Genomic DNA, 72089 nt, shown 5'->3' on the forward strand with positions numbered 1-72089 from the left:
TTCTCTAGGCATCGAGGCGCTGAGAATTTCTGGGCGTCCTCGTCGCGAACAGCCAAGGCGGGGTGGAGAGCGGGGGAAGAGAGGAAACAAGGGAGGGGGAGCCAACCAGAAAGTCGTCGCCGTCATCCACGAGCGCTGCTGCGGCGGAATAGGAGCAGGAAGCGCCCGAAGAGGAGCAGGGAGCGCCGGCGGAAGAGGAGCAGTAAGCGCCGGCGGAAGAGAGAAGCAGGGAAGATCAGACCTGTCGTGGAACGGCATAAAACGTGGGGGAACGGGACGTGGGAATAACCTAATAGGCCATCCAGTGGGCTGGGCCAAGCGGCCTTCCTGTCTTTTTCCTTTTAGGCTACGTTTGGAAACAAGGGGTGGGAAACACAGGGACGGAATCCACCGAGGGGAACTCCCCTGCGCAGGGAGTTTTTTTATTATTAATATTTATTTTATTCAATTTGCAAAGTTAACGCACGTTTTTTAAAATTTGTTAGGTGACAAGGGCCAGTCGCCAATCCAACTGGCGACAAGGTGGCACGTGGCGTCCTGTCGTCAGGCTGCTTATCGACAGGATTGCTATCGTCAGACTGTTTGGCGACAGAGGACAGCTCGGGACACGTGAGCCCCTGTCGCCAAACGGCTTGGCGACTGGGGGACATGTGAGCCTATCGCCAAACCAACTGACGACAGGAGCCTGCCTATACAAGGCACCCCGCGCCCCCGTCGGGAGAGGAAGAGAAAGAGATGGAGGGGGTGCGGGAAAGAGAGGAGAAAGAGAAAGAGAAAGAGAAGGAGAGACAGAGATGTAAGGGAAAGGAAGGGAAGGGAAGGGAGGGGAAGGAAGGAATGAGAGAGAAGGGGCTAAGGTAAGTTTTTTTCGCTATTGTGTAGTTACTTTTTTTAATATTTGGTATATTATTATTGTAGATCTGTTTGTTAATAATAGTTATTATTGTAGATCTGAATTGTAGTAATAGTTTTAGTAATTATTCTTGTACATCTGGATGGGTAATTAGTATTAATAGTAGTAGTTTAATTAGCATTATAATTTGCAGTTTAATTAGCAGTTTAATTTTAATTAGTAAGGATGCATACATTCGCAATAGTAAGGATGCATACATAGTTGCCTTTTTCGCGTGAGCCAATCTCGCTAGCCGCAAGAGAGAGGCCTATGTTCAGTTCAATTCAAGGAATGAATCTTTTTTTATAGGAAGGCTGGTGGCATACGAAGAGAGGGCGGCAGAACATCTGCATTCCCTTTCTTTGATTGACAGAAGGATAAAGCAGAAAAAAAGACTTTACTGAAATTAAATTAGATTTTTTTTCCTTTCCTTTCCTGAGACTTTACTGAAATTAAATTAAATAGATGAGATGCCAAATATAGGCTGGAGTTATTTCGCCAAGCAAAGCTTTGTTTCAGACGGTAAAGCCCATTAAAAAGGGTGCCGCGCAGAAGCACCTCCTGTGTCACTCGATCCTTAACCAAACAAGAAGAGGTGAATTCCGCAGGTTTAGCATTATCCTTAACCAATTGAGCAACGCTCAACAAGTTTTTGGTAATACCGGACACCTACATGGAGAATGTTGGTAAGAGAGAGTCTGAACCGGTGTCTGATTAAGAGATGAACCAGAGTAGAGAGTCTGAACCCAACGACTCAGAGTGCCTCTTCAGTTGTTGCGTATCGACAAGCATTGGATTCCTAGGTATGTTTATGTTTCAAGTCACTTTCCTTTTCTGGTTTTTGCAATCTGTATTGCCGTGGTAATTAATTTCAAACCTACAGGTTACCTGCTTTGGTTGTATAATTAAAGATAAAAAGATGATTAGATATGTTCCATACCATGTCATGTTGATTCAGCTCACAAAGCCTCTCAGTAGTCCTAGTCACATTGCTTTGTCCCTACTCGAGCGCCTTATTCGAAAATACGAGAAGTATAGCACAAAGTACCCATGATCCTTAAGCTGTTGTAGATAGACCTCCACAGCGGTCCTTTCGAAAGTTACTCTACTTGGTGCTAATTGACCCCATGCGGTAATTGAAACCATCGGGATGGGCTGTTCTAGTACTCTCGTCCAGTTGGCCTATGTTTCTCGAACATGTATTTGAAAAGAGATTTTTACTCTTTTAAAATTTCATGGACCAACTATCTCAGATTGCACTAAAGGAGAAATACCACCTAGAGCTTGGACAACATCTTTCAGCCATCTAATATTATCGATAAGCTACATTGTATATGTAAGTAAATTTAGGAATTATTCATGTGTAGTAAAAAATTAATTTCAAGAAGGAAAGAATATTACTATGTTGGGAATTGCTCCTTTGCTTCGATCGCCTTTTGGCATGTCAATGACGCGACTAGGGAAGTGAACTCCTGGAGGACGAGCTAACGGTGGCTCCTTGAAAATGTAGTGTCCACGGCCGCCACCACCACGGCGAGAAGAACTTCCACTTGCCATAGTTAGCCCAAACTATTCGAATAAAATTATGACAAGATAATTTGCCACCATTTTTCTTAACTAGTCAACTTTGCCACCAATAATACATTATCATATACGCACATCATATACATTGAAATAAATCTAGACCATCATTTCATAGCCATCCATAATTCTATCACAATGCTACCCATGAATATCTACATGTCCTCTAAGAGATATAACCTTATGCCATAGTTGTATCACAAAAAAATAATTGCATCTCAAAATTATCAAAAAAAACTAATCGGGGAGGGCGCGTGCGGGGACGGCGGGGAGGGAGAGGCGCGACGACGGGGACAACGGCCGGGGAGGGGTGGCGATGGTTGGGGACAGGGCGACGGCGACAGGCGATGGAGCCGGGGACGGGGTGGCGGGTGACGGCGACAGGGTGGCGCTGGTCAGGGACGGGGCGACGGGGATGGGACGGCGGCCGGGGATAGGATGGCGGTAGTCGGGGATGGAGGCAATGGGCGACGGAGCCGTGGACGGGGTGACGGACGATGGCGACGAGGACGACGGCCGGGGACGGGGTGGTGACGGTCGGGACGGGGCGACGGCGACGGAGCCGGAGGCAGGAATAACTGCGGCTTGTTGGAAATTGCTAAGTGTTCAGAGAAGATGAAGTATTTGTTGGTGGGACATTTAGTACCGATTATAGCCCTTGCCTAGTACTAAATTGCTCCATTAAGTACCGGGTAGGGCTTCTAACCGGTACTAAATGATCTAAAATGGTGGGAGCAGAAAATTGGAGCATTTAGTACCAATTCCAAACAATGGCCAGTACTATAGTTGCCAAAATGGTGGGAGCTGAAACTGTCTGTCTCCAGCAGTTTCCTTTTGCACGCGTAATGTCTTTTGTTTTATTATTTTTTGACTATAAAATGTTGTCATCATGATATTAACTAAATACGTTACATATGAAAATGTTTAATTGTAATAAAATGTTCTGATAATTATGACAAGATTGTCACATGTATCTAAATGTATGAAATAGTAGAGATAAAAATTCAAATATCGATCATTTGCATCATGACCGTTAATCCTCGTGACATATGTAGAGTATTAACTAGAGTAAATCATACATATTAAATCTTACATAATCGAGATATTTAGAACATATGATTATCCACATCACGACCCTTAATTTGGGAGATAAAAAGATACACCAATCCTAAAATAATGGTACAATATGAGATCTACGAGTCCACCTAATCTAGCTGAGTATCATAAAGGAATCTTGAAATAATTATCCAAATGTCTTTTAGAGCAAGTGCCACATTTTCATAATAAAAGTATGGTGGCCCAATAGCCTGTCGAGGCAAAAGACCTGTTCACTTAGCATGGCCTATTTTGGCAATCCAAAACCAACTATAAACCGATGGGTCAAGGTAAGTGAACAAATCTCTGCCTGAACCGGCTATTAGCCACCATACTTGTACTATGAAAATCTAGCTCCAAAAGGTAATTTGAAAAACTATTTCAAGATTTTTTTATGATGTTCAGCCAGAGTTTGTGGACTCGAAGTTCTTATGTATGGTGGAACCGTCCAAATTAACCTGACTAAAATGCACTTAAGTCGCCTGGCACGCGATCATGCACTTTAAGCAAGTCAACTTGGTCGTGCATCAGATTTCATCCGATAAACCACTTACTCAGGATCAAGAAGCATTGCTCACACGAAGGTGAGTAGATACAGAGATTACAACATTCCCATCACATTAACATAGTTCAACAATTTATTACATCAAAGTTTTGAAATTCAGACAGAGTTTTGCAAGGTTGTAAACAACGAAGAAGTAAAATAGATGGAATCTAAACGTCGATACAAAATACCATGGCGAAGCCGACCATGATATCAATGATCCATGTCCCCACCGTCCAAGAAGGGATCCCACTCGACTGTCCAACCCGGGGGGAGCTGGGTAGGCCAAGTGGCGCTAGCAGCCAAACTATTGACATTACCTAAAAATTTATGCCACAAGCAAGGATGAGCAACTAATACTCAGCAAGACTGACCCAAAAGGTGATAACTACTTCACCGACTCCTAGACATGCAATGCTTTTTTGCGGTGGGTTTGTTTTTGCCAAAAGCGACTAAAGTTGATCCTTACTTTCAATATTTTAGCTCAGATTCTAAGTTCATTAACCAGTCTAAATTAGCAACTTATACTAAGAAAGCATAGTTTCCAAACAATTAAAGAACAGGCATCAAGATTAATATCATCATTATGTTCCATCTTTACTCAGTGCGGAATAGCGATCAAGTAGTCCCAAACTGTGAGAGGCAGACGAATTGATTCGAATTTATTAACCATGCATGGTGAACCTAATCCCATGACATCCGCGCACCACGAAAGGTCACTTCACTCGTCAGCCATCCCCATCGATCCCCAGGCACTTGTCAGGGTCAAACTTCCCTTGGCATGCAATGCTCCACAGTCCTGGCTTCTTGCCGTACTGTGACCGCACTTGCACCCACATGATGCACCATGAGAACCTCGTTCCAAGGCAGCAGGAGTATAAGCCACGTCCTAGTTCAATCAGGTACTAGGCTTCCCCATCCCATACTAGGTATGAGATTAGTACTTTCAAGCACTTGATCACGAACGCTGACATGTTTTGACCTTAGCAAGTTCATTACTAGACAGATGGGGCAACCACCACATTGGAACCATTCTCGGTCCCGTCCATCATCCTTATAGTTTTAGAATGAGTAAACAAACAACTCCTATAACTCGCGAGTGATAGGCAATCACTCGACTTTTACTGAGTCCTATTTAGCACAGCAACTACTCAACTTTAGCAACTAGTGTTCAGATCAAAGGTACTAAGTTCATGCATCTAAGGTTTCAATCAACTCCTATAAACGTAAATGCACAATCATAAGCATCAGTATATTGCATAATTTAAAAAAAATAGGGAAGCATGCACCGGGGCTTGCCTTCAGGTTCAGAAAAAGCTAGTTGGTCTTCGAGGTCTTGATTTGGCTCGAGCTCAGCTTCCACGTGATGTAGCTCTGCGGCGGGTTCCTCTTCCGGCGTGGGGTGGAGCTCGTAGGTTCTATCGGTGATACTTGCTTCTACACAACATGCATATGCAGAAAGTTTAAATTTTTCATGCTTTCACAAGAAGGATGCAAGACAAGAATTTTTGTTGAAGTATAAGTTGCATTTAAACCACATTCACCTAAACAAAGTTTTAAACTTTTATTATCTTCATGAAGTAAGGTGTGTTATGGTTTAAAACTTGGGGTTGACTTTGCTAGCGATTGTGTACATATATAAGGTTCTCACAACTTAGAGCTTCACAAGGAAGGTGGGGGTCACTTGGGGTTGTTCAAGGTTCATTTGGAAAGTCATTTATTTCTGAATATTTTTATGTACCTCTTCCAATAATTACCATTTAAGCTTACTAGAACTTAACGTTTTCTTTATTCAATTAAGCTGGTTCATCTTCCAAAATTTGTTTCCATTCAAATAGTAACATATGATAATGAGAATTTAGCAGTATCTTAGCCATGTCATCAATGAGTTATTGTAAAAATTTAGGATCCATTGGATTAGTACAAATATAATTAAAATTATTTTATTACCCAAAGGTAGAATGTACTTCACTGTTTTTATCTCAAAACCTACAGTGATTCTGAGGGTGAAACTTTAATAGTGGTTTGGAAGTGTGTTACAGAGACTTTGGTAAATTTTTCAAGATTTTTAGTGAAGGACAACTATTTCCAACATTTATCTTCTATCTATCTTTCTTCAAACATAAAGGCATGTCTCAACAAGTTACATTTGGTGTTTCATATTTTTCCTCAGAACTACTCCTCAAAACCAGGGTACTCCAAGTGGTTTCATATTTTTCTCTGCTTTGGATTAAATTAAACCTATGCAAAAGAAAGATTTAACCTTAAATTTGAAAGATAAAGTTAAAACAGTGATTTAAAGTTCTACACAAGGGTCTTAACTACTTTTCCAAGCTTCTACTTACTGAAACAAACACTTTAGAAGTGGATTTGTCATTCTTACATTTTTATGTGATTTACCATGATTTAAAAGGCCTAAACAAGAAATAAAACTATAGAGTATTCTTTCCAACAGTAACATGGGCAAGGTTATTTTTCCATGAAACTATGTACTTCAGTGAATCCAACAAAATTTGTTTGACATTTTTCTGAGCTTCCCACATTTTTTAGTGCATTTCCAAAGTTTATTTATTTTTCCGCTGAATTAAAACACCAAAACCGAAACGACTTTACAGCCAGGCCCCTGGAGTTTTCAAAATGTCACACATATGCCCTCGGTTCTAACAAAAAGATCCCTGCGGTGTTTTCCGAATCACACCCATGCCCTTATGGCGGGTGCGGTGGCGGGAATGAAATTCCGGCGAGCCTAGGGGTTAAACGATGTGAACAACGGACGGGAAACGTGTGGGTGCTCACCATGAATGAAATTCGGTGAAGGTCATGGTGGTGGAGAAGGCGTGTGGAAGGCGAATGTTGGTGGGGATGAAACACGGGCGGCGGCGGAGGATTCTCCGGTGTTCCGGCACCGGCGGTGCTTTAGGCGGCCAACGGACGGGGCTGTGAGCTGCGCGTGGTGGTCGCGGAGCTTGCAGAGGTGTTGGCGAGGCGTGGGGTGGCGCAGAGCAGAGGGCTCCATGGAGCGGGGGTGCAGCGGCGCTTAGAGCAGAGGGAGCAGCGGAGCTTTGCGGGTGCGGGGAGCTGCGCAGGCGGCGCATTGACCCCTTTTATAGGGCCGAGTAGGTGCGGAGGGTGAGGGCGGAGCCAATGCTGGTGGCGAACATGGCCAGAGGCGAGCAGGGGAGAAGAACAGGGTGGCGCCATTGGCCAGTGGCGCTCACTGGCGGAGGGAAGATGCGGGTGCGTATGAAGATCTTTCGGCGATTGGACGAGAGAGATAGGAGGTGTGCGAGATCCTCTTTGTCTGGCGGAGTGATTGGGCAAGCCAAGCATCATCCTATCACCATCGAGCGGCGGATTGGGGAGGCGGAGCTCGGCCAACGTGCGGCAAAGGCGTGGCGGTGGGAAGCAGCAGAGGCGCGGCGTGACATTGGGCAAAGGAGATGCTTGGGCAGGGGGAGGATAGGGTCGCGCGGTCATTGGGCAAGGCGGCGCGTCGACCTGTCTCATCCTAGCGTGGATAGGCCACGGCGGCTCGCTGGTGGGGGATGTCCATGAGGCGGCGGCGACTTGGCAGGCACGCACCGTGCGTGCTCGGGCGTAGGGGCGATGTGAGGCAGGCCAAAGGGTCGAAGTTTAGGCTGAGCGTAGGCTAGATTTTTGAACTAAACTTCAACTTCTGCCTTTCTAAGATTTGTAGCCCTTAAACCAAGTTTAAAACTTACAAAAGGTGTTACTTCCAAAATGGAACAGATTTGAAGTTATGAAGTCCCAAAGTTTGTTAGAACGCCGGTCATCCAGACTTAGGCAGATTTCCAAGCTTGCTGATTTCAAGGTTTTGGCTATCTTTGATCTGAATTTTGAATGGTTTTCCGACTGAATTAGGCCAAGGTGTTATTGACAATGTTGTTTTTAGACTGGGTACTAAAACTCTTATAAAGGATTTTTCTTAAGTTTAGTGCAAGTTTTGTGACTAATTTGCTTGCCAAGATACAAACTTTGAACTGCTCTCAGACTTAGCATAAGTTTTGAAGTTTTGGCTAGGTTGACCATTTTGGTTGACTTTGACCTGATTTTTGAAGGGTTTTTGTGCAGATTTTGGCCAAACTCCAGTAATCAAAGTTGTCAAAGACTTGTAGCACTAAAACTTTTACATATGGTTTGACTTGAGCTCACATTAGAAAATTTTGAGAAAAAGGGCTGCAAAGTTGGGAAATTCACTATTTTTAGCACTTAGGAGTTTTTGAAGTGAGTTTCAAAAGTTACTAATTTTTCATTCTAGTTTTTCAACCTCTTCCTCCAAACTAGCGAAAGTGCTAATAAGGAAAGTTGTTAGAAATGTAAAACTCCACAACTTTTATTTTGGCAAAACTTTAAGTTTCCATATAAAATTTCAGGTTTTGAATTAACTCCGAACTTAAGCTCCTAAGTTTTCATGAGCTAGATTAGTGTCTAAGCTTCCAATTTCAGCTTGACCAAGTTTAGTTAAGTTGAGTTGTTACATTATGTTCTCTAGTATTGGAGGAGCGGAGGTGTTACATCCATTGCCGGTCCATCTGCATCGTATTACATGAAAAATAGACATAAAGCTTCATATTAGATAAAGAACTTGATTAATAGAATATTAGGTAGAGGAAAGATAGAGTAAATGTGTTTATAATATTTAGTCCTCACCTTAAAAAGCTATCCATTCTCCTCGTTCTAAATGGTCAACAAGTACTCCATTTGTAATATCAAAACTCATTCTAAAAAACTCCCCATTCACCTCACTCTAAAGAAAATCTCCATTCTCCTTGTTCTAAAAGATCAACAAGTACTCCATTTGTAATATAAAACTCATTCTAAAAAACTCTCCCTTATCCTCACTCTAAAAGATCAACAAGTTTGTACTCCATTTGTAATATAAAACTCATTCTAAAAAACTCCCCAGTCACCTCACTCTAAAAAACTCTTCATTCTCTTCATTCTAAAAGATCAATAAGTACTCCATTTGTAACATAAAACTCATTCTAAAAAACTCTCCATTCTACTCACTCTAATAAAGCAACAAGTACTCCCTTTGTAACATAAAACTAGCTCATTCAAAAAAAACCTAGAATACTATGACCAGAGGAGGAAGAATGAAGTTGCTAACCGGTCTAGTGAAGAAGCTGGTTGAGTGAAGAAAGACAAAGCTTCACCAAATGGTTGAGCTTGCTCGGGGAGGAAGCTGAGGAAGCAGTTCATTTATAGAGTAAATGGTTGACATTAGTACCGGCTGGTAGTTTCAACCGGTACTAAATTGTTTCAATTACTACCGGTTGATGCTACCAGCCGGTACTAAATGGCATTCTCACCAATTAGTACCGGCTGAAGCCACCAGCCGGTACTAAATGGCTTCCTGGAGAATCTAGCTGTCGGCCACGCGGTCCACGTGCCGCCATTTAGTATCAGCTGAGGCTCCAAATCGGTACTATAGGGGCTCTAGTGGCACTGTGCGTGACGACCGGTCTAAAGCCGCACATTAGTACTGGACGAAAAGGCATCTGATACTAATGCGTTGGATGAATGCTTAGTTTTTCAGTAGTGCTAACTGAGAAGACAGTAAGATAAAGAGAGGAAATTAAAAGATCTAGCTAGTTGACGATCTTATATATCGTCGTCATAGGTTGCGGGAGATAACTACAGGGTAAGGCACGCAGCTGCCTTAATGGAGTTGTTGCCAACAGCATTCATATATGGTTAGTCGGACAGGATGTGTGACCTGTATGAGTAATGCGAAATAGTGGTGTGTGTGTGTGTATGCTTGTATGTCTATATCAATCTCGTACCTACTAACGTGGCTCCCACGTGGCCACGTTGCTAAACTGAGGGATATTTCACTACTAGAAAACTCGACATTCGTCTTGAGGCTTAGTACTAGTTGGTTTTTGACCCAGTACTAATGTGAGCATTAGTACCGGGTCTAATGACTAGTTTCTCAGGAGCCTCCCGTGAGCCATATTAGTATCGGTTGGGGGCTCCAACTAGTACCAAAGGTCACCCATTAGTATCAGGTGGAGTTTCCACCCGGTACCAATGTGCGTGAGAGCCTATAGTACCGGGTGGAGCTCCACCCGGTACTAATGGGTGACCTTAGTACCGGTTGGAGTCCCCAACCGGTACTCACTTCTCTCCTATAAATCAGGCATCTTCTTCCTCCTGCCTAAGCCATTTCCTCCAGCTCGGGCTTCATCCATTCATGGCGAAGTAGGGGAGGTGCTGCCGGATTTTTGACCATTTCGTGGGAATTTCACTCAATCAAGTGTTCTAAAGGTTAGAAACTTCATCCTCCCCTGATACATGGTTATATACTAAGTTTTATGCTTTAGAGCTAGAGTAATTTGTGATTTCTACAATAAGGTACAATGGAGAAATTTTTTATTCATATGTGTGTGTTATTTAGAGCTCATATTTGTGATTTTTAGAATAAGCTACAATTTTTTGGATGCTATGTTTCGTATTAGTCAAAGAAATTGATATGAGGTTAGAAAAATAATTTCATAGTTTAGTCCTTTACAAATATGAGCTGAATAAATTATGGAAAAAAAATATAATTTATTCATATTTTAGTCATTTGTAAATATGAGCGAGATAAATTATGGTACATAGAGATAATAAGATGAAATAGAAATATGTAATTAGTCATTTTTAGAATAAGCTAAAATGGAGAAATTTTTTATTTTTTTTGTTATGTTTGAGATAAATAAATTGTGGGAAAAAAATATAATTTATTCATAGTTTAGACATTTGCGAATATGAGCTAAATAAATTGTGGTACATAGAGATAGCTACTGCTGCTGGAGGTAGTGACGATGGTGGGAGTGATCGTCGTTTCTCTCGTAGCAAGGGAAAATCATAGTTGGCCCTCATGATAAGCAGAAGAAAATGAGCACGTGGGAGATAGAATTGGTTCGCTATTTGGAAAGATGTGATGAAGATGTTGTTGCGACGGGTTAGGAACCCCCTTTTTGTGGTCGTTATGCTCCACCGCCAGTCCTGGGTATTTCAGGTCCACTGGGTACTATAGTCGTAGGAGGTACAAATAAACCACAGGATGAGGTTGGGTCAGGGAAACCTTTATCTTTGCTGCCCAAGGATGCTTAAAGTCCTCCTAGATAGTACTCAGTGGATGGTTTGTCGTAGTGTATCATTTTGTTTGGGAATGAAATTTAAATTTGTGTATTTCTATCTAAACTTTTAGCAACATTTGAGTTTGTCATAGTGTATCATATTGTTTGGGTCTGAAATTTAAATTGTGTATTTCTATCTAAACTTTTAGCAACATTTGAGTTTAATGGTATTTGTATCATATTTGTTATGTTTCATGTATAATTTTATGAATGATTAGAATATCTTTGGTTCAGTAATACTTTGTAGATGGATCGGCAATGGATGTACAACATGGACAAACGCTCCATGGAGTACATTAATGGCTTGTGTGATTTTCTCAATCTGGCAAAGCCAACAAGCTGTCGTCTGGTTTCATTTGTTGTCCATGCCGAATTTGCAAAAATGAGAAGCATTACTGATCTAGAAAGACTATTCACACCCACACATACAGTTCGGGATTCATGCCTAACTATTTCGTTTGGACCAAGCACAAGGAAAGAGGAGTTATGATGGAAGATGATGATGATGATGAACATGATAGCTACATTCCTGACTAGATTAAAGGAGGTGCCTTTGAAGATGCTGCAATAGGCGAGGCTGAAGAAGAGATGGTTGCGGAAGAAGGTCCTACCAATGATCTAGGTTAGATGTTGCGAGATGCAAAGGAATATTGCGGGAATGTGAATGAGTCAAAAAGTTCGAGCGTATGTTAGATGATCATAAGAAATTATTGTACACAAATTGCAAATAGGGGTACAAAAAGTTGGGTACCACACTGGAGATGCTACAATGGAAGGCAAAAAATGAAGTTTCTAACAAGGGTTTTGATGAGTTAATTAAAATAATAAATAACATGCTTCTTGAGGGGAATGAATTGCCATCCTCAACGTACGAGTGAAAAGGTTGTTTGCCCTCTAGGTTTGGAGGTACCAAAGATACATGCATGTCCTAGTGACTGTATCCTCTATCGCGGTGAGGAATACGAGAAATTGGAGGCTAGTCTTGTGTGTGAAGCGCTACATTATAAGATCAGGTGATGTGATCCTGGTGATGTTGAGGGACAGGCCAATAAGAAGAAAGTTCCTACGAAGATAATGTGGTATTTCCCTATAGTACCACATTTGATGCGTTTGTTCAGAAACAAGGCACATGCAAAGTAGATGCGTTGGCACAAAGAAGAACGTAAGTAAGATGATATGATCAGACACCCCGCTGATGGGTACTAGTGGAGAACAGTTGACAGAGAATTTCCCGAGTTTGAAAAGGATGCAAGGAACATACAATTTGGTTTAATTATAGATGGATTCAATCAATTCGGTGAGTTCAGTAGTGGTCATAACACTTGGTTAGTGACCTTATGTATGTTCAACCTTCTGCCCTAGATGTGCATGAAGTGGAAGTTCATTATGATGCCGGTAATTATCCAAGGCCCAAAACAACCTAGCAACGACATTGATGTTTACCTAAGACTGTTGTTTGATAAACTTTTACTATTATAAGGACAAAAAAGACACTTTTAATCTATGAGCATTGTTGTTCGTAACCATTAATGATTGGACGACGCTTGGTAATCTGTCTGAACAGACAAACAAGGGATATTGAGCCTACACACACTGTTTAGATGATACTTACAGCATGTATTTGAAACACTGTAGGAAGATCGTGTATACGGGCCATCGTCGATGTCTTCCTGCTAAGCACCCATTAAGAAAGAAAGGGAAGTATTTTGAAGGTGAGGAAGAAAAATGTACTAAGCCTGTTCACCGTAATGGTAAGCGTGCATTTTCTACGATAAAGGATGTAAGGGTAGTCTTTGGCAAGGGCTCTGGTAGCCAACCTGTTCCAAACGATGAGGACGTACATGCACCCATGTGGAAGAAGTTAATATTTTGGGAGCTACCTTGTTAGGAAGTCCTTAAGGTCCGTAATGCAATCGATGTGATGCACCTGATGAAAAATCTTTTGCGTGAATGTGCTTGGCATCATGGGTGCATATGGAAAGGCAAAGGATACAATTAAAGCACATCGGGACCTGAAACGTATGAAACAACAAGATGACCTACATCCGGAAAAGAGAGATGATGGACATTACTTGCATCCTGCCAGTTATACTCTCAGCAAGGAGAAGAAGAAAAGAATGTTTGAATGCTTGAATAGTAGCAAGGTTCCATCAGGCTACTCCTCGAATATACAGGGAATAAATTCATAAATCTAAAGGCCCATGACTGCCACAACCTGATAACACAATTGCTGCCTATTGCGCTGAGGGGTATTCTACCAGAGAATGTGAGAATGACAATCGTGAAGCTATGTGCATTTCTCAACATGATTTCTCAGAAGGCAATTGATCCAAACAATCTACTAAAGCTGCAGAATGACGTAATGCAATGCCTTGTCAACTTTGAGGTGGTGTTTTGACCTTACTTCTTTAATATCATGACCCACCTTCTAGTCCACCTTGTTGAAGTGATTTTTGTTCTCGGTTCTGTATTTCTACACATTATGTTCCCTTTTGATAGGTTTATGGCAGTTTTGAAGAAGTATGTTCGTAATCGTGCCCGTCAAGAAGGAAGCATCACAAAGGGATATGGAACAAAGGAGGTCATTGAGTTTTGTGTTGACTTTATTGATGACCTGAGTTCGATTGTAGTCCCTGTATCATGCCATGAGGGGAGACTCAAGGGAAAGGGCACACTAGGGAGGAAAGCTCAGATGGACATCGATGAGAGTACATTTCGTAAAGCACACTTCACGCTCCTGCAACAATCATCCCTGGTGGCTCCATACTTGGAGGAGCACAAGACCATTGTACGGTCCTCAAACTAGAGGAAGACTGAGGCCTGGATTACACATCATTACATTAACACTTTCGCCACTTGGTTGCAGTGACGACTGATGGGTGATGACACGATTGAATAGCAACTAGCATGGTTGGTTAGGGGTCCATCTATCTCAGTATCGGCATTCCAAGGATACGAGATAAATGGGTACACATTTTACACGACAGCCAAGATCAAAAGAGCACAACCAAAATAGTGGTGTCCGTATAGATGCAATAGACAACAATGGAAAAAAAGACAGATACTGCGGTGTTATTGTGAATATATGAGAACTCGACTATGACCTTTGAAAATCCCTCTGTTTCGGTGCCAATGGGTGAAACTTACTGGAGGAGGCGTAATGACAGACAACTATGGGATGACAATAGTGGACCTCAACAAGATTGGATATAGAGACGAACCATTCATCCTAGCTAATGATGTGACTCAAGTTTTCTAGGTGAAGGACATGTCAAGCAAACAAAAATAGAAGGGTGCTAAGAAGTCAGATGAACAACCAAAGCGCCACATAGTTTTTCCAGGGAAAAGAAAAATTGTTGGAGTTGAGGACAGAACTGACATTTCAAAAGATTATGATCAGTTTGATGACCTTCCACCATTTTCAGTCGAGCTTGACCCAAGCATCCTGTTAGCCAAAGAGGACGCTCCATACTTACGCCGCGATCACAACCAAGGGAGTTTGTCAACAGAAAGGTTATTAACATTCCATTAGATGATGATGTGTAATATATTAGAACCATTATGCTGTGTTTTATGGTCAAGTGACAAATTAATGTAATAACACATTGTAATGACATGTAATGTATTCTATGAGTTTATTAACAATACTATTTGCAAAAATCTCACTTTATTAAACAAGAACTAATTTTTGCATGGTTAAAATATTAAATATTTTGATTTTTAGCACCATTAAATATTAAGCAATAAATTTAGGTACAGGTACATGACTAAGTCATGGTAAACATGTTAATAACATTACAAGCACTATTTGTTATAAATTTTTGCATGGTCAAAATATCTATTTTTTCTAATCTTAAAGTTAACATAAGTATTATGACCATTATAACCTATTACTAAATTAAAACTAATAACTTTACCATGTCTGATATTTGACTGCATCTAATATTTTTATAGTGTATATCTAATCAACATCAAACTTGTTTTCGCAAATTTTATGAATGTTATTTGATTTATTACACAATAAATTAATATAATAGTATTTGTAAAAAAAGAAAATAAAAAGATGTTTATTCGGAAAGCTAGAACAATGGACTACAAAACCCTTTAGTATCGGGTGATAAAAACACCCGGTACTAAATAGGGGCAGTTTCATTTTAGCGCGCTCTGACCCCCTTTAGTATCGGGTGATGGCTAGTACCGCTACTAAAGGTGTGGCCTTTAGTAGCGGTGCTAGCCACCACCCGGTACTAAAGGCCATTAGTACCGGGTTAGGGGGAGGCCCGATGCTAAAGGGGGGATAAAACCTCCATCCCCTTCCTCCCAACACTTAGCCACATTCGTCCTCGATGACACCACTGCCGGCCCCTAGCTCCTTCGATCCGGATCCTCCGCACTACCGCCCCGATGGCCTCCCGCTCGTCCACGCTACGCCCCTTTTGGCGTCGTCCCCGACACCGGCATCCCCCCCTCTGGCATGTCGTCCAGGCCCCGACACCATTGGCACCGGCCGGCCGCCCCACAGCCCTCCCCGACACCGGCGTCGCCCCCGACCGCCGCCTGGCTCCCCTCCTCTCCCAACGATGCCACGGGCCCTCCTTTATCTCCCCAACGTACGTGCCATCGGCCCCTGCTTCCTCGATGCCACCAGTCCTGCTTCCTTGACACCGGCACCGGCCGCCCCTCGGCCCTCCCCGATGCGCCCCCAGCCTCCTTCCAAACAACACTGGTGCCTCCACTCCGCCGGCACCCCCTCTCTCCCCTACGATGTCGTCGGCGTGCCCTCTCTCGAGCTCCCCGATGCATCACCTGCCCTCCTCTCCCCAATGCGCCGGCGATCTCCTCCCGTACGCGCCGGCGGCCCTCCTCTCCCCGACGCGCCATCGGCCGGCGCCTCCCACTCCTCCGCCGGCGCCTTCGACCTCCACGCACGAAGGTTGCCCGCGGGATCGAACATCCGGCTACTCACGTAAGCCCGCGGCCGGCTGACGTCGCATTTTTTATTTTTCTATTTTATTTATTTATGTGGTATATGAAATTAGGTGGACATTGTAGAAATATTATTAGAAATTATAGAAATTAGCTATAAAATACATAATCATTTTCAGAGTTAGCTAGAAATTATAGCAAAAACGTCGGAAAACCTATGAATTGTAAATTGTACAACATTGATTATTCCATGTTATTAGAAAATCCTGTTAATGGTTAGAAATTTCTAGAAATAAGTGAAAAATGTTGGTGAACGACCATGTTCCGTTGTCAATATTTTCGTTGTCATTTACTATTACAAAATTCAGAAAATTGTTCAATAAATTATAGAAATGTGCATAAAATATTATAAATTTGATGATGCCTACTAATTTTTTATTCATTCATTGTAAATTTGATCTATATATAAATAGTGGTAGAAATTAGTGGAATAGTCGTAGAAAATATATAAATAGTGCTAGAAATTGTTAAATGCCTATTAATTGTAATTTGGTCTTCTTTGCATTCAATTGTTATTACAAAATGTATAAATATTAGTCATTAATTCCGTAGTCAATTATTGTTACAAAATGTATAAATATTAGTCATTAATTTTACAGTCAATTATTGTTACAAAATGTATAAGTTTTATTGTTACACTATAAATATTGTTGTAGTCATTTATTGTAATAAATTGTATAATTGTTTTATTCTTTTTTAAGTCATTTATTGTTTGAAAATGTACGACTATTAGACATGCTTAACAGAGCATGGGCTCGCTTTCGTCAACATCACTCAGGTAAATTCAAGGAGCAACTTCATATCCACTATGAATTCCCGGTATGTATTAAATTTGCACATGTCGTGTCACTTCCTTGAACACAACAAATACTTCATAACTTTTTTTGCCATATATATAGTGTTTGAGACAGAATCCGGGGAATAATTTATACGGATACTATGTATGTGAGTTCATCCATGGCTTTGTACGTCCCAAGCGTATAACTAACCATGAATTCCGAATACGTATACAAATTTCTTAATAATAAATTAGTTCTAATTGTGCAAATCCATTGATCTAATATAATAATCTTTGCTAATGATATAGATTATGCACATGAAGGAAGAACTCCTCGAGATGGAAAAAATCAGGTCAATTCAAGAACAACTCAGTGGATTTCTTCTAGACGAGGTTGTAAATTCAGCGGGAGAGTTCCATAATGATGGATCAAATCTGCATCACCGTCAGAACTCGGGTTCAGAATAGTTGATCCAAAATGTTGAACTTGGAGAGTTGATGCAATGTAATATTATTCATATATGTGTGTGCACAATATGTCTATATATAATATTATCTGATATGTAATATTATAGATCAAATACAACTTTATATATATTACGTATTAGAACTAGTATACGTGTAAAGGAAATAAATACGAAATGCTAATATAGAATAAAGAAATAAAAAAATAAGAAAAAAACAAAAGAGAAAAAAGAATTTAGAATCGGCTGGGGAGACCAACCGGTACTTAAAGGACCCCCTTTAGTACCGGTACTTAAAGGACCCCTTTAATACCGACTTAGCAATACCAGTTGCACAACCGGTACTATAGCGGGTTTAAACCCGGTACTCCTCCTTTTTTGTTGGTTTCATTTTCATATAAGTTTGTTATGCTCTATGCATGGGCGTGTTGATTTTAGTTCTAGTTACTCGAGTGCAAGTGAATCGTTCGACATCATATCAGCTTAGACTTTTAGGTGCAATAATTGACCTGTATATGCAGCTTAATATGGTGCCAAGAATAAAAAAAATGTCTGAGTTTGAAATCTTGATTGGCCTAATGGAGATCCACACGAGGAGAACTGTTCAAGTATAAATGAATTGTTTGCATGTTCAGTTAGCTTACATTTTTTTTGGTGCTATTGGTCAATGCACATGCATCTCAAGCATTATCCCTTTGTAAATTAAATGCAAGCAAAGAGAGAAGCGCATTTTGGTTCTATGCCAGGCCCATTTGATGCCACCAGCCCGGTATGAAAAAAAAACCCAGCCTACTAGGAAAAACTCAAACTTGGCACGGGCAGCCCAACAATACAGTCCGGCAGCCATTAGGCCGAAATCAACCACACACTATTTTCATTGGACCAGCCTGGCCCATGCTCAGTTCTAACACCGCATGACAAGCCATTATTTAAGAGCTAGTCAGTCTTTTAAAAAAATATTTAGATGTTACTCCCTCCATTTGGATTTATAAGGTATGGCATGCTTTGGAATTATCTCCCAAAGTACATTTTAACTATTAATTTATTTTATATTATATTGTTTATAACTAATAAACTTATGATCATTGGAGAATACATTTGATTATAAATCCAACTATTTCAAGTATATATTATAAAAATAAAATTTGGCTAAATTATTGATAAAAATTATAAATTTTGAATCTTAGTATGCCAAGGATAAAAAATTCACCCAAAATTTTGTGAATTTCGTGAAAATTTGATCTTTTTCGGTCATGACCGAAATCACTGTTCATCCGAAATATCACTCTGATCACCGAAAGATCTATCTTTTTAAATTTCACGAATTTCGGTTATTTTGATGGGACCGTAAAAATGCTAAAAACAAAATTTAAAATCCTGAATATGTGTGTGCGTCTTCCAATTAGGGACGGAGAGAGTAGGATGCTGGTTTGTCCGTAGACCGGTGAAGGGAAATAATCACAGTCGCGTTCCCTACAAGGCAACGCGTCACAGAAGGCACCGCCACTCGCTACCGGGTGGACCCTCCACTACTATGCTTCTGGCGGCAAGGTTCGGGGAGGGGGTTGCCGAGGGAATCCAACACCATTGGATTTACAAAGGCACAGGGAAGCCAGACAGTGGTGGCCGGTTATGGAGCAATAGTAAGCCAGTAACGAGAAAACCGATGGACCGGGATTATGACTTATAAGGGCTGGTTTGGGAGTAAAGGTTTATTAACCCTGCGTGATTTTCCACGGACTGGGATTTTCCTGGTTAATTTATTTCCCTTGATTTCCCTGGGCACCGCTGCCCCCATCCTCTTTGCTGTTTGGCACCGAAGAAAGAAAACAAAGGGAAATTACTCTACTCTGATATATATGTATATGATATGTGGAGAGCAGCAAGATTTTATTCATGTGCTTTCTACCTTGTGAAAATTGACAAACACTACGAGAAATCCCATGCTTATCTATCAACAACTAGAGACCGTACAATATTTGTCTTCCCTGCTTAACCGAGACTACAGCACATATGTGTTGCACAGTTACAACTACAACACATATAGGTCTACGACTACAGCAAAGTTACGACTACTACACATATAGGTCTACGACTACAGCAAAGTTACGACTACAGCACATATTAAAAACCGAGCATTCAAACATATGGAAGTGATTCTTCAGCTTCCTTAGCTCCTCCTTGACATAGATTTGTAGTCTTTCTTCCATCTAGGGAAGTGATTTTTCGACTTCCTGAGCCCAACAAGATAGCATTCAGTTACGATAGTGATTAGCAATGTCAAATGTATCATGGTAAAAACTTGCATACTTTGACTAGCAGTGATTAGCAATGTCATTTAAATCATTGGCAATCACTTGCATACTTTGACTTGAGATCTGCTTACTAATGTAAATTGCACGACGTGAAGCCATTTCAGCAGTTGAGTCAGAATTATACAAATGATAGGTGTTCCGGGTGGACGTCCAAATTAACTGAACAGATACCATTTTTCAGCATTCAGACATTGCAAACAGTGATTCCCTTGACACTTAGATAGAGTGATTCACTAGCACACATATGGATGGAAAATGCACCAGAAGAAATAAAAGATTTAAAGTACTAATGCATTGTAGATCTCACTAATCAGCTTTGCTGGGTAGCATCAAATTTGCCATTTTCAAAGAGACAAGTACCATTGGGATCTTGGCGACTGACTCTCGGATCATGTAGTGCTTCCCATCAGGGCTCTGCAATTAAAAAAAAGTGAAATAATTTAGCCATGTCAGCAGCAGAAGGTTCACACAAAGCAAAATTTTACATGGTTAGACATGATGAGACAAGTAAGTTTTTCATGAACCATACACTGAGCATATTCAAAGAGACATACCTGATTTTTCGCTTTAGCCACGTTAATCGAACATTAGGATTCTTTGTTGTAATGAATATCTTTCTATGTATCTCATACTCAAAGACATCCAAAGCAAATGACTTCTCCTCATCGGTTAATTTGATCATAGCTTCCACTTGATCACACACACTTTTCAATAGAAAATTCTTCCTCACGCCTTTTCCTTTCTTCAAGAGCTTGCAAAGTTTTGTTGGTTTGGCTTTTTTTGTACTCCACATATCCCTCAAGAGCAGAGCCAATGTGACTTTGCTTACGCTTTTTCCCACTTTCACCTTCCTGTCTTGAATCTTGAGCTTCATTGCATTCATTATGTGCACTAGAAGTCTCTTGACCATCGAAACTCGAAGCAAATGGATTCGCACCCAAGTGACTGCTGCTTTGTTCAGAGTTACTTCTTTCAACAGTAGGTGCAAGAGGAGGAACAAAAGGAGCAATAGGAGGTACAGGAGGAGAAACAACAGGAGGTGCAAGAGCAGAAGGATCCACTTGCATGGTTGATGTGAAGTTTAGATTTCTTGTAGCAACACTTCCTATTTTCAAGAGACAATTGGAATTCATATTAGAACCACAAAATTGTTTGATGCTGAAAGCAATAAATTAAGCTATGCAAGTGAGGGAACTTCACCTTCATATAGTGCTTCCAATTGGTAAAAGAGGGGAAATGGCTTCTTGCGAAACTTTGCTACTCTTGGGTGATTCTATTGAATGTAACAGAAAAGGATAATTAGTTAACAACAATAACTTAGCTACTTCTTCGCATATTTTATATAGAGTCAAAATGGCTTACCACAATTAGCTTCTTCCATACTTGTGGTTCCATTAGTATCATACACAAAGATTCATTCTAACCATTACCACTGTCTCTTTTAGCATCTCTTAGTGCCTTGTAATTAGCTTTAAGCTCCTTCTCCTTCTCCTACACCTGCTTCTTTAAGAAATGAGCTACAGGAAACTTCTCATTGAACTTGTCGGTGATAACCCTCCAGCCCTCCGATACCCAACCATTTTGACCTTTATATTTGGGGTTACCTTTGTAGTCCAGTAATATTTTAACAAGACCTTTCTTATAAGCGGAGTTCCAAGTAGCCCTATCAACTTCTCCTGCCATGGTTGCATTTCTCAAAACATGTTAAGATGAAGTACAAAGAACCATAAGCAAGATCAAGGTGCCTCAAGAAAAGAAATTCAAGTACAATTGCATTAAAAAAGAAATTCCATTAATATTACAATAATGTTTGCAGTAGAAAGTTCCAAAAATTACATAAGAAAAACATATACAAACTAGAGGAATCAAACTAGACTAATTATTATTATTATAAGCAGCCCACATTTGGTGTGCAATTTGATCTCTTAGAGTACTGCCGATTTGACGCCGGCTCACTTGGATAGTTGTTGTCCCCCTCCGACACATCAACATATTGATCTGTTGGGATATACTCTGGTTGGTCATCCAGCCACCCCTCTTAACCATTTTGCCCTCTAATTATATTGTGAAATGCAACTGCTGCAAGTGCAATCTTGAATTGATTCTCTATGGGATGGAAAGTGCCTACTTTCACAATCGGGAACCTCTTCTTTAGAACGCCAATGGCCCTCTCTATATGGTTGTGAAGCAATGCATGGTGATGGTTAAACAGTTCTTTGTAGTTTGCATAACCACTTTGAGATGAACGACGCCTTCTAAACTCACTGAGATGGTACCGAACTCCTCGATATGGGGCAATAAAAGATGATGTACTTGCGTACCCACCATCTACAAGATAGAACTTCCCCTCTGGCACAATAAATCCTTTGCTAACAGCAGATCTAAGAACTCCTACATCTGATGCTGACCCTTCCCATCCACATGAAATGAATGTGAAGTTAAGGTCGAAGTTGCAGGCTAACATAACATTATGTGATAGGGTTCCCTTCCTATTTCTGTAGGGAGGGGCCTTGTCTTCTACGATGGTGATTGGTATATGAGTGTCATCGATTGCACCAATGCAATTCTGCACGGAAGGAAAAAAATAAGGAATTGGCACGCAAGGAAACAAAAGATTGGGGAAAGGATTATGCACTTGGAAAGAAAAGATTGGCATATGAAAGAAGGGCATAAAATGAGGATCTGTCGCGATTTTGATATGAGTTTGGAATGAACTTGGAAGTCTCACAAATCCATGAGTTAATGCAGGAATTATTTTGAAAACTTCTGTTATTTTCCTATGGATTGTCTCGTCGCTGTGTTGAAAAGCTTTCTGTAGCCTTTGGTTGCTAGCATTGTGTGAGAGCATAAACATGAACATCCCAAGCTGCTTCTCAACAGCAACACCTCGTGTGTCACGGAGTAAATTCTCTCTTCTAAGAAAATCCGCTGTGGCTTTAAATATTGCAGGCTCCAATCGGAACTCAACTTTACACCAACTCGGGTACCCTTCAAGGATTTCCTTCACCTTTTTGGCACCAGGAAGAGAAGATGTGTGGACAGGCATTTTCTCTTCTTGTAGGTACGAAATTATGGCAGGGACAAGTATAAAAAATAGCTCATCATTCTCTTCCTCCTCCAACAAGAACTGCCTAACTTGCTCCTCCCAAGATCCCATTATCTAGTGTATTGTAACCCATCAAATAGAAAAATAAGAGAAATCAATAATAGAAACATATTCCTTTTAACATTAGGTAATAAGATGCTCTCATTTCAAGAATTATATGAAATTATTTTATCTTTTTAGTACTAGCAACTAACTCTGAATAGCCATTAGCCCACCAACATGGCTAAGCAAGTAAAAACCACAGTATTCAGAATCATATTTAACTTCAGTACAAATATATAAGGTACCCTTATTCTCAACAGAAATAACATGGATCAACAGCATGCACATAATAACATGACATTGGTGATTAATATAACCTAATGGTAGTTTAGATAAGTCCATTTTCTTACCAGCAAAGTAATAGAATATACAATATAAAGACGCTAAAGCTCTGATGTGCAACCATATACAATTCCAGTTGCTTGCTTCAGAACCCATGCAGTTTAATTTTGAGAAGGGTATTGATATAGTGCTACTTTTTATTTGGACTGATTGTAGAAAGGACCTTTAAACAGGACATACGTGAATCATAATGTTGCTAGCAAAAGTAGCAAAATGGTTAGGAAAAATGAGCATCTGGTTGTTGAAAGCATAAGGACATTAGTAGAAGTCTAAGTGATTTCTTATAATCGCCATCTCAAGCTAGCATCATTTGCACTAAAAGAATAAATCGTACCTCTTTTAGAGCCTCTTGACCACAGCACTGGCAGAACACAGCAAGATAAGCAACCTATCAAATTTGATTGCTTCCGAATTCTGAAGCTAAAAATGTTCCAAATTTTGTCCGAAAATAGCAAGTTCTTAGTGACTGCATACTTAAGCTAAGGACTAACTAACTTCAACATCCAAATGGATCACAATGTCACATTTTGTAGTATACTAGTATGCCACATTTTCTCCTCTATTAGTTGTACCAAAATCAAGTTCAGTGAACTGACAGACATGTGCATACAATGCAAGAGTCAAAATCTTTAACCAATCTTTCTCAAGACCTTTGGTAACTTACCAATAAATGGTATGTTACAGAACTAGAGCAGTACACAGGCAATACATTGACAAACACATTGACCAGGATTTCAATCAGAAATACCCAGAATTCTTTCTGATAAAAGGTTAGCAAACATGCACCAAAATTTAGCTAACACCTATTCTTCCCATTGTTGGTGTTCAAGAGGCAACAAACAAAATTACATCAACTAACCATGGAACTATACATCTGACTGACAAGGATGTACCAAGTGAATCACCTGATGGTTGATGGGGAGGTGGAGATGGCAGGGGAGTCCGAATCGGGCAAGTCCGCCGCCATAGGAACTTCGTCAGGTCGTCATTGGCCGTAGGAACCGCGCCACCGTAAGATTTGCAAGAACTTTTGTAAGTGTGAGGTGAGGTGAAAAGAGGAGAGGAGAAACCCTAGCATGGCAGGGAGAGGCTGGCGGAGGACTTACCCAAGCAGGCGGGAGGGTGGAGGCATGACAGGTCGTCGGAGACGAGCAGGAGGGAGGGCGATGGCGGAGGAGCGAGCGTATGCGGCGGCGGCGTTCAACGGGGGAGACGGATGAGTCGGCGGTGGCGTTCGACGGGGGAGATGGACGAGTCAGCGGCGGGGCGGCAGAGGAGACGGGGGGCAGCGGCGAAGGAGGAGGAGACGGGGAGCGGTAGCGAAGGAGGAGATGGGGAGCGGCGGCGGCGGAGGAGACTGGGGGTGGAGGCGGCTTTCTGGCGAGATGAGGAGATGCGGGGGAGACGGTGTCCTCGGGATGGGGACGGACGCCCGATGCCTTGAGGCCGGGAGCCGTTCCGCGCGGAAGATTGGGCTGAGACGGGTCGGACTTCCCCGCCTAGCAGGCTTCCAAAGACGCCGGTGAACTGACCCGTGGGAACTTTCCGTGTGGGCCGCCGGCGCGCGGAAACGGCCGGGAACCCGGCGGGGAATTGGGCTACCAAAGGGGCCCTAAGACTAGAAACGGAGGCCCAACTGCTCGAAGGTGACAGCGGGTTGTAGGATGGCCCCGCCACCGGAGACAAGGAAGACAGGTGGCAGTGTGAGCCTTCTGTGACCGCGCGGCGAGTAATACCGTCGGTGAAGCATTGAAGATGGATCGTTCGTGATACTCTGAGCTACTCCCTCCATCTCAAATTATAGATTATTTTGTCTTTTCTAAATTCATAGATTTAACTATGCACCTAGATATATGCTATGTTATCAAAACTACCAATTTAGGATGGAGTAGATATAGGCTATGTTATCAAAACTACCAATTTAGGATAGAGGGAGTATCAGCTTTGCCAATTCATCACTAGGGAGTGGAGGACCCATGTATACACTATCAGCTGGTTGCCTGGGCTCCAGATCACCGATATATTTATATACGGATATATCATCTTTTCTGGCTACAATAGTAGGACAAGCCCATCCATGGCGTCCTGCTCGTACGCTCTGTCCCCGTCACACGCGTGCGCCGCACGACGACGATCGACACGCTGGCAGCAAGATCAAAACCGAGGCTATGTTTAGCTTCCTCCCAACTCCCAACTTTGACACTATGCAAAAAGAAGATTCTCCATCACATCAAACTTGCGGTACATGCATGGAGTACTAAATGTAGACGAAATTAAAAATTAATTGCACAGTTTTGTTGTACTTTACGAGACGAATCTTTTGAGCCTAATTAGTCAATATTTGAACAATAATTTACAAATACAAACGAAACGCTACAGTTGCGCATTTATGGCAAAATGCCAATTTTGCCACTTCCAAATTAGGAAGTGAACAAGGCCTGAGCCTTGTCTACGGTGTGCCTACCCGGACGCCCCTTCTGTAAAGTTTGTCCTGCGCAAGGCCGGCCGCCGGCCGCCGGGAGCATTGCATGGGCATGGAGCATATATGCCGACTGCTGACTAGTATGAGTGTGTCCGCGTCAGGCTCTGCAACCTCGGCGCCCGGCGGTCGTTGTTGCCGCTGTCCTCACCCGGTCAGTAGCCTGCGGGCGAGGGCAAGTGTGATTCTTCGTGTGGCGACAGGACACTGACAGTTGACGGATATGGATCACTCAGTTATCCAAAAAGAACATTTTTATATATTCAGTTATCGGGTCCGTCAGGGTACATGTGCGATCTGCTCGTGGCTTTGATCATGTTTGTTCGTGCGATCTCTGGCTACCGTTACAGACTTGCGAGTGGATGGACAGGGAAGATTATACGGCGGGATCATATAGGAGGCTTGTTCGTTTCGCCTTGCGGCTTTACCTATTGGTGTGTCGTGCGGTGCTAGAGGCACGTCGTATTCGCGCGCTTAGAAGTAGCTGGCCGGGTTCTCCAAGAAATCGGTGGCGTCCAGCGGGAACATGAAGTCCATCTCCGCCATGCCCATAGGAGAGTTGCTGGTGGAGGCGAGCTCCACGTCGTGATGAGGCGCGTCCCGGACCAGGCTCTCCGGCGTCGCCGGGGACACGAAAGGGGACGCGGTGACACGGACGCCGACGCCGCCGGCGTCGTCGGCGCCCCTCGCCGGCACGTTGGAGGGGAGCGAGAACGGCAGCACGGGCCCCGCTGCTTCTAACCCCGGGGACGGGGAGGCCGTCTGCTCCGCGGCGGCGGTAGGCTGCGCCCGGGCCTGGGAGTGCTCCCCGCTCGCTGCTGCGGGGCGCGCCCCCTGGTTGCCGGAGGGGTGCGCGCCGGCGCCCTGCGCCTGGGCGCACGTGTGGGAGCCGTGGTACATGACGTCGAAGAGCAGCGGGTCGCCGTCCGTGCGCTGCACCTGCTTGCTCGCGTGGCAGCTCTGCGTGTGCCGGTGCGTGCACCGGAAGTAGGCTCTGCAGGAATTGGATCCAGTCTCCGAGATCAATTTCAGTAATCAAGAACAGGTCAGGGACGGTCATCATCGCCCGTACGCGCGGCTGAAAAAGTTGTACGGCTTTCTCGAGGCGAGCTAGTTAGGTGGTGGCGGCGCTGACCTTGGGTACTTGGCGCCGAGGATGTCCTTCTGGCCATACTTCCTCCAGCTGAGGCCGTCGTCGAGGGGGGTGACGTGGACGGCGCTCACCCTCACCTGGGTGCTCCTTTTGGGAAGCGTCTTCCTGCGTTTTTTTTCACCGGAATCGCACGTAAGTGAACCGTGCGTGCGCCAGTTTACTGCTACAATTAACCAATACTAGGCTTTTGTTCGCCGCCTTACCTCTTCTTGCACTGGCCTGCCGCATTGCCGCGGCCCCGGAAGTCGCCGCCCTGGTCCGACCCGGCGCTGCGCGGGCTGCCATCCCCACCCGACGGCGGCGACTCTGGCTGCCCGCCACGTCCGTCGGCGCAGGACGACATGGCCATGTGCACGGCCCGGTCGATGGAGTCGCGCATGGTGCACACGAGCGCCCGGCACCGCAGGTCCCCTCCGGCCGCCGCGCCGCCGACACCGCCCTGCTGCTGCTGGCCCGCCATGTGCTCCTCGAGCTGCCTCACCATCTCCAGCACCCGCACCAGCTCCGACACCAGGGCGCACTTCTCTTCCGACATGATGCCCTCCATCGCAGCTAAGCTCTCGCTAGCTCACTCCCTCACCGCTGCGTGCCGCAGGCACCTTGCTCGCTCGCTCACTCTTCGGTGCTGTTAGTTCATACGTGTTGTCTTGGCGGCTGGATATGATTGTCGTCGAGAGGTGATGATGTGTGAGCCGGAGTGTAGAACGGGAGAGTGGGTGGTTCTTATAGAGGAGGCTGAGGCCTGAGAGGCATCAGTATCTGAGCTCGACTGTCAGGTGGAAGAGTATGAACTTTGACTGGACCAAACGGAAAGGGTGATTTTCCGAGGGGTTTAAAAGGACCTGTGTGTACCACTCACTAAAACATTCAAAGGTTTTGAATTGGACCGGTCTTTGGTCATGGGACTGGCCACTGAGATGTTGAGATGGATGTTGCTAGTCCGGTTCACACTTTGACCGATTCCCCCTCACCTCAGCTGGATCGCTCTTTCGATGTTAGTGGTGCAGATGGTGCTTCTGCCCCCCTACTGATGGTTAGGAGTAATTACCTATTCTCCCTTTCACTACTCAAAATGCAGTTTCTTACTGTCGATATATAGGATTTTTAACGTGCGGACGACCTTTTCTTCATGGTTTGGGATTTTTTTTAGACCGTTCGTGGTTTGGGGGTTAAAAGGAGGCGTTTGGCTGCTGCCGCGGCGCGTGTAGAAGCCTCCATGGCACGCCTACACTATGGCACGAACCAAACACAACTTTAGCACTTACAGTTACTGGGCTTAGAGGGATGGATACTGTCGGTATTTTAACTCGGCAACCTACCTAGGGAATATCCGAGGTAGAGTTTGAGGTAGAGTTTTTGGTTGGTGGGTGTCGCCGAAATCAAGAGCTCGATGGTGTACGTAGGCACACGATTTGGATAGGTTCGAGCCGCTAGATCGTGTAATACTCTACGTCCTGTTCGTTGTTTGCTCGTATTCGATCGAACTTGTTTTGAGGGGGTCCCTGCCCGCCTTTATACACTGGGAGAGCAGTGTTACAGGGTAGTTGTCGTATAGGAGTACTAGTCGGATTCGACTAAGGAGTTCTACTCTAACTCGGAGGAGTAGTTTTCATATCTTCAACTAGTCCCCTGGAGTCCATGTAGACTACGCCACCTTGTACCGTAGTCTCCATGACTTGATACGATTCGGTGTACGTCTCCTGGTGTGAGTCCGTACAGGTCTTCTGGTGGACCCATAAGTGTATGGCTGACGGATACGGCAACATGCCTTCCTGATAACGGTGGATGAAACAGGAGGACGCTATTAGTATTAGGTGGGAAAAGTGCTAACTCCCCTCCCCTGTATCATTCTCCTGGTGACACCGAGGCAATCCACGCAGCTGCTGCTGCCATCGCCGTCGAAGCCAGGGGCTGCGTGCTTCCCCTTCCTCTCCTACCGTTGTATACAGCCCAGGTCGCTTGGTCGAGCTACTACCATTGTTGTGTGGCATCTGGTACACCGTTGCCGAATTCACCCATTATCAGCAAGAACCCGTCCGCACCCTAGGGCGACCTCCTCTATCGCACTACTGATTGACCACCTCCACGACTCCTTCAGCCCGTGGTGTTGGTGTGGGCCCACCTCCCCTGACCTTCTCCTAGCCTGAATTCGCGCATTCTGGCTTGGAGCAACTCTACTCTTGGTGGTAGATCCACTACTTACCATCAGATTTTTTTTGGGGGGGGGCATTGTCGGTGCTGTTGGTGGTTCTCCTGTCGTACATACATCTATGTAGGCTCACTAGAAGATTTGGACAGTCTTAAATACAGAGCTGGACACCGAGATATGTCTGATATGGAGACTACGGTGCAAGATGGCATGGTCTACGTGGTAAGACAGGAACTAGTCGAGGATTAGGAAAGTACTCGTAGTAATAAGAGTATTCTTTTAAACAACCGACCTGTAACCCTACCCCCGGCAATATAAGGACAGGCAGGAACCCCCTCCAAACAACATCAATCAATTCAATCCAACCAACACACAGTACATAGGGTATTACGCGACATAAGCAGCCCGAACCTGTCTAAATCATGTGTTCGAGTTCATCTTCGAGTTCCTGGTCTTCAGCGAGCCCCACGCATAAAACACTACCTCGAGTACTCCCTCGGTAGGTTGCCGAGTCTAAACACTGACAGCTTGTAATGAAAGTTTGCAAAATTTTAAAGAGTTATTCAACTCACTGGACAACATCGTCCAATCACTGGCTTGCAAACCAAATCTGCTGTAAACTTCACGAGTTAGTCAACTCATTGGACAAAATCTGTCCCTTAGTGGCTTGTAGAAAAGAAGCCATCAGTACTTCGGGGCTTAACTAAACTACCCACATACTATCTACTAGACAAGTCTGCCTAGTCGCGGTTTGTAATAACAAATTTGCAGTTCCAGGTTTTCTAGAGCGCAACATCAATACAACCCAGAGAGGTTGTAAAGATAGGTTCTAGTCGAAGAAACCCTGAAGAGACTACTTGCCCAAGAGATCTAACTACCTAGATACCTTGAGTACTCATACTCTTCAGAAAGGAGTTGCATCCTAAGTACTCTACATCATGTATTTGAAGAGGCTCATCAAAGAAGCCTTGTGCGCAGACACTTACATCTACCATACGAGCAATTATCAAGGAAGATCGTAAGATGCACTAAAACAACAAGTCGAAAGTAACAGAGATTGCAAGAAGACATAGAAATATTTACATTTCAAAGCATTCATATCATGTTTATAATACAAGAACTGATGTTTGCTTTAGATACAGAATTATTCAAGGTCTAAATCATTTGCTACTTCTTCAGCGATGGGGTCCATCTCTTGCAAGTACTGCTGGAAGAGTTTGTCTGAGCAATCCTCCACTATTCCCTCTGCAACAGGAGCTAAATCAGCTTGAGGATAGAAAGATTTGACAAAGCTCAGTAGCTGCTTGGAGACAAACTTCGCCATCTTTTGAATATAGCCGGTGAATTTTGCTGGTACATCCTTGAGTACTTCGAACAGTGAGCGGGGCTCTACACCTTCAACTAGGGGCTCCACCATGTCCGCTATCTGCTGGGCTGCTTCGGAAATCTCCTTCAGAGCAAGTTTTGCAGCTTCCAGCTCAGCCTCGTGCTCCTGAATGGTCTTCATGGCATTGACCAAGTCGACCTCACCATCTTCGCGCATCTTTTTCTCTTTCTTCAGGTGATGATCCAGGTTCTCATATAAAGCTACCAGTTTATCATGTTGATCTGTCACCCGATAGTAAGAGTTCTTCCAGTCGATGACTTGTCCCTAGAGATCATCTTTCGACTTCTCGAACACTGCACAAATAATACGCAAGAGGATCAGTATTACAAGCAAAATCAGTACTTGGAATCCAAGGAAGAAGAGCAATTACCTTTCATCTACTGGTTCAATGATTTGCTGTGCCCCTTGAGATGGTCTTTTTCCTCCTCCAACTGCTGGATGCGGTTCTGGTACTCAGCGGCTTGTCCGTCATACTTCATCAGCAGTCAAGAGGAGTACTCCCTCTCCTTCGCCAGTTCCTTTGCAAGGGCCTCAGCATGGAGTACTGAGTCCCCATAGCCTTGAAGCATTTGGGACTTCCAGCAGGAGCGTCTGATGACATCCTGCGCCACAGAGTAAGTACTCATATCAGTGCATGGGTACTAATTACTAATTACAAGTGATGGAAAAAGCTGGATCAACCATACCTCTGCATAAGCACGGATATGGCGGTGCATCTCCATTATTTTGGCAACCATTTCTGCGTCCAGCAACGTATCGTCGATCAATTGGATATCCTCAAGACTAATTTCTCCAGTTGCTAGTGGATCCGTGTGTGCTTCAGAATCTGTTGTACTAAGTGGAACCACGGCAAGTCTTGTCGACGGACCCAGCTCAGAAGATGGGTCGGCAGCCATGACTTCCAGCCCTTTCGCTGCCTCAATCTCTACCACTGCTACGCGAGTAGCCTTGATGCTAGAGGTAGTCACCACTGCGTCTTCGGGCACTGGTTGCTCGAGAGCTGGCACTACACCGTCAGTCAACGAATATATAACATTTTGCATCAATGCTGCTACAAGAGACACATCATCTGAATTGCTTGTCATCACTGGATGTTCCTCTAGCTGCAGACTTATTTGGACCGGGGAGACGTCCTGGACCGAGTGGCTAATGCCATCGGTCACGGGCTTTAGGCTAGGCCCTCCAAGTTCCACATCAGAGGATTTTTTGCATACGGCAAAGTTTCAGAGACAAACAAGTTGTTCATGACCTACAATTAGTACTCAAAGGAGCACCAGGAAATACCTTGTGGATCTCCTCAATTTCAGTGAAGGTTCCCTTGTCAAGTGTCGTGGCTTGATGGTTAGGGACGGTTTTTTTGGCACGGCTTGAATGGTTGTAGCATGATCATCACCAGCTTTCATCACCGCCACTGTTCTTCGGGTAGTTCTTGCACCGGCAGGGTCCACCTTAGCGACAGGAGGTTCTGGATCATCTTCGATCTCAAACACCTTCTCAATGATTGACAGCTTATGTTGAGTAGCTTCAGCAGCTACCTTCTCCACCTCGGTCACCTCTTCAAGTACCTGCAAACCACCAATGCCATCTTGAGTAGACATGGTGGTATTGGAATTACCTACTGGGATTACTCGATACTCAAAAACTTGTCCTTCCTCATAAGTTATAACCGCAGGAGATACATCTTCTGTGGTAATATATTTCTTTACAGCCCGCTTCGTAGCGACGGATCGCTTCTTCCTCGGAGACAGAGGAATTGTAGCTTCAAGATCATCTTCAGCTGCGCACTTTGTCGATCTAGATGAAGACCCGGCCTTATAAGATGGCATGGCCTTGATTTTGAAGTCCTCCACAGCATCAGAACTAGAGTTGCTGGAGGCCTCCAGTACTTCTTTTTCCTCCTCCTCATCACTCTCGGCGCTCTTCGCCGTATGTACGCGAGGAGCGGCCTCACAAATGTCTTATAACCCGGGAGGAGGAGGCACGGAGCAGTACAAATTGACATCTTCCTCTACAAAAAGACAAGTTAGTACATCCAGATACTATAAAATAAGTACTCGGGGGCTATGGCCACGAGTACTTATAGCCTTTGGTAGGTTGGTGGCGCAGAATTCTAGCACAATGGTGGGGATCTCACCCACATTCTTGAACATCTGCCTCAGCCTCACCATTATCTCGTCTGTGCTGAGTTCTTCAGGAGATAGCCTTGATGGGTCATTGAAACCTGAGTACTCATAGGCCTAGTGGCATCACTGCTGTAGGGGCTGAATTTGTCGCTTCATGAAGCTAAATGGTACTCCGACTCCAGTCAATCCTTCTTGCTTCAGATTGGATATCCTATCCAGGAGCTCGGGTAGTTACAGATAGTCTCCATGGGTCGGCTCATCCAGCCATCTGTTGTTCCAGGTGGGGCGATGCCCTATTAGCTTCGGGAGCTTAGGGTCGTGATTGCCGATGTAGCACCACTTCTTCTTCCACACGGCATATGAATCTATCAGCTCATAGTCCAAGTAGAGGCTACTGAGCTTCTCCCTCATTTGAATTCCGGCACCTTCGACTACTTGGGTATGCTCCCTCTACGGCTGCGGCTTTACTCGGAAAAACTTCCGGAAAAGTTGGAAGTGGGGCCTGATCCCCAAGAAAGCTTCACAGAGATGCGCAAAAATGGCAGTATGCAGAATATCGTTGGGATTTAGATCAATAAGTTCCAATTTGTAATACTCCAGCAAGCCTCGGAAAAAATCAAATGCCAGCAATGCAAGACCATGCTCAATAAAGTGGGAAAAGATTACCGTTTCACCCGGGTACTCCTCCAACGGCCACGGATTGCCATAGGCGGGTCTCCAGTTGATGAAATCTCGTTCTTGGAGCAGATTGGTGGCCACCAGTGCCATGATCTCTTCCTCTTTTAGAGATGATTGCTTCCACGCACAAGCAAGAGTTGGAGGTGCAGTATGGTCCGTTTTCCCGTACTTGGGCACTGGCAGTTGCGGCTCTTTCTTCTTGTTCGTCTTTTTCTTCTTGTCCTCCACGACAGGCTTGACAGCAACAGCTTTCCTCCCCATCCTTGTTGCCACGAGCTTTTTCTGTCGCATGCACTCGGGGGCTGAGTGGTGAGAGACGGCGGCGCTAGCGCTCGGAGATCGGGCAACGGCAGCACTAGGGCTACAGTGTGGAAGTTGAAACAGCAGATAACAAAGGTAAAATAGAAGGGATGATTTCCTCCATTATTTATAACCGCGACGCAGTAACAACAGCGGGAACAAAAGAATATTCAGGTTTAATGAACCCGAAGATTTCGCGGCACCTGATTGGCATTTACCTCTATTTTCGGAAGAGATAAGATTTCCATTCAGGGATGGTCATGTTGACCAGAGGTTGATAATTATACCCACCAAACTAGTCGGTACAAGGCTCGGGGGCTATGTACCATGTGCCCATCGACAAAAATGTTTTTTCTCTGAGTTTTTAAGGGGAAAGTGATACAAAAACTATAGATTGACCCTCAGCCTGATTTTTCAATTCAACCTAAGGCTCGAGGGCTACTCCATATGGAGCGCGACTTTCGTCGCACTTCCATATAAAGATTCAAGATTGAAGGATACAAGACCAAATTAAATGAGGGTTGAGCACATTCTAGCCACATGGTAGTGCTCGGGTACCTTTGAAGACTCAAGCTGATGAAGTACTCGAATAGCACTAAAATTAGTCGGTGAAGCCTACAAAAGTACTCGGAACTGCTGCATTTGACTAAAAAGTACTCGAGGGCTTACATACATCTATGGGATCACCAGAAGGTTTGGATAGTCTTAAGTACAGGGCTGGACACCGAGACGTATCTAACATGGAGACTATGGCGCAGAATGGCGTGGTCTACTTGGCAAGATAGGAATTAGTCGAGGATTAGAAAAAATACTCGTAGCAATAAGGGTAGAACTTGCCTAGTCGAATCCGACTCCGACCTGTAACCTTGCCCCCGGCAATATAAGGCGAGGCAGGGATCCCTCCAAAGCAATTATATCCAACCAACACATAGGACGTAGGGTATTACGCTATTCAACGGGCCGAACCTATCTAAATCGTGTATCTGCGTTTACCTTCAAGTTTCTGATCTCGATGAGCCCCACTAACCAAAATACTACCTCAAGCATCCCCTTAGTAGATTGCCGGATCTAAACACCGATAGCTCTCCCAATTGCTATCCGGACAACCAGCGGGAGGCACACCTGAGAGCTGGTTGTGAGCTTAGGGGTGCCGCCATCGCTGCAGCAGCCTAGTCAGCGGCCGTTGTCACCCTTGCTCCGAAGATGGCTGGTCCAGCATCATCATTAGTAGGCCTCACTTTTGTGCGCCGGGGATGGGCTCTATTCCGAGCCGTGTGCATAAGCTCTTAATCATCGTCCTAGTCTACCTGCTGTCGTCGTCCCTCTATTTGTTGTCCGAGCGAAAGCTCTACCCAGCGTTGGAGGCGTTTTTGAGGTCACCATCCCTTTGGTTTCTCGGTCGTATGCAACCATACCGAGTAGCCATGGATCTTATCTTTGTTGTCCAAGGATTCAGTACAGTATCATGGTCATTTTAGTCGGGCTTTTTAGTTGGCTTGTGATGCGTTATGGGTTTCTTTGCTTTAGTTGTAGTGGGTCGTGTACCACCATTTGCGTTGTGATCATGTAACTCTGCGTGTCAAGAACTCTTTTGAGGTAGCGTCGTTGGAATTATTTTCTTCTTATTAACGAAACATGTGCTCATGAGGCAGGCTGGTGGACGGTCAGTGTGGCGGGACGCGGCTCACTAGAGTTGTGAGGAGGTGAACAGCGCATGAGAGCTACTCCCTCCATCCCAAATTACTATTTATTTCTCTAGATTCATAGCTTTTACTATACACTTAGATATATAGTATGTCTAGATACGTGTAAAAATCATATATCAGAAAATCTATTTTAGTAATTTGGGATGGAGGAAGTAGTTCATTGTTGTGGAGAAGACGAGAGGCCTGTGGTAGAAGAAATGATTAAGGAGGTGTGACCGATCAGTATTCAGTAGTCCACATCCATCTAGTGAAGGACTTGGGCAGAGTGCAAAATGGAACATCCCTTCCTTGTTGGGTTAGGTGAATTAATAACACTATGTCACTCAGTACTCACTCCTACCAAAAACCGCGATTCTGAGTTGCGTGGATCATTGTGTAGCCTGATGGACACGAAATTACTTGGAAATAATTGGCACTCATGTTTCTAAAGTTGTACTACTTGGGCTACCAAAGGAGCTTTACCCTTTTTTGTTCTGTGAAAGCAACATAGCTGCAGTAGCCTTGGAGGGGAAGCTGTTTGGAATTTGGAAGGCTGGAACCACCATAATGTGACAGCTTCGGCCAAGATTCCACACAGGATAAGACTGCACCCAGAATAGTGACACAAACCACCATAATTGAGATGTACGGTGCCATAACCAGTCTGTCCTACGACCCCCAAGCTTCGAGCTCGAGTCCATGCCGTTTCCAAATATCTAACAGTTGGCCGGCCATGGCGGCTCGGAGGCCCGGACCTGGACTACTGCAGTGACCAACAATAACACACAGCGGCAGCATGCAGCTAGTGCGGAGACGACACATCACTGTCGCTTTCATTGCCCCGACCATGAGCGAGACTGGACGGAGGCGAGATGATATGCTGGCTGGGAGGCACGAGACGGCGCGTACGGCAGAAGGCACTAGGGCACCCCGGCCCGTAGCTGCTTGCTTCCATTTGGAAGGCGGCTTCGCCATCGCTGCGGCACCGTCGAATTCTTCGCGCACTGTAAAAAGTACACGGTCGCGTCGAGATTCTCCTCATCCCTCGCTCATCACGCTGTGCCATGGACAGCTACAGCTTTGCAGGACGGAGCATATCATTAAGATCGGAGAACCCGATCCTCACGCGTCCACGGAGAAGATGTTGCCATGCTCCGGAACGAAAAGAAGCAGCTAGTTAGCGTGACTTGATTTCTTTGTAGTAAATGGCACGCACACTTTGCGCTCGATCTCGAGTCTACGTGCTGGGTTTTTGCACCGTAACTCACGTCCTGAGTGTATTTAGTAGAGCGCATGACAGCAACGCGATCGTATCTCGTGCATGGAGCTAGCTAGCAAGCGTACGTACCAGGTCACGAAAGAGAACAACTAACCTTTTGGCAAGCAGCTAGCTAGCGGTAAACTAGAACCGCGAGACATAAAAGATAAAACGAGGAAAGAATCACACGCGGTTTTTCTACTTTTTGACAGGTTCCAACACGAGCTAGATTCCGATCCCCGGCCCTCAGTTTTACCACGTCTCTGCGGCTACCACTTGGGTGTGGCTATATAGCTACCGATCGATCACTACTCGCGTCGTTTTCTCTGGGAATTTTTATGTGTAGTGTAGTGTTTGTGGAAGCGATCGATATAACGTCGACAGCGGGCTTACGGCACTTTTGGGCTCTTTGCATGGCTCGCTTTCTTCCCGTTATCATTATCGCTGGTTCGCTTTGATCCCGTCCTCTTCGACAAAATTCATGTCAGATCCGCGACAAAGATATATTGGCGAGGTCGAATTCTGCCACAGCTGCTTGGGCCCCTGAGGAAGAATAATGCGCCGATGGATATAGATGTGTATTGTCTAGAAGAGCTCGGCGTATCAGTGACTCAAAATACTGAACAAAAAAAATCAGGGCGTGCAACTGTTTAATACACTTTCTCCATATACGAAAGATACTGCGCTGAATGCCATCGTTTGCAAGCCATGGAATGCTAGGTTTGCTAGTACTACATACGTGCGACGATATTTAGGTTGGAAATGCTACCGGTTATTCGGACTGTTTCAACGTTGATGTGCTTGTCGGGAAAAATCCGACACCCCTTTTCTGTACGAATCGTTCACACATTGTACACTCCTAGGTTCTTAATAATGTACATAGAGCCTTCTATGGATGTTTGTTGGTTGAACATCATATCATTATCATGTGGCTTCTAGACTGCGTTGATCGTGTACAGACGGACCGGCCAGTCTCCGCGCGCGAGCCGGTAGACCGAGACCGAGGCGCGTGAAAGGAACATCAACTCCTCGCGGAGAAGTGCTGGTGAAACCAGACCAATGCAAACAAAAGTGAGCTGGAGAGAATTGGCTCGAAACCGACAGGGAACCGATCGACCGCACGCATTGCCCAGAATGGCACTGTCACGACGTATACACCAGTGCCTGGAGTTACTATACACAGTCAAAGCACGTCTCAGGGCTATCAGCGACGACTCGTTAGTAATTCCTAGTTAGACCGGCCAGCTCGGTTAAGTTGGTCATCACGGAGACCGGTTTAATCGTGGGGGATAGGGTAAACATGACACGAGTGTGGTGTGCGACCACCGGTGGAAAACTCACCTTTAGTACCGGTTGGTAGGGAGCAAATTTTCTAAAAATTCATCCAAGATAAAAGCATTCAAGACGAAAGGGGAGGTCTTTAGTCACAGGTCACTCAACTAGACCAATTTTAAATCGGGATAAAAGGAGACGCATGGAAGGTGAGTTTTCTACTTGTGGATAAAGACGTCTCCATCGATTGTTCAGTTCTTCTGGTAAGATGAGCGAATAAACTGTGCGTCATGCTTCTCCTCAGAAATGGTTTGTGAAAGCTCAATAGAAGAAAAATTAATGGGAGATTTATTGGCTTGCAATATATAAGAGCGCAGCTCAGTTCATCGACAATAGACCAGAAAACGAAAGATCCTTACGTGAGATACCTGACTACATGGCTGCTGGCTGCGCATATGGAAACTGGAGACCGATGCAGCAAAGAGTCCACACTCCATAGTCCAGACCAATTTACTACTACTACTCCAGCAGATCAACTATCAGTGCATCGGAAAAATCTTCTTCTCAAAATAAATTGTTCTACTGCTAACCGTTCAACTTGATTTGCATCTAATCAGGAACATTCACCTGAAGGTTAGTTTGTACTCCCTCCATTCTAAATTGCAGGTCGTTTTGGTTTTTCTAGGTTCATAAATGTTTGTATGCACCTATATATACACTATATCTAGATACATACAAACACCTATAAATTTAAAAAAGTCAAAACGACATATAATTTGAAATGGACGAAATATTAGATTCTAAAAAAACTACCTTTTTTGCATTTCGTCATTCCGTGTTGTAAATTCACATGGTTTCGCATAATTCTCCTCGCATTTTGTGACACCTGGGATAGTTCTCAGTTTTTGGAGAATTTTTTTATTTTTATATTTTTTTCGATTTTGTAGAAAGATATAGTCGAATAAAAAATTTGTAAAAATGAGCTTATACTGCCGGCTGAAACGGCGGTATGGGCCTTACCGCCGTTTCAACCAGGGAAGGCGATACCGCTCACGGGTCACCCACCGGAATAACTCCGCGCATCACCCGAGGAAGCTCCGCCGTTTGAACTGGCGGTAAGGTCCTTGCCGCCAGTTGAAACAGCGGTAAGGCCCTTACCGCCAATTCAAATGGCGGGGCTCGCCCACTATAAAACGCGGCCGCACCCCTCCCCCTCCCCCTGCATCAGACCCTCCAACTAGACCGCTCGCAGTTGCCCCAGGGAAAGAAAGAGGAAAGGAAAGAAGGGAAGAAAAAAAAGAAGGAGAGGAGAGGAGGAGGAGGGAAGAAAGGAGAGGAGGAGGAGGGAAGAAGGGGGGAAGGAAATTCTTCCATCGTTCTCAGGTAAATTTTTTTAATCTCGTAGTTTAGATAGTACAGTGTAGTGACTAGATCTAGATTTAGAAATATTAGTGAATCTGAGGTTTAGAAATAGCTAGTGAATCTGAGACCTAGAAACATTTAGCTGAATTTAGATATAGCAAAATATAGCTTAGTTAGTACAATAGATTTAGCTTAGACAGTAAAATAGATTTAGCTTCGATGGTACAGTAGATTTAGCTTAGGTGGTATAGTAATTTTAGCTTAGGTGTACAATAGCTTTATTTTAGATCACAGTAAATTTAAGAAATCTTAGTGGATCTGAGATTTAGAAATATCTAGTGGATCTGAGATTTATTTGTCGTGTATATTAGTTTTGGTACATGCCTATGATAAATTTAGTTAGTAAGCTTGGTTTAGTGTTACATAGTTGTTTGTTTATTGAATTGAAGTCGTCATTGTAGTTAACTGATATATATTGCTGAGATTAATTTGGACTACTCGTTTCATGTATGTTGGCAGGCATGTCGGATAGTTTAAATTTCCAAGTGTTCTATGGGCCGGGGGAGGTTAGATATGGTCCAGAAGGGGTTGATTTGAGTGGATTTCCCTGTTTCACCAAGTGTATTACAAGAGCAAGAGAGAGAACTTGGGGGGACATTTGCAGGTGGCTTTGTAGGGATTTTGATGTTGATGTGAGGGTTGTTGTCAAAAGATGGCCGGATATAAATTTTTGGGAGTTGCTTCCGCTTGAAAGAACTCCGAGCTACCGGACTTATATAAATGGTTGCACGAGAAAAAGTTTACCAATCATATGGTATGTTCAACTATTCATGAAGGGTGGATCTAGCAGTCATATTGAAGAAGAAGTAGGAGGTGATAAAGTTGAAGCGGAAGAAGATGTGCAGAGTACTGAGGGTGGAAACGAAGAACTTGATTATGATGAACAAGAAGGGAGAGATGCAGAGAATGATGTTGCATCCCGCGCACCAAATGGGGAGGCTGATGAGGGGGAAGAAATTCCTGAGTTAGTAGAGCAGCTGGAAATGGAAGGAGTGGAGGCCAATGATGCCGTGGATGATGACTCGTCCGATAAGGAAGATGCTTATCCTGTACCGCAAAATTGGTCAAATTATGACCATTTCACCCTACAGATCAATATTGGGGAAAATATTCCTTGGGAGTACAGAGAGAATGAGGTATGCGTGGGGGCTTTGTACTAAAGTGGGGAAGAGATGGTCCACTTTATCTTTGTAGCGTTAGTTCAGGGTGGAAAAGAGTAGTCCGAAGGTGTATGATGTCCGCTGTGTGCGAAATGGTTGCCCATTCAGGGTGCATGCATACAAGGGGAAATGGAAGGATTACTGGGCGGTGACTAGAGTGGTTGAGCACGAATGCTTGCTAGCTGAATTGGAAGGAACACACCGCAACCTCACTGCTGATTTTGTTGCTCAATACATGTATCCTCAGATAGTGCAGAATCCTAGCTTTGAGCCCAAGTCAATTGTTTATGCCATAGAGGATAAGTTCAAGTATAAGATCAACTACATCAAAGCTTACCGGGTGAAGCAGAAGACGTTGGAGATGAAGTGGGGTACGTTCGAAGCATCCTATGACAACCTCCTTGTCCTGTTGCACACCATTTGCTAGAGAAATCCTTGAAACTTCTACGACTTGAAAATCTATCCATGTGTTCAGTTTCCAGGCAAACATGTCCTGCAGTGGTCATTCCTCACGTTAGGTCCTTGCATTCAGGCTTTTCGGCTATTCGACCAATCATTTGCATTGATGACACATTTCTGACTGGAAGGTGCAAAGGAACAATATTGACAGCTATTGGGTCCGATGGCAACAATTAGGTGTTGCCGCTTGGGATCGCATTTGTGGAGAAGGAGTCTGGAGATAGCTGGTATTGGTTTCTCGAGAGGGTGAAGAACATGATTGTGATGGACGTTGAGGGGGTTTGTCTCATTCATGATCGGCACAAAGGCATTCTGCAAGAAATCGAAGACCTACAGAATGGAAGTCAGGAGCATTTTAGGGCACCGATATGGCCGGACTTGAAGAGTAGGTGGTGCATGAGGCATATGGATGCGAACTTTCATAGGCAATTCAAGAACAAGACCCTTATGAAATTGTTCAAGCGACTGTGCAGCCAGAATCAGGAGAAGAAGTTCAACCTGCTGTGGAAGAAACTTGAGGACCTCACAAAGAAGCAATGCGAGGAACTAGCGAAGAGGTCAGTCAATAGTGAGGCCGACCATCCTGTAACGTCCGTAAAAATTACCAATTTAAATCACTCGTTAAAAATGCATTTCAAAATTTTTTCCGACCGTTGAGCCGCGACAAATCTTTTCCTTCCCGTCAGACCTGCCGTTCCGGCCCCGACGTCGTCCACCCTCTTATTCCGTTCCCCGTAATTTTCACCGCGTGCCTGTCAAATCCATCATGCGTGCCGGTCAAATCCCGAAATTTTTGTCGCTTTCCCCTCCCCTTTTCTTTTTTTCTTCCTCCTTTTTCCTCGCCTTTTCCCTTCCTTTTCCTTTCTTCTTTTTCCTTCTCCTTCTTCCTTCTTTCTCCTCTTCTCCCTCCTCCTCCCCTCCTTCTCTCTCCTTCTTTTCCTCCTGGCACAACTCCCCCTGGCGCCGCTCGCCTGGCGCTACGCGCCTAGCGCTACCCGGCCCACGCGTTGGCCTACCACCGTGCCGCGCGCCCAGCTGCGCCCTGGGCCGCGCCGCGCGCCCAGCCGCACCTTGGGCCGCGCCGCGCGCGCCTGGCCGCCTCGCTCCGCTCCGCTCGCCTGTGCGCCACGCTAGTGCCCGTGCCGCTCCCCTCGTCCCATCCCGTCGCCGCCTCCTGTGCACCGCGCCATCCGTCGGCCACACGCACCCCTCCCGACGCGCCTCCCTATGCGGTCGTTGCCCCTTGTGCACCCTCGTCGACCGAGCCACCACGCCTTCGATGAGCAACGCCACTCCGACACGCCACCGGCCGGAGGTCCGGCCACCATCATTACCTCCGGTCTCCGCCCGCCCTTGCGTCGCCTATAAAAGAGGGCCGAGCCCCTGCCGCCTCCCCACACCACCGGCACCACCCCCCCTGCTCGCCCCCTCTTCCCCACCGACCGCACGCCGCCGCCAGTAGCCCGCCGCCGCCATCTCCTGGTCCAACGCCGATGCCCCCTTCCCCATAACTAGCCGGCCAAGGTGAGGGCCAAAATAGGTCCCCCACACTCTCCTCCCCCTCCCCCGCCACTCAGCCTCGTCGCCGGCGAGCTAGGCCGGCCGGCCCATCGCCGGCCATCCCCCTCCTCCACTCCCTGTTGTGGCCCAAGGAAGAAGAAAGGATAAAATCCCCCCCTCTCGATCTGACCCTCTAGTTTCCTATATTCACAAATAAGCCCTTCCACCATTTCAGAAATAATTACAGATGGGTCCTTGGTTCTCGCAATTCAGTCCTAAACCTCCTAATTAAGCCCCTAATCCATGTTTAACTTGTCATTTCATGCGCCAAACTTCCTCCAATTAATCCCAAATTCGACCATGGCCTCCTTTCATATATTTCTGTCGAGGCATATCCAAATTTCATGAAAATACCCCTCCTACCTATTTTCCGTTCACATTTCCTGTTCAGAGCTCAATGGGTAAAATCTTATTTTCCTTTTTATTTATTGTGTGCTCGTTTGTGTCTGCCGTAGATCGCGGAGTACCCGAGGAGGAGCACGAGGAGGTGTTCAACCGTGAGCCCGAGCCCGAGGATCAGTACCGCGAGCAGGAGCTCCCGGAGGGCTTTGAGAACGGCAAGTCCAACCTCACCCTTTGATGCATATTTAATACCTAGTTTTTCAAAACACAACCTATTGGCCTGTTTTATAAAATGCATATTGTTTTATCGCAAGACATGGTTGGATAGCCACCCCTTGATTGTTATGATGGTTCCTTGTTGTCCTATCACTAGTAGAGAATTGGATTTCGATGCGCCCCCTTTTGTCCCGGTTTAAAGTTGGCCCGGGACAAAAGGGGGTGCGCCACGGTAGGCAAAAATGGAGGGGGGAGTTAGTCTCGGTTGGTAATTGCAACCGGGACTAAAGGTCCCCCTTTAGTCCCGGTTGCAACGGCTAGCTGGGGGGTGTCGGTGGCGGCACCCTTTTGTCCCGGTTGGAGGCTCCAACCGGGACTAAACTTTCAACCGGCACAAAAGGTGTTCCTTTTTGTCTCGGTTGGAGTTTTTAACCGGGATAAAAACTCATCCCCCATTATATACCAAGACAGAGGACTTTCTTCCTCCTCCAGCTCGAGCCAGTCCAGCACATTGACAGAGAGCTGACCTTCACCTACTCTCCGGTGGTGCCGAAGTAAGAAGGTGCTGCCCGAAGTTTTTTCCCTCATTTTCGTGGGAATTTCACTCAGCTAACACAAGTGTTGTGAAGGTTTGCTACTTCATCCTCGTTTATGCTTTGATTTATGCTTTGGAGATGGAAAGATTATTTGCTAGAATGTGATGAAGTAGAAAATGGAGAGAGTATTTTGAGCTAGAATGTGAGGGAGATTGATGTGTCTTATATAGTATGCATTCTTGCAATGGTTTAAGAATGATGCTACCTTGTCTAGATGGTTTATCTTATCAAATTCAATATGGTTTTTAAAATCCATACTTGTTGAACTTGCATACCGTGTTCATCTCTGCGAGGATGTTCTCCGCCGAGCAGCAACGTATGTCAAGGAGGTTCGATTCTATGAGAAAGAGTGGATACGGACATCGTGACCGTGTCCCATTTTCCGTAGAATCGAACCTCTTTCATGACGAAGTGCGGTGCCGCCCAGTTGAGGACATGCTCGCGAGATGATCACGGTCTTCAAGTTCAACAACTTATGCAGTGTTAAGGTAATAATTTTTGTACATAGATGGCTTCTGCTACTAGAGGAAGTGGCGATGGTGGGGGCGATGGTGGTTCCTCTTTCGGCAAGGGAAAAAAAAAGTTGGCCCTCATCATAAGCCGAAGAAAAAGAGCGCGCTGGAAAAAGCAATGCTTCGTTATTTGCAGCAACGTCATGAAGAAGCTGTTGCCGCGGGTCAGGAACCTCCTTTTGGTGGTCGTTATGCTCCACCCTCAGTCCCGGGTGTTTCACGTCCACTTAGTACTAATGTTTCAGGCGGCACAAATAAACCTAAGGATGAGGCTGGGTCAGCGGAACCTTCGTCTTCACCGTCCAAGGATGCTTAAAGTCCTCCTAGATAATAACCAGTGGATGGCTTGTTGTATTGTATCATGTTGTTTGGATCTTTAATTTAAATATGTGTATTTGGATCTTCATGTTCTTGTATTGTACCATGTTGTTTGGATCTTTAATCAATTTTCACGTGTAATCCATTGTCAAGTGTAATCCATTGTCATGCATAATACGATGCAGATGGACCGGCAATGGATGTATAATGCAGACAGGAGGAGCAAGGTGTTTATTGATGGCTTGCTATTTTCTCGAAGTGGCCAAAGCGAACAAGCCAAAGAATGGATTCGTATGTTGTCCATGCTTCCAATGCAATAACAAGAAGGAGTATTCAAAGGATTCCTGGGGGATTATTCACAGCCACTTGTTTAAATACGGTTTCATGCCTAACTATTTGGTTTGGACCAAGCACGGTGAACTAGGGGTCGTAATGGAAGATGGCGAGGAGGAGGAGGAAGATGACACCATTCCGGACTGGGTTGCAGGACAAGCTTTTGCAGGTACTACAATGGGCGAGGCTGATGAAGATGAGTTTGCAGAAAATTGCTCTACTGATGACCTTGGTCAGGTGATACGAGATGCATACAGAGATTGCAAAACTGAAAAGGAAGCAGCAAAGTTGCAGCGCATGATAGATGATCACCAAAAATTGTTGTACCCAGGTTGCCAGCAGGGCCATAAAAAACTAGGTACGACACTAGAATTTGTGCAATGGAAGGCAAAAAATGGTGTGTCCGATAAGGCATTTCAGGGAATGTTGAACATTGTCAAGAAGATTCTCCCCGAGAATAATGAATTACCGTCCACAACATATGAAGCTAAACAGATTATTTGCCCTCTCGAATTGGATGTTCAGAAGATACACGCATGCCCTAATGACTGTATCATCTATCGTGGTGATGAATACGAGAAATTGGATGCTTGTCCCGTCTGCGAAGCCCTGCGGTATAAGATCAGGCGAGATGATCCTGGTGATGTCGAGGGGCAATCTCCCAAGAAAAGAGTTCCCACGAAGGTGATGTGGTATTTCCCTATAATACCGCTTGAAGTGCTTGTTCAGGAAAAAGGCGAATGCTAAGTTGATGCGATGGCACAAAAAAGACCGTAAGGAAGATAAGATGCTGAGACACCCCGCAGATGGGGCACAGTGGAGATCAATTGATAGAGCATTCCCGGACTTTGAAAGTGAAACAAGGAACATAAGGTTTGGTTTAAGTACTGATGGATTCAATCCATTCGGTGAGTTGAGTAGTGGCCATAGTACTTGGCCTGTGACCCTATGTATGTTCAACCTTCCTCCTTGGTTGTGCATGAAGCGGAAGTTCATTATGATGCCGGCGCTTATCCAAGGCCCAAAACAACCCGGCAACGACATTGATGTGTACCTAAGACCGTTGGTTGATGACCTTTTACAGCTCTGGAAGGAAGAAGGTGTACGTGTGTGGAATGAGGATAGACAAGAGATCTTTAATCTACGAGCATTGTTGTTCGTAACCATCAATGATTGGCCTGCATTGAGTAACCTTTCAGGACAGACAAATAAGGGATATCGGGCATGCACCCACTGTTTAGACGACACAGACAGCATGTATTTGAAGCATTTTGTAAGAAGATGTCTATATGGGTCATCGTCGATTTCTCCCTGCTCACCACCAGCTGAGAGAGAGCGGGATGCATTTCAAAGGGGCGCGAGACCATCGTAAAAAACCTGCACACCGTAATGGAAAGCGTGTCTTCGAGATGATGAAGGATGTAAATGTAGTCTTTGGAAAGGGTCTTGGTAGCCAACCTGTTCCGAACAACGATAATGGACATGCACCCATGTGGAAGAAAAGGTCAATATTTTGGGAGCTACCTTATTGAGAAATCCTAGAGGTTCGCAACGCAATAGACGTAATGCACCTGACGAAGAATCTTTGCGTGAACGTGCTAGGCTTCATGGGTGTTTATGGGACCTTGAAAGATACATTGGAAGCACGACAGGACCTGAAAGCCATGGGGCAACGAGATGACCTACATCCGGAAAAGAGAGATAATGGAGAGCACTACTTACGTCCTGCCAGTTACACTCTCAGCAAGGAAGAAAAGGATAGCATGTTTGAATGCTTGAATAGTATGAAGGTCCTGTCTGGGTACTCCTCGAATATAAAGGGAATAATAAATATGAAACAAAAGAAGTTTACAAATCTCAAGGCCCATGACTGCCACATGTTGATGACCCAGTTGCTTCCGGTTGCACTGAGGGGTGTTCTACCAGAAAATGTCCGGTTGCCGCTCGTAAAGCTATGCGCGTTTCTCAATGCGATTTCACAGAAGGCAATTGATCCATCCAAGCTATCAAAGCTACAGAACGATGTGGTGCAATATCTTGTCAGTTTTGAGTTGTTATTTCCACCATCCTTCTTCAATATTATGACGCACTTACTGGTTCACCTAATAAAAGAGATTGGTATTCTCGGACCTGTATACCTGCACAATATGTGGCCTTTCGAGAGGTTCATGGCAGTCCTAAAAAATTATGTTCTTAATGATGCCCGTCCAGAAGGAAGCTTCGCCAAGGGATATGGAACAGAGGAGGTGATCGAGTTTTGTGTTGATTTTATTGATTCAATTGACTCGATTGGGGTTCCAACTTCACGCCATGAGGGGAGGCTCCGAGGAATGGGTACCCATGGAAGGAAATCAAGTTTGAGCAATGATACTGATTTGTTCGACAAGGCACACTACACTGTTCTACAACAGTCATCCTTTGTGTCTCCGTATATCGAGCAGCACAGGCAGATGGTAGTTTCCAAAAATCTGACCAAATCCGATGCTTGGCTTACCTGTCATCACATGGAACTTTTCCCTCCTGGTTGCGCCAACAACTTATGGGTAACTCTGAGATTCACCCACAGCTTGCCTGGTTAGCCAGGGGACCTGCTAGCACAATCGTCAAAATCCAAGGCTATAGGATAAATGGTTATACATTTTACACGAGAGCCCAGGACCAGAAAAGCACGAACCAGAATAGTGGTGTCCGCATAGATGCCATGGATAGAAATAATAGCAAGGATTTGTATTATGGTTTCATACAGGAGATATGGGAACTCGAATACGGACCGCTGTACATCCCTTTATTTCTTTGCAATTGGGTGAAGCTAACTGCTGTAACCAAAGATCAGTACGGAATGACAATAGTAGATCTGAACAAGACTGGATACAGTGATGACCCATTCGTACTTGCCAATGATGTGCATCAAGTGTTCTATGTGAAGGACATGTGTAGCAAACCCAAGAGAAATCCAGAAGAGACATGGGAGCCAAAGTGCCACATAGTTCTTCCAGGTAAAAGAAAAATCGTGGGAGTCAAGGATAAAACAGACCAATCATATGATTATGATCAGTTTGATGGCATGCCTCCATTCGCCGTTGAAGTTGATCCAAGCATCTTGCTATCCAAAGAAGAGGCTCCGTACTTATGCCGTGATCATGATCAAGGAACTTTCGTGAAGAAGAAATTTTACAACGTTGTATTGTAATGCGCTAAATTTACATGACCTTTGTGTAGTAATTGATACAATTTTTAATTTACCCTATGTATGATTTCATGTGTTCTTAAATTTGTTAGGTGAAGATTTATTAGATAAACATGAACAATGTTAACCACATACATACATGGATTTTTTTGCGCATTGAAATGATTTAATTGAATAATTTCTTGATCACAGCTATGCAGTAAAAAAAATATTTTAGAGGCTAAATGAACTGGTATAGAATTAATGACTAAATCACACTTATTGTCAATTTACTCGCTAATTAAATATATTTTTGCATGTACAAAATATGTGAAGATTTTTGTTTTTCATCCTGAAATGCAGTGAAAACATAAATAAAATCCATTTCCAAAAAATAGGCGGGAGAAGAAAACTGGGAAAAGAACCTTTTGTCCTGGGTGCCAACATCAACCGGGACAAAAGACCCCCCTTTTATCCCGGTTGCAAACTGCAACCGGGATAAAATGGTACTTTTCGACTCCCGCCGGGACGTACCCTTTTATCCTGGTTGGTGGTGGCACCCGGGATAAAAGGGTAGGCTCCTAGCCCCACCTGGCGGACGCACCCTTTTGTCCCGGGTCCCATCACCAACCGGGATAAAGGGGGGCCTTTTATCCTGGTTGGTGACGGGACCCGGGACAAAAGGCCATTTAGTCCCGGGTGCCATTACGAACCGGGATAAAACAGGGTGGGTGGTTAAAAGGCACTGTAGCCCCTTCTACCCCCCACGCCAGTTACACACTTAGCCAAATTTTCGCTAGGATCCCGCGCGCGCTCTGCTCCGTCGTCGCCCGTCCGCCTCCCTCGCCGGCCGCCGCCGTCGTCGTCCCCCATTGCCCCGGCCGTCGTCGTCCCGCCGCCCGACCGCGCCCAGACAGCCTCCTCCTCCATCACCCTGGCCCGCCTCGATCATCCTCCGTCGCGCTCGACCCCTACCTCGTCGTCGCCGGCCACCTCTATCGCGGGGCCTCGTCGCCGGCTCCATCCTCATTGCCGCCTCATCGCCTCTCGTCCCCGCCTCGTCGCCCCGAGTCGCCGCCTCGTCGCCCCGAGTCGCTGTCCCGCCGTCCCGCGCGCCTTCGCTCCGTCATCGCCTCCGCAGTCCCGCCGCCCCGGCCGCCGCCGTCCCGCCGCCCCGGCCACCTCGTCACCCCGGCCACCGTCGACCGCGCGCGAGGTCCGCCGCGTCGGAACTGGCGCCAGGTGTACCGCCTTGCTGACGCAAGCCGGTGGCAAGGACCTTTTTTTAAGTTAGAAAATAAATAGAAATGAGTAGTAATTAGGTAGAAATTCAATAGATTTTTTGTATATGTGTTAGAAAATCAAATTAGTGTAAATTAGTAGTAATTAGTAGTAATTAGGTTCGTCACTCCGTCTACGTTAGAAATGAATCGTGTTTCATCATGGTTCCGTCCCCGCCTCCGCCGTCCCGCCACCCTGACTGCCGCCGTCCCAAACTAGGCACCGTCCGTGGTTCCGTCCTCGCCTCCGCCGTCCCGCCTCCGTTGCAAATTCATGTTATTGCTAGAAATTCGTACAAATTCATGTTATTGCTAGAAATTCATACAAATTTCATGTTATTGCTAGAAATTCGTACAAAATTCATGTTATTGCTAGAAATTCGTAAAAAATTCATGTTATTGCTAGAAATTCCAATAAATATGGACAAATTAGTAGAAATTTGGTAGAAATTAATCGTTGCTGCGGCCAACTCGCTCTGTCCCCGCCTCCACCGTTCCGCCGCCCCGGCCTCCGCCATCCCAACCTAGGCACCGTCGACCGCGCGAAATTCGTACAAATTCATGTTATTGCTAGAAATTCGTACAAAATTCATATTATTGCTAGAAATTTGTACAAATTCATGTTATTGCTAGAAATTCGTACAAAGTACTACTAATTTGTAGAAATTTGTATAAATATTCCGGACTTTGTGGGATTCATGTTATTTTATGATTTCATGTATATACCCTTATGTACATATAACTAAGGCGATTTCTATGACTGTCATGTATGATTCCATGTATGTTTCAATCAATAGTTGAAATGGCAGATGATGTGACCGCAAGGTATCTCATGGAGCAGATAATCGCTGGTGATGGTAGTGGCGACAACCTTCCACTATCGTACACCGATGAAGAGGACACAAAGGCGGACATGTTCCTCAACATGTCCGCCGATGAGAATGAAGAGCAAGAGCCCCAGCAACACCTTGTATTGTTTCACGCCACCGTTACTACTACGTACTAATTAACGAATCTTGAACTGTTAGCCCTCTGGATCGACGCAAGGGCAGAAGACCCAAGGTCGTACAAAGGTGATGGAAGGGAGGCTTGTCATCACGGAAGTGACAAAACAGGGTAGGCCGGTTGCTCCCGAGAAAGTAGCAAAGAAGTACGTGAGTCAGATCGGGGAAATCGTCCGGGACAACGTGCCTATCAGCATCAGAGAATGGAAGGGCAGAAGCACTAATCCGTACGCCCTACCGGAGACAGAAAAGAATATGCTGTGGGAAGACGTCAAGAGACATTTCACATTCCCCAAAGGATATATTGAGAAGGATGTGAAAGTGTGGACACTTAAGAAGATGGCTACACAATTCCAGACATTCAAGAAGATGCTGGATACCCCCTACATTAAGAAGGGCCAAACTCCAGACTTCAACGCGTGGCCAAAGTTGAGGGACCACTGGGATGCATTTGTTGAATATAAGAGGAGTGAAGACGGTGTGAAAAAGATCATGACCAACACAACAAATGCTATTTAGAAGGGCTACCATCATCATCTGGGGCGAGGTGGTTATGGCTCAGCAATTCCCAAGTGGAGGAAGATGGAACAAGATCTGATCGAACGGGGAATCGTACCTGCAACTATTGAATGGCCCGAACAATTAAAAAATTGGTACTACGCTCATGGAGGCTCCCTGAGCCAAGAGGATGGGACGTTGATTTTCAATGACACAATACGTGAGAAGGCCGAACATTCTATGAAGAACATTGAAGATTCTAAGGCTGGGAGGTTGAAGGTGGACCAAGAAAATGATGAGCTTACATTGGCCCTCGGTAATCCGGAGCACCCAGGACGTTGCCGAGGGTTCGGGGTCATTCCGTGGAAGTTTGCTTTCTGAGGCGACAGCGCCTCGTACAGAAGCCGGAAGCAAAGAAAGGAACAGATCGAGGAGAGCTGGCGGCAGATGCTAGAATCCAAAGTGCAGGCACAAGAACAAAGAATGATGGAGGAAATCAATCGTCGAGTGGCCCACGCAGTTGCGGAGTTGGCCCAATCTAGAGCATTGCCGAATCCTAACAACGCCAGCCCTTCTCAAGGCCTCTTGAGCAGTTGTGCTTCTACAGGGGTCCCCGATGCGCAAACGCCCAGGTTACCTGTGGAGGAGCAACAGTTCCCCGTGGATGCCATCACGCAACGCACCACATGTGAGCTGCATGCACCGGTCGGCAACCTCACTATTAAGGTATACTTATACATAATATTTATGCAATCTTGTCAATTGATCCACGCCTCGAGATCGGAGTTTAACTTGTTTACTTCTGCTATATGTACAGGTAGCGTACAGGAGTGCGTTAGCAACCCTGGCGGGGCAGAGCGGTCATGGTGGAGATTCCACCTGGCTACGCCAGCGTCCGCGTAGAGCAAATAGTTGATAGCCAATATGAAGGTCTAGAGCTCGACCTCCCGGGAGGCGACGGGGAAAAGACACTGGCAAATGCGCTTCATGGGATCATTCTATGGTGAAAACGCTACATCATTATTCCTGGCACGGAGCCATCTCCTCAGAGCTCAAGACTGCTCCCCGTAGATCCCCAGCAGCGACCTTCTCCTCATAGCTCAAGATCGTCATCTCCTGCACAACCTGCTCCAGGACCGTCCCTTCCATCTATATCAAGGTCTCCATCTCCACCACATCCTGGTGGTGGGAGCGACGACGACAATAACAACACCCCTCCCCGATCACCATCGCCGGCATCAAGAGCGGCCCCCATGAAGGAACCTGCACCACCACTAAAGAAGTCACGAGCACCGCCTCCCAAGCAAAGACAGAGAAAGAAGAAAACAAAGGAGCCTGAAGTGACTCGTAAGGAACGCTGGGAGGCATTGTCTCATGCGGAACAGTGGGCAGAAATCCAACGAGAGGCCAGTGAGTGGTTCAAGAAACAAGCCGAAGAAAAAAAAGCAAGGGAGATGGAGCCACCGCCAGTAAATCGAAGAGATTTAAACTTTTTTATCAGGATGGAAGAAGGAGCCAAGAAAAGGATACCACTCTTATCAAACTATGAACGGGCTTTAGTAAAGGCTGATGAAAAGGACAAAAGGAAAGAAAAGTCATCTTCCAGTGGTGCTGTCCCCGACCTCAGCCATTTATCAAAAAAAGACGCTAAAAGGGTAAAAGCAATGCCCTTGGATCAACAAGCAGAAGTATTGAAATTCATGCAAGAAACAGGTCTGGGACTTGATGAATGCCTAGGGCAAGTTGAGATGCTAACTGCACTGCCCCCTGAGCCGAGATGGCCTTATGAGCTAGGCAAACCTCTACTAAAGCCTTCATTGGTACGGAAGCTATCAACAAAGATGTATGCATTCCATCAATGGTACATGATGGCATCCGCCAACTCGAGGGAGATGCTCGGCCTGAAGGTAAAATCGATAGATTTTCACGGCGAAGGCGAGAAAGTGTTGTGGCTAGACTTCAAGGATATATACGAAGTGTACCATCATGATGCCCTGGACGTCTCTCTGATCAGCGCTTGGGTTCTGTAAGTGTCTGTTTATCTCTACATGTAAATTTTGGCGTGTGTCACCGTACTAACTTCGTCTTCCATTCATGTAGGATGCTAATTCAGACATGCCGCCAAGAGGCGTACCTACATATAGGCTTCATGGATCCATCTGTAGTTAACCAACAACAGATACAATTAGCGCCGGAAAAAACCTTGGTGGAAGTAGAAAATTTCCTAGACAAACAAACATTCAAGGATTTCATACTACTTCCATACAACTTCAAGTAAGTGTGTGTATACCGTCTACTTTCGATGTCTTGTTCCTTATCTCTACATGTTAGTTAGCTCTAATATGCATGAACATTTTACGCACGCTGTTTCCACTGGATCCTTATTATAATTGAGCCTGAAAGAAGCCACGTCACTGTCTTCGATTCGTTGAGGAAAGATCCGGTGGAGTACCAAGAAATGCAAGACATGCTAGGCTTGTAATAATTCTGGACCTTTATCTCTATGCAAAAGTTTATTTCCTAAATTTTATCCCTATTACACTATATCATTCATTATTCTAATCCGCAGCGCATGGAAACAATTCATAAGGACACACAAAGGTCCATTCAAAGAAAAACTTACATGGAACACAAACTTCCCAGTACGTATGAAGTCTGCACATTTATTACATTGTATAACACAAATATTTCATAACTTATTTTTTTCCGCACTGAAGTGCTTAGGACAGGAACCTGGGAATAATCTATGTGGCTACTACATCTGTGAGCACATGCACAGTTTTATGGGACCCAAGGGACTAAAGATGACGCCGCACAACTTTAAAGTACGTAAAATAAAACTATTACTAGTTAATTATTTTCTAGCTCCTTATATGTATTTGTTCATGTAACATTCACAAATTTCCAAATTATAGATGTTAAATATTCAACAAGGACTCTTGAAGGAAGAAAGAGTAGCGGCAATATGTGAAGGTCTCATTGAATTCCTAATGGACGAGGTGGTAGATCCAAAAGGAGAATTTTATTATGATGGACAACAATTAGACACTCCGATCAGCAACACCTCGACGGGAAGATTGTAGATAGATACTTTGATTTATTTGTATATATAATACGCGCTAATTATGATCGATTTGTACTAGTTGAATTGTGTATATGAATTGTGTATAAGAATTGTGTATATATATAGTAATTGTATAATTACAAATCCCATTCCTTTAAATACTAGTTAATTTCATTCTAAAAAAATCTCAACTACTAAAGGTTAACAAAAGGGCCGCGGTACTACATACGTGATGCATGCATGAAAAATTCAGGCGCCAGGTAGGTGCCATGCAGGGTGCCATTTAGTCCTGGTTGGATTGCAACCGGGACTAAAGGGTAACCCTTTACTCCCGGTTGGGAAACCCAACCGGGACTAAAGTGGCGCCCTTTACTCCCGGTTGCTTTTACCAACCAGGACTAAAGGGCCTGTCCCGCCCCTGGCGTGGCAGGCCCTTTAGTCCCGGTTGGTGACACCAACCGGGACTAAAGGGTGACCTTTACTCCCGGTTGAAAGACCCGGGACTAAAGACCCCCCCTTTTGTCCCGGTTGGTTTATCCCGGATGGATTTTCGGGAGATATGCACCCTACCAACCGAGACTAAAGGCCAATTCTCTACTAGTGTATATTTGTCTCTAAATATGAGTTGCTCTGTTTAGATGATAAATACTGCTAGAATGCTTAGGAACTCGTTACTCATATTTAATCATGACTACACTTGTTTATTCAGAATATAAATGTGTGAGTGTGTTCAACTGAGGAGATGGGTTTTCGGGTGTAAAGAGAAGTGGTGTATGGACGAGATGGATGGGTGTTTCTTGTGTGAAATGCCAGATTGTTAGGCTCGTACCTTAGTGGTTGAGCAAGGTTGGGAGATATCCATCTTGTCATGTTTAAGGACCGAGTTGATGTGTCATCTTGCCTAATTCAACCATCGTGCAACCACTCGACCGTTGTATGGGCAACGGCTTAGCATAAACCCCTCTAGCTAAACTGCTAGGCTGCAGGTGTGCTGGTGAGCAATGGGAGCCCATGGAAAAGGATTAAGCTCTTGGTGACTTAGGTCCCGGTTCCAGCCTCGTGGATGGGTTGTTAACCCCTTGGGTGCTTCCGTGTTGACTAGTCAGTTTTGGCTAAGGTGGGTAATGGCTTTGTTAGGATCCGCACCGACACTGAGGTGATCGTGCTGCGGTACCCTACTTGTGGGAAAAGTGTACAACCTCTGCAAAGTTAAAACCTATCCGGGTAGCCATGTCCACGGCATTGGATGAGTTACGGCTTGGTCACATAACTAGCATTTGGGGATGGTTGGTTTTTATGGCGTGTGTTGGATTTTGGAAGTGTCGGGCAGTTGTGCCGTGCGCTACGGCGGACGGGGAGTCCGGTAGCGATAAAACTTGGGTCCTTTGTGTAGGATCAACCCCACTTAATGTTTCGGTTACTAAAGAAAATGCCTTGCAAAAATTCTTTGAAATGAACCCCTGCATGTGTCAAAAATCTAGCTTTATTGCAAATGAACCTTAACCCTATCCTTGTTGTACCCTGTGCATATTCTTGCTGTATCCTCCTCCGTGGATGGGGTTGGACTTGTTGAGTACCTTTGTACTCACCCCTGTTTTGTTTCTTCAGAGGAGGACCCGGACTACGTCGCCGAGGATTTCGAGTAGGAGGTTGTCTCTGCACCCAACGCTGCCTGCGGTGTTGGCCCTTTTGCAGGATGCTTCCGCTGACGCATAGTTCCGATTGCAGCCCGGAGTCCGACTGGACTGCAACTTGGATTTGTATTGTTATCGCTTTAGTTTTACTTTGGGTGTAGCTTGCCCGCCCGCTCCTTCGGGAGCTGTACGGTTTCTGAACTATCTGTTGAATAAATGTGTTATCAGCCTCCTGGGACTGATAATTGGATCACATTTAGTCTCTACTTATGTGGGGACGCTTCACATCCTGTGTCTTTGGAGGACGTAGACAGGGAAGATCCATCAAGAGTTTCTCATAGTGGATTGAGAACGAACCAAAGGAAAAGTGGTCATTAATCTTTGATGACGGAGGTGCACGGTGGGGTATAATGATGACAAACCTAGCTGAGGTTTACAATTGGATCCTGCGTGGTGTTTGGGGCCTGCCCCTTGTTGGTATTGTGGAATTTTACCTATACCGCACCATGAAGTATTTCAAGGAAAGGTACCAATTGACTGATAACTCAATACGCGACAACCACAGAATCTATAGGTACAACATGACAGAGTACATGGAGAGTGCGATTAAGAAAGCTTATTTGCATCATACGAAAGAAGTGGGAGCCGTGGAATGCCGGTTCGAAGTTGTTTGCAGGGACAAAGTTCGAATGGGCGGGAGGCGCGAGAAACACACACATGAGTGCATCATCAGCAATGAAGGTTGTGTTTGCTCTTGCCACAAGCCAAGGTTGCTTCACAGGCCTTGCACCCATGTCATTGCTGCATGCATCGAGGCGGGGGGATTTCAACCCTGTCGTTTTGTGCCACACTATTTCCTGAAAGGAACCATATGGCAAACTTGGAGGAACAAGATTTATGGATATCGTTTACTAGGAGACTTTGTCAATAATCCTGGAAATGCCGCCCGCTAAATTCCTGACCCTGATCCAGAAATATTCCAAGGGGTCGGGCGATGCGAGAACAGATGTATCCGTAACGACATGGATCAATCTGAAGCAGGTCCTGATGTTCGACTCTGCTCCAAGTGCCACGAAGCCGGTCACACCTACAAGAACTGCCCGGCAACGACGTATGGAAGTGCGAGCACCCAAGCTGCATCTAATAACTTATAATGTAATGTAATGTTTATCTTAAGTTGTGTTATTGTAACTTAAGTTGTGGCCCTAATGTAATGTAATGTTTATTTGTTGTTGTGATCGAAACATAATGTAATGTAATATTTATCATGGACGCTTTTATTTGTAATAACTCATATGCTGTGTATTTTATTTCTTTTACGTCGTCAAGTCTTTATTTTGTCATTACTTGTGTTACAGGTATGGCGCAAAAGTTCCACAGGGGTACCAGACCCCTGAGTTGCTTGACCTTGCCTTGGACGGCCAGCATAGGTCATACATGTCAGCCGTACGAGGTTCAACTCTCGGCACATTTCAGGCACGTAACCCGCTCTCGACCATGCCGATCAACGCATGTTGGATCCTAGGTATATCGTACTTAGTATAACTTGTGTGTTCATTTCAACGATTAATTTGCTTAAACTAATTAATTTTTTGCATGATACAGCCCTGTAGCTAGGTTAGTGGAGGGTCACATGATCGACAACGTTGCGCGACGCGGTGAGAGGTCCACACGGTTTCACTTCGACATGTCACTGCTAGCAGCTCTGCTGGACCGGTGGTGGCCGGAAACGCACACCTTCCACCTCCCGATTGGTGAGATGACCCCCACACTGCAAGATGTCTCCATGCTACTTGGCCTTCCCTATGCAGGGCCCGCAGTAGCCGCGATGGACATCCCACCTACCTGGCGTGACGAGCTGCTGGGTCGGTTTGCGAACGTTCCCTGCGTAGATGGTGCCCCGCCGTACTGCACTTTTAGCTCCACACACGGGCCCACGAAGGCATGGCTCCAGCAGTTTAGTGTGAGTATTTGATTACCTGCATGTCCAATTAATTTTTTGTAACTTGTTCATAATTTTGATCCAAGTTTGGAATTTTTTTGCAGGTCGAGTACTTGAGAGCCGACGCCGCGACGCCATAGTAGCGCGACACTTGGAGGCCTACCTGTTGTGGCTCTTCGGCTGAATCTTGTTGTGCATGTCGCAGGGGAACTCAGTGCCTAATCACCTTCTTCCTTACGCGAGGGCCATTGCGGAGGCCCCGTTCGACGAGGTTCCACAGTACAGCTGGGGTTTAGCTGTATTGGCGACACCTATAGGGGTCTTTGCACGGGTTGCTGCAAGGTAATTTTAGCGGAGTCAATCTTCCTTAGCTGCCCGTTACTGCTTCAGCTGTGGTTGTACGAGCGGTTCCTGATAGGGCGACCCCGTATTGACATGTCCCCCTACCCCGAGGGTTCAACGACAACGACGTTGACAGGCCCATGATGGGGTCCTTGTGGTTCCTGAGGAAGGTATGGTTCTTCAACTACAATTATTCGAAGTCAGAAATGCCAAATTGTGATTTTGTTTGTTGCAGGGAATATGGGTGGGGGTGCAGATGAAGAAGTCGTACCCAGACTTCGTCGGTCTATTCGATGCTCTTGTCGACACCAACGTGACGTGGAGACCCGACACTTTGGAGGAGGTGCAAGCTCGTGCCCCGCATGGCCTCTCTTCGCTGTGCTATCGGGACATGGAGTACTGGAGGATGACGAGGCCACTAGTCTATGATATCCATGTCAAGGACTACACGGTTCACCGTGTGATGAGGCAGTTCGGCCTGTACCAGCACTCCCCACTTCCGGTTATGTCTACTGTTCCGACCATCGTTCACAGGTACACCCCCAGCCTTTCGATTCACCTTGCAATATGAATTTTTTGTTTATGTAACTAGTGCAATGATGGTTCCGTTAGGGCTAGCCATCAGGGTGGTGGTGGTGGTGGGCCTGGAGTCTAATGGGCTTCGAGGATGGTGAAGTGGGTCAACATGTGGACGACCACACTAGACGAGGTAGTGCAGGAGGCCGGTGCACACGACGACCACGCTTTCGCAGAGTACCTTTGGTGGTTCTTATCGAGGACCAGGATTCGGCTCACGTATGTTCCAAGGCAACCACCGACGGAGACCGCGCCAGTCACGCAGACGTACCCGCGCTCGAGAGACGTCAACTTGGACTACGCGGTAAGCTACTTTATTATTTTTGTTACTCAACTTGCATCATTTGGTGTGACTAACTTGAACCATTTTCTCTCCCCAAAAGTATGACGTTATTGCTGAGATAGCCACAGAGCTGACATACGGCATCGACCACTACGACGACATGAATGCTCATCAGCATCGGACGTTGTATAGGAGGGCTCGGGATGCCTGCAGTAGGTTTATGAGGGCCATCAGCTGCCGTGGCTGTCACGGGGATGTCGTACTTCACCACGGGCTGCCTACCCCCGTTCGTCCTCTCCAGCTCCTACTCAAACAGGCCGGTACGTCCTCTCAACTGACTGTTCATCCACCACCAGCCGGGACATCCTACACCACACTAGCACCACCACCATCTTGGTATGCCACATCCAGTCTGTCCACCGTTCCACAGAACGTCTTACCGACAGCCTTGCAGATGTATGCCGGCTATACTGGAGCATGGTCCTTGTGGCCCTCTTCAGCTGCACCAGGCACAGAGATACGACCAGCAGGTGCATGATGAATACATTTTTTCTATTCCTTTTTAATTACGCAACGGAGCTAACAAAACCATTTCCTTTGTTGCATAACAGGGTTCACAGACCGAGGATGGGTTTCGGAGGACTCCATCGATGAGGGATAGAGGTCCAGCACCCACGCTTGGATCGATGACCTTTTCAGAGCCGAGCCTGACGTGATTGATCCCTCCCAGTTGCCTGACACCCCGCAGGGTCCTCCACCAGGCGCGAGCCAGTACCTCGCGACACCACCTGCGACGACACCACATACGACGACACCACCAGCGGTGGCATCGGGACAACGTCCGACTCGCGATGTTGGCCCACCGAAGCCGTTAACATATGACCAGCAGCAAACCAGAGCAGCGCAGCGGGCAGCGAGGCGTGGCCGTGGTGCCAGTGAACCTCGTTTCAAGCGAGGACGCATTTAGTGCGTAAGATGACTTGTATCTTTTATCATGTGTACAATTGTGTAACATACGAGGTGTGCTCATTCGCGGACTACTTTATCTACATCAGAAGTTTAATGCTTTTCAATGATTCCGTGCGTTCACTATACATGTCTAAACAATTTCGAAATAATTATTAAAACTACATAATTGAAATAATCGATCAAAAGGAAGGACAAATATGCGGCAAATAATGGAGTACATGACCTAAGGATAACATAATGAAAAGTCCAATAGTACACAACATTATCCATAAATAAACCATGAAACTAGCCAATAATAAAGATTACTGAGTACAACGAGGCCACTTTCCCTTCCTTAGGGCATCGGGATTCTCCTCGATCGCTGCTTTTGCGCAGCGTGCACGCTCAAGCTTCCTCTCCCTCTCCTCTCTCTCTCTCCGCAGCAACACACCTCCTTTCCTCCTCTTCCTTATGCTCCTTCTCTGCAGCCTCCTCTCTGAGTCTCTTCTCCATCCTCTCCTTGTTCTCTGCTGCCCACCGCAACATGTACTGCATCCCCTCCTTATCTTCAGGTTTGATCTCAGTGTCAATCCACTGCTTAAAATCACAGAGCGGTGGAGGGGTCTGCAACAAATGCAATTGTTACAAAACAAAAAAAAATCATGCAAGATGTTATATGACACGAAATAATTATTACAGAACATCAATTCCTCACCATCTTGTTAATGCGGCGCTGACGAAGCGTAGGCTAAAACTCAAAGTTTGAACACATCCAGTACCTCTGCTTGTACGTGTCCTCTGCATCGGACTTGGCTACCTTGCAAGGATCGCTGCAAAAGCACATGGGTACTGGAACACCACTAGGCAGAGGCAAAAGGTCGAAGACATTTCCAGTCAACGGAACACCACTCCACATTTACCATTTTTGTTGTAAGAATCGAAAGCAACTAACATTAAACCATACGACTAGCAGTTAACGTAATAACGTGCACTGAGATTACTTTGGTTTCCTAGCTTTTCCACGCCTTGGCATCCTACGGTTGTATAATATAAATATTAAAATTGCATCAAACTATACTGCGCTAGATTTACTATGAACTAAACACTGAATCTACTATACTAACTAATCTAGATTTTTGTACATCTAAAACCACCAGATATTTCTAAATCTACTATACTACGAGATTGAAAAACATACCTGATGACGATAGCTTCTTCCCCTTCTTTCCTCTCTTTCTTTCTTTATTTCCTTCCTTCTTTCCCTCTCTGGTTAACATTCCCCTTTGTAAACTGAGCGAGTTTGGCCTCTAGTGTGGTGGTGGGAGGATGGGGCGCGGCGCTGGTTTATGTGGGGTGAACCCCCGCCGGTTCATCCGGCGGTAAGGGTCCGTACCGCCGTTTCAATCGGCGGGGGTTCCTCGATCCGTGCACGCACTAATTCGGCGGCAGCGGTTTGGTGGTGAGGGTCTTACCGCCGGTTTAAATAGCGGTAGGCCTCTCCCACCAACTGAAATGGCGGCAGGGACCACCGTATGGGGTGTCAGGCCCCTATCGCCTGTTGAAACAGCGGTAAGGCCCATATCGCCATTTCAGCCAGTGTTATAAACCTATTTTTGTAAAAATTTTATTCGATTATATATTTCTTCAAAATCAAAAACAATTCATTTTTGGGACTTGCTTGGGAGGACCGGAACGATCCAACAGTCTTTTTAGGAGGGGACGGGCCATACATTATTTTTCCTTGGACTTTTTTATTTCTATATTTTTATTTTAGCATTTTGCAAAAATATATATCAAACAAAAAAATTGCAAATCTAGACCTATACCACTGTTTGAAACTGCTATAGCCAGATGTTGGCGCTAGAACCCGGCTGACCGAATCCCCAGCGTCTAACACACGACCCGGGAGAATCTGCTTAACTCCTGTTCAGGTGATCGCCCTGGTGCGGTTCGCGCGGCGTGCCAGCCAATCTGACCTGTTGATTGGCAAGGAAAAAGACGTGTCAGATCCCAGAGGTTGCGATCGGCTAAGTTTCCGATCTCGAGAAAGCTTATCAGCGAATCGGCCGATTTGCTGTAATAAAGAAATCGGCTATGAAGCAACCGATTACCGGACAGCGTGAATGAAAACTGCTGGAGCAATCAATACAACGCTACAGTAGCAACACTAGGAACACATCTAGTTGGCTATGCGTAAAATAAGTAAATTAAATGACGAAATACGAGAAAAAGCCAAGATTGCCGATTCCTAGCTGGATAACTGATGATAAAACTAGAACAACAGGTAAAACCTAGAACTCTAGTGAATATCAATAACTAGTGAATAAATCTAAACGAAATGACAGCGATGTGCCCGAAGTTAAAGCTTAGAAATTACTCGATAAACGGAACTTACAAGATCAGCCGGAGGTCAAGTTGATGCAGCCCCGCCAACCCGTACGAACTCGTGAAAAAGGAGAAAAAGTGTTGGCGAAGTCGCCTGCTTGAAAGTAAGTACGAGGAAAAAGTAGTTTGTTGTATTGAGTTGTTGATGATTACAGATCTACAAAAGTGGCTATTTATAGCCCCGTACAAACGACTCCTTATCTGACTAGAACTCTATCCCTAATTCAAATGGAAAACGAATATTTACAAGTACGATTCGTACTAGGTCGATTATTATGCGCTTCATGGGCTGATTCCCTCTTCATCTTTATAATCCTTTCTAAGCCCATACTGGCCCAACTATTCCAACCTCCTAACCGGCTGATTTCCTCATCAGCAAGGGGTAACCGATCGGGAACCGGGCGCGTCCGATCCCAAACCCCAGAGGTCAAGCGAGGCAGAATTCTAAAGATCAATCGGCCGATCCTCGACTGTAGCATCGGCCGATCCTGGACTGTAGCACCAACCAACCGATCTTTAACTGTAGCGCCACTCGGCCGATTTCCAATTGTCGCCCCTGTATCTCGCCGTATCTCTTAATTTCTTCCTCTCCTGACGCCAATTTTACTTGTGTCGAAATCTGGCGTCAACACATGCCCCCCAGTTTCGGAGTAAAACATAGTCTTTACTTCGAAATTCTTTTCAACTTCCCCTCCGAAACAGCCGCAATGAAAATATCCTTCCGTTTCGCGGTCTTCAACCTGATGATTGTAATCTTTTTGAAATGGGCGCCCACGACAACCAGTACTCCCGAAAAACTCGAAACGCCAGCGCGGTAAAAATTCCATTTTTACCTCTCCTCAGGCCCCCTTTAAATATCAGCACATCCCGCACTTCCTTTTCGAGCTCACGTCCTTCTTCCTCAGCGCACGAGCCTTCTTCTTCCTCCAGCATTTTTCCTTAGTTCCCTAGCTTTCCGGCACCGTCTTCCCGTCACTTTCCTTCCTCCCCCTCCAATGGCGGCACCTTCAGGCACCTCACCCGCGCGCGAAGCTCCAGAAATAGTGCCTTCGGCGGAGGTTCTAGCAGCGACAGTGGTGGCCCCATCGTCGGAAGAAAGAGCTCCATTAGCGAAAGTGGAAGCTTCTTCCGAGATCCAAATGGCGGCTTCGTCTTCCGCAGCTGCACCGGCGATCCCGCCGACTACAAGGAACTTCATCCCAGAGGTCATCACCGAATCTTTCCTTTATCGGTAATACATTTACTTCAAATCTATTTCTTACTTTCGCACCCCCTTTTTCTTTTTTAGGCGGTTAGACATCGCATCACCATTCATCTTACGGGAAATCCCGGCCTTGTTTGCCTTGGACCCATGGGAAACCCAGATCCAACGGAGCTAATCAATTTGGAAACCCATAGGATCCCCTTCAAACAATCAACCATGGACCTAGATCATTGGTTGGGCACCTTTAGGTCTTGGCCGAATGAAACTCCCGGTTGGAGGGATTGGTACCAGCGGATAGACGCATCCAAGAGGGTCCGATGGGACGAGCTCAAAATCGGCCAATGCATCAATCTATCCCTGTCCCAAATGGAGCGGAATGAACCATTAGTGATGGCAGCTTCTTACTTTTGGTCTGATGCTCTTAATGCATTCTTGTTTGGACACAGACCCATGACCCCCACACTGGCCGACGTGGTTTTGCTGACCGGCCTGGACATTTCCTCCCCGGACACCCCTTTCCGCCTGTTAACCGCAACATCACATCGGCTGGACACAAGGGGCATCGGCGGGTGGAAAGGCTTCATTAGATGCAACGAAAGGGCCGGACCTGTCGAGAACAGAGAACACACGGCCTTCCTAATGATGTGGTTAGAGAAGCATTTCTTCTGTGGGAGAGCAGCTGGCCCATCGACCAACACCCAAGCTTTAGCTGAAGCATTATCAATAGGGACTTCTGTTCCTCTTGGAAAACACTTACTAGGAGCAGCATACCACATGCTTCACCAAATCGGCATCAAACTATCCCAAGGGGAGCCGATTGGAAATCCAGGTGGACCCTGGTGGTTCATTAACTTATGGTTGAACCTGTACATGAGCAAGATTTCTCAACAGAGAGTGGAACACATGACGTTCCCCAGCATCGAATCGGCAGAGGATCCCACTGCCCGACGCCGATGTACATCTTTCGGCGAAGCGGCATCGGCCTTTCCCGGTTGCCCGTACTCTGCTACCAAAGTGGCTGAGTACTTTTGGTGTTTTTATAACGGTTTTAATGAAGATGCAACCGTCTTGTTTCCTTATCGGCGAGATGACCCAATCTTTGAGCTCCCTTCTTGCTTCGACTCGACTACCGGCTGATTCGACGAAGACCTCACAGATGAGTTAATTGAACCAGGAATCCTACCGGCCAACTTCTTCTCAGGGAAAGATGTTCCTACGTATGAGTTTTACAATCCCTCTGCTGCAGCACGTCGATTCGGCATGGGTCAGCTGCCGATTCAAGCGTACTTCGCCGGCCGAGCTAAGTTCAGAGATGAGCTCACAAAAGGTCTTGACTATAGTCGGCTGCGAGATCGGGTCCCAGACTCCAGCACCATTGACCTGAATGACTGGATAGTAGCTCCCTTCGCTGTCCAACCATTCAAGCTTTGGTGGGCCGAATGAAAACAATACCTTTTCTGCAACTCCGCGTCGACATACTGCAATCTCCTGGATCCGACCAACATCGACCCGAACGCCGAGGTATTTTTCCCTAGCCGATTTTCACTTCTTTATCAACGCGGTTGAATACGTATACTAACCTCTTGCTATTGCTTCAGTCTGAGAACCGTGTCCCCCCAACACGCAGCCGGAGCAGCCGGCCGATAGAAGATCATCATCCATACACCATCTTCCCCCTTATCGGCTACGATGCCCCTTCCGTGGATGTGATCGCTGGCCAATCAAAGCAGGCGCCGAAGAAAGTTTCCAAGAAGACCAGTCGCCGAGTTCGAGCTCGTATAGAATCGGCTGATCCTCCTACGATCATATCGGCAGAAACTTCGGCCGCACTGCCTACTCAAGCTGCCAGAGAAATAGATACTCAAGTCGTCACGCAAGCTGGGGCAGCCGCTGCATCATTACTGGTGGAGGCCGCGCAGGTAAACTTGTGTTCAATCCTTCCGATTGATGTCTCTATACTAACTCCTCTTATCTTAGACTGCACAGATCACTTCCATAGACCCACAACAATCGGCAGCAACCCAATCGGTCATCGACGCGCCCCCGCTTCCATCCGCCGAGGTATAACACTCTTCAACCGATTCTCCTAGTATTCGAATGTTGTTCTCATTTAATCCTTTGACACAGGTCACCGGTACGCTAAGCGCCCCTCTTAATCAACCAATGGTCATCTCCCGGGAAGCTGGCCCGAGCACAGCACCAATCATCGTAGGATCTTCTTCTTCTGATGAACCAATGGCACCAGCTCCTGAATCGAGGATGACGGCTCCCCAAACACATCTTGAGGAAATCCGATTCAAGGAGGTAAGAGACTTTTCACCCTTACTTAGCCGATTCGCTATCACCATCAGCTGATTTGTTTTTCTTCTTGACTTATTATTTCCAGGAACAGGACAATCCTGACAACAGTCTCTTCTCATTTGTGGTCGCACTTTCTGATGATGAGGAAGTCGCCTCTTGCCAAGTCACTTTGAGCTCCATCCCTGACGTCCGTGCCAAACTTACCAGCATCTGATCCCTTCTTTAAGAAGACATCGGCCGATTGGTAGAAGACGCCTCGCCGATTCGGCAGCTCTTCGGTGACGTCAGCGGGCGGGTGCCAGAAGAAGCGGAAGAAGCTTTGGCGCCAGCCACGTATATTGAGTCAATGAGGATCCCGGTTTTCAGGGCCCTGCGTCACATGGCCAATCGCGCCAAATTGGCCAAGACTCGTGAAGAAGAAGGAACGTACAAGCGTCAGGCCCAAGAGGTGCATCAACGAATTCACTTCCTAGAAGACTCTCGCTTGGGAATCGTCGGCACGATAGATCGCCTCAAACGCCGAAGGGCAGAGCTTGCCAAAGAGAAGAGGCTTCAAGAACTCCCATCCGTCATCGCCGATCTGAAACGGGAGAGGCAGCATCTGGCCCACGAAGCCCTTAAACTCCACCGCAATATGCCAGAAGTCCCCGGATCAGCAGATGATGACCAACGGGTCCTGGATTCTGCCGATCAGATCCGGCGCTGAGCGATTGCGGCTATCGATGCCCTTCTGGGTAACCTGTAAAAGTACTGGCCAATTTTGTACGAACATTTAATGACCGCTTTGACCGTCCTTCGCGGCGCCTCTTTTATTTATTGCCTTTCGGTGCGACCTTCAGTCACGTCTTCTTCATCCTCTTCCTCTTCCTCTGTTAACCAGGTGAAAGTTTTGCCTTCATCCTTTTCTTTAGTTTAGATCTTCTGAAGGGAATCCCCTTTTTTGATCGTTACTTTTCACAGCCACGGCGCCTTAGCCCTGAACTTGAGCGAGCCATCGAACTCATGCACTCCGATGAACCGTTGTCGCAAGAGGACAAGGATTTAATCAGGGCTCATCATGACGAACTCCAAGAGCATGTCCCTGCTGACATCCGACGGATCTGGGATTTTCTGGACGGCAACGCCCGCCGGCGACCTCAAGCTGACAAAAGTCATCTGCTTCCTCAACAAGTCGTCCTTGAAGATGCAGCAGCAGGAACATCACGCCCATCAATGGACCGGAGCCACCCTCTCCCCCGTCAAGTGGAAGCGGAGGTTGCGATGAAAGAGATAGAAGAAGAGTACATCCGTCTTCTGATAGAACTAGGTCGGGCTGAAAGAGAGCGCAAGAAAAAGCGTGGTTAATTATTTTTTGTTCTAAGGGCGACTTGTACCTTGTCAGCCGTGTAACACACCGTCCGTACCGAATGAATACATCGGCCGATTTGGACGATTACATGTTTTCTCTAGACGAACCTTTTTGTATCGGCTGTGTGCTGTTTATCGTGGTCGATCCTTTATCCTTCGACCCATATACTAGGGTAGTACCTTTTCAAGTACCTTCCGTTCAGAGCCCTAGTAAACTCTTCTCCTTCGGTTGTTTCCAGAATATAAGCGTTTCCTGGAGCACATCTGCCGATTTTATATGGCCCTTCCCACGTAGGGGACCACTTTCCGAATTTAGGATCTTTCGACCCAATCGGCAACACTAACTTCCAAACCAGGTCCCCTGGAGAGAATTGTTTGACTTTGACCTTCTTATCATACCACCTGGCCACTTTCTTCTTGTTTTCCTCGATGCTTATCAAAGCTCTCAATCGTTGGCCAGCCAAGTCATCAAGCTCCCTTTTCATGAGTGAGGAGTAGTCGTCGGCCGTCAACTGGTCCTGGATCGAAGTGCGTCTTGACCCCGCCCTCACTTCCCATGGTAGTACCGCATTGTGACCGTACACCAACTGATAAGGGGACAACTTGGTGGATCCATGGCAAGCCATCCTGTATGCCCATAGGGCTTCAGTCAAACATAGATGCCAGTTTTTCGACTGCTCCTCCATCTTCCTCTTGATTAACTTTATTATCCCTTTGTTGGAGGATTCGGCCTGGCCGTCAGCTTGGGCATAATATGGAGAGGAGTTTAACAATTTGATTCCCATATCGGCCGTGAACTCCTCGAATTCTCCTGATGTGAACATTGTCCCTTGATCGGTTGTGATAGTTTGGGGAATGCCGAATCGGTAGACGATATGGTCCCTTACGAAGTCGACCATGGCAGCCGATGTCACGGCTCTTAACGGAATTGCTTCCACCCATTTGGTAAAGTAATCGGTGGCCACTAGAATAAATTTGTGCCCTTTGCTTGATGGAGGATAAATTTGGCCGATAAGGTCAATTCCCCATCCTCTGAACGGCCATGGTTTGATAATGGGATTCATGGCCGACGCGGGCGCACGTTGGACATTCCTGAATTTTTGACAATCCTGGCATCCCTTATAATATTTGAAGCAATCTTCGAGGATCGTCGGCCAGTAATACCCATTATTCCTGATCATCCATTTCATCTTATGGGCCGACTGGTGGGCTCCACACACCCCCTCATGGATTTCTCCCATCAGAGTCTTAGCCTCCTCTGTTCCCAGACACTTGAGTAGGACGCCGTCAATTGTTCGGTAGAACAAGTCGTCTTCCAGTAGTACGAATTTGGTAGCATGGAAACGCACCCGCCGATCCACTTTCTTAGATGGATCTTTCAGGTAGTCGGCAATTTCTTTTCGCCAGTCATCGGCCACGAGTTCCAGAGCCATAGCGCCTTGAATTGGCCGATACCCAGATGCGTGCTGGGCGAGCTTGTTGGCATCCTCGTTGTGATTCCTTGGGATGTGTTCGATTACTGCCGATTTGAACTCTTTTAAGAGCTGCAGGCAATCTTCGTAATAAATCCTCAATACATCGTCCTTGCATTCGGACTTCCCTGTTAATTGATCCACAATAAGCATGGAATCTCCAAAACTTTCGATAGAATCGGCCTTGACTTCTCTTAGCAATTGTAATCCCTTCAATACAGCTCGGTACTCTACTTGATTGTTAGTGGCGGTTGCTTCTATCGGCAGAGAAAAATCATAGCTTGCCCCCCGAGGCGATATGAGGACGATGCCGATTCCTAATCCGACCCCACATGATGATCCATCAAAGTATAAAGTCCAAGGTACCGGTTCCACGAAGGTAGCCTCTGATCCGCAGTGTTGGGTGATGAAATCGGCCATGACCTGACCCTTGACGGCTTTCGCCGATTCATACCGAAGGTCAAACTCTGACAAAGCTAAGATCCATTTGCCGATTCGTCCTTTCAAAATCGGCAATGATAGCATGTATTTTACCACGTCGTCTTTGCATACAACCACACATTCCGTCGACAGCAAATAGTGCCTGAGTTTGGTGCATGAGAAGTAAAGGCATAGGCACAACCGCTCCACTGGAGGATACCTTGTTTCGACATCCAGAAGTCTCCTACTGACATAATAAATTACTCGTTCCTTTCCCTCAAACTCCTGGACTAGAGCCGACCCAATAGCCTTTTCATCGGCTGATAAATATAGTTTAAACGGCTTACCAGTTTGAGGAGGGACCAATACCGGTGGTGAGACCAAGTACTGCTTGATATCTTCCAGTGCCTTGCGTTGCTCTTCCCCCCATATGAACTCCTGGTCGGGCTTCAACTTTAATAGTGGTGTGAAAGCTTGGATTCGCCCAGATAGATTAGATATGAATCTTCTGATGAAATTCACCTTGCCGATCAGAGATTGCAACTCAGCTTTATTCTGCGGGGCCACGACTTTGTTGATGGCCGCTATAGTCTTCTGATTGATTTCTATTCCCCGCTCGTGCACCATGAATCCTAAGAATTGTCCGGCGGATACGCCGAAGGCACACTTATTCGGATTCATCTTCAGCCCATGTTTCTTAGTGCATTCCAACACTTTTCGCAAATCGGCCAGATGCTCCTCGTGTCCTTTTGACTTGACTACGACGTCGTCGATGTAGATTTCTACCAGTATGCCGATGAGTTTGTGAAATATGTAGTTCATGGCTCTCTGATACGTAGCGCCGGCGTTTTTTAAGCCGAAAGTCATTACCACCCACTCGAATAAACCAAGGTGACCTGGGCATCTGAAGGCCGTTTTGGGTATGTCCTCTTCGGCCATAAGTATCTGATTGTACCCAGCGTTTCCATCCATGAAACTAATAACCTTGTGTCCCGCGGCGGCATCTATCAGCACGTCGGCCGTCGGCATGGGGTACCCGTCCATTGGTGTGGCCTGATTAAGATTCCTGAAATCGACGCACACGCGTAGCTTTCCATTCTTCTTGTATACTGGTACAATGTTGGAGATCCACTCGGCATAATGGCATTGCCGAATAAATTTTGCTTCAATTAGCCGAGTTATTTCGGCTTTTATGTCCGGTAGGATTTTAGGATTGCACCGCCGTGCTGGCTGTTGATACGGCCGATATCCTGGTTTTATGGGTAGCCGATGTTCAATAATAGATCGGTCTAATCCGGGCATCTCATGATACTCCCAGGAAAAACAATCCTTAAATTCTCTTAACAAACTTGTCAGTTTACATTTGTATTCCGGATCTAAATTTGCACTAATATATGTCGGCCTTGGTTTGGTGCCATCACCTAAGTCTATCATCTCTAATGAATCGACCGACGTGAACCCGTGCCCTAGCTTCCCATCTTCTCGGGCAAACTGATCCATTTAATCTGAGTCTTCGGAGCCGACTGCTCGGATCGGCTGCAGGCCAAAATCGGACACCTTCAAGAAGTCAGTATCCCATACTTTCCCGGATATGCACTTGACGGTTTTGCAGCTCCACTGTTGCGTGTCGGCTGCTGCGATGTTGTATGCGGAATCGGCGGTGACCACCTCGATGTTGTCGCCGACCCATTGTACAAGACATAGATGGAACACAGCAATTTGCATGTATCCAGTCTCAGCCAAGTAGCATGTTGTAGCACCCCTTGCCATTAATGATAAAGAAAGTAGTAGGAAGGGTCTTACTGCCAATGGTGAGGTCGACGCAGAGGGCGCCACGAGCGGGGGATATGTTGCCCTCGAAGTCCTTGAGCATCATATCTGTCTTGGTCAGGTCATCATCGCCTTTCCCAAGCTTCCGAAGCACGGCGTATGGCATGATGTTGACTGCGGCTCCTCCGTCTACCATTAATCTGGTGAGGGGTCGGCCGTTGACATGCCCTTTAAGAAACAACGCTTTCAGGTGCTGCCGTTTGTCGTCTTCGGGCTTCTCAAATGTGGCTGCCATTGGTTCCAAAGCCAATTGTGCCATCTGTTCTTCCATCGCCGATATGTCCTGTCGGTCGGCAGGAGTCATGAACTCCATCGGCAGTATGAAAACCATGCCGATGTCGGCTGCCGATTCATCACCTGCCGATTCGTCGCCTCCTCTGTCGTTTCTTTTGGGGCGCCATACCTGAGACCTGCCTTCCCTCTTGTCCGTCGTGTACTGTTGTTCTTCCTCCTGCTGTTCCCACTAGCGGAGATGCTGGATTCTTCGTTTTTGAGACTTGGTCAATCCATCGGGACACCACCTGGGGTTCACTGGTTTGGTTCGTGGCCTGGCGCGTTCCCATTCCGGTTCGCGTCCTAAAGGATTCTCGTCTGACACTCGAGCATCGGCCATCTCTTCAAGTCGACTATGGACGCTGGCCCTATTTTCTGGCCGGTCATGTCGATCAAATCTGCCCCCCGGCCTATCATGGCGCCTGCCTTCCGACCAGTCATATCGGTCACTTCTGCCCCTAGCCGATCACGCACGGGAGGGTGCCGGTCGTCTTGGTCGCGCCAGTTCCTGCTGATCGGCTCTGGTCTCCAGTCTCTGGAGCGAGACCTGTTGAACGGCCGATTGTTACGATACGGGCCGTTGCACTCTGGGCAATTATCGGCCGAAGGTACCGGAGGTTGCTTTCCCAACAGTGGATGAAGAACGGGCATCTCCAGTGATCTTCATGTCGCCGCATCGCTTCTTCCCGGGATCTTGAGCGTTCATGTTGCCGCTGATATTTGTGGAGCAGGAATTGGGAAGTAATGCGTGGCTCACCTGATCCGCCGTCATCGTCCTCCATCCGCCGCTTCCCCTTCATGTCTTCAGGCGCCGCTTGATTTCTGGGGTCTACGGCACCACTCTTTTTAGCCGATTCGGATGTCAGTACCTTGGTTTGGAGCGAGTTGTTCCCCGTGTCAACCATGTTGGTGGGGAAGGGGTGCTGATCGATCTTCATCGGCTTGGCTGGTTTTGTTGGCACTTCAAATTTAAGTCTGCCCTGTTCAATGGCCGACTGTATCTGCTGCCGGAAGATTTTGCACTCATTAGTGTCATGGGATGTAGCGTTGTGCCACATGCAATATTTCATCTTCTTCAGCTGTTCGGCAGAAGGAATGGTATGGTATGGCGAGAGCTTGATCTGTCCTTCCTGGAGAAGGAGGTCAAAGATTTTATCGGCCTTTGAAGTATCAAAGCCGAACGTTTCTGGCTCCTTTTTGCCGAACGGACATGATATCGGCTTTTTCCCTTTAACCCATTCTGCAAGACCGACTTCTGCATCTTCTTCGGTTTCAACCTCTTCCAAGTATGCCACCTTCTTCTGGAAATTCCTTCATGGATCGAAAGAACGTACCTCTTGGCCAGACAATCGGTGGACGATTTGGCTCAAGCTCTCAAACTCTTGTGAGGCGTATTTTTCCTTGATGTGAGGCAAGAGACCTTGA

At 45.8% G+C, this 72089-nt stretch overlaps 1 protein-coding gene across 1 annotated transcript; it reads right to left on the reverse strand.

Annotated features, from left to right (window-relative positions):
- Positions 1–26008: 26008 nt before the first annotated feature.
- On the reverse strand, positions 26009–27723 carry LOC101775299 (probable WRKY transcription factor 53). The gene is made up of 3 exons (XM_004969299.2): positions 27129–27723; positions 26908–27030; positions 26009–26766 (listed from the first exon to the last, which is right to left on the reverse strand). Exons 1-3 carry the CDS (start codon positions 27470–27472, stop codon positions 26247–26249), a joined length of 987 nt encoding a protein of 328 aa, XP_004969356.1. The 5' UTR covers positions 27473–27723; the 3' UTR covers positions 26009–26246.
- Between the last annotated feature and the right edge of the window lie 44366 nt (positions 27724–72089).

Source organism: Setaria italica, chromosome V (genome assembly GCF_000263155.2).
Source record: "Setaria italica strain Yugu1 chromosome V, Setaria_italica_v2.0, whole genome shotgun sequence".
Lineage (NCBI taxonomy): Eukaryota > Viridiplantae > Streptophyta > Magnoliopsida > Poales > Poaceae > Setaria > Setaria italica.

Bases quoted from the DNA above. Each gene is read 5' to 3' on its own strand.
- LOC101775299 (XM_004969299.2), bottom strand. From the start codon at position 27,472: ATGGAGGGCATCATGTCGGAAGAGAAGTGCGCCCTGGTGTCGGAGCTG. The intron at 27,031-27,128 runs GTAAGGCGGCGA...AAAAAAACGCAG, and splicing joins GCAGGCCAGTGCAAGAAGAG to GAAGACGCTTCCCAAAAGGA. The intron at 26,767-26,907 runs GTCAGCGCCGCC...CAATTCCTGCAG, and splicing joins CTCGGCGCCAAGTACCCAAG to AGCCTACTTCCGGTGCACGC.